General features: G+C 36.8%; 2 protein-coding genes across 3 annotated transcripts in view; both read left to right on the top strand.

Moving 5' to 3' along the window:
* Positions 1-13,269: 13,269 nt before the first annotated feature.
* si:dkey-27h10.2 (uncharacterized) lies at positions 13,270-41,713 on the top strand. Of its 2 annotated transcripts, none has more exons than XM_026937146.3 (11): positions 13,270-13,419; positions 13,679-13,891; positions 14,318-14,368; positions 14,481-14,561; positions 15,456-15,482; positions 15,683-15,765; positions 15,983-16,073; positions 16,182-16,253; positions 22,356-22,532; positions 22,702-22,774; positions 39,164-41,713. In XM_026937146.3, exons 1-10 carry the CDS (start codon positions 13,386-13,388, stop codon positions 22,740-22,742), a joined length of 870 nt encoding a protein of 289 aa, XP_026792947.3. In that variant the 5' UTR covers positions 13,270-13,385; the 3' UTR covers positions 22,743-22,774; positions 39,164-41,713. The 2 variants fall into 2 exon arrangements, with proteins under 2 accessions (XP_026792947.3, XP_034158643.2); XM_034302752.2 differs by lacking the exon at positions 39,164-41,713 and adding an exon at positions 33,710-35,902.
* A 7,986-nt stretch (positions 41,714-49,699) lies between these two features.
* The window catches only part of frem3 (Fras1 related extracellular matrix 3), a 37,369-nt gene continuing 14,979 nt past the window's right edge, over positions 49,700-72,089 (top strand). Inside the window, exons 1-6 of the mRNA XM_026937136.3 lie at positions 49,700-54,938; positions 55,104-55,193; positions 66,586-66,732; positions 67,652-67,882; positions 68,067-68,192; positions 68,389-68,640. Coding sequence (XP_026792937.3) covers positions 49,910-54,938; positions 55,104-55,193; positions 66,586-66,732; positions 67,652-67,882; positions 68,067-68,192; positions 68,389-68,640 — 5,875 coding nt within the window. The 5' untranslated portion in view covers positions 49,700-49,909. The remainder of the gene's footprint in view (positions 54,939-55,103; positions 55,194-66,585; positions 66,733-67,651; positions 67,883-68,066; positions 68,193-68,388; positions 68,641-72,089) is intronic.

The following is a 72,089-nucleotide window of genomic DNA, read 5'->3' on the forward strand; positions in this document are numbered from 1 at the left end:
TTTATTTATTGGTTTGTTTGTTTGCTTCTCTCACTCTCCATTTTTTTTCCTCAGGGTGGAACCAAGGAGTTGTAATTCTCTGATTAGCTATAGGTAGCTGCAAGGATAGTTAGCTTTAATGTCCCCAACCAACAAAAAGAGAATTTTCAAACAGTTTAAATAATATCCCGAGACATTACGCTTCCGGCGATTTACTGACAAGACCTCTACAAATTAGGAATAAAACACTGTGGGCTTTGATATTATAGGAAAATAACCCATGACAGGGTGGTGTGATGTGGCCCAACATGAAACGCAAAGTGAATAATTTTCCTATAACGTTATGCTATTAAGTGTTTATTCATCTTATGCCACAGCGATTATACAATGATTGCAATTTTTGCAATGAACAATACTTTACTACAACCATACTCATGCTTTTTAACCATTTCAAGTTACATTTAATATGTTATAACGGCCATAAGACAAGCTAGTTCCTGTTAAAACAGTTATTCTTTAACCAACCTGTCTTTTTTCTTGAATAAGAAAAAACAAAACAAAACTCATGTTACCAAGAAACCGGAAAGTGCAAACTCCTCTGTCCTGAATACTTTCCCTTGGTGGAAAACGTACTTACATTGCACATACAGTACATCACTCATCATACGTTCATATGTTCCAGTGCTGGGAAACATGTCACAGAGAGAATGAACAACTCTTTACAATTTTGACTAAAAATGTGTAACTCTTCACAGTAAATTTCCTTCATCCCACCAACATCAAGATGGAGGGTCTGATATACTTATTTGGGTGCAATTAGGCCACATTTCACAAAGAATCCCTTACATTATATTTATAAAACTGATCTACAAGCCTAAGTGTGTAGTTTATGTACATTGCACATGGCAACACACACAAAATGTGCTTATCTCTGTCATACATACGGATTTGACAGAGGATCATGCTCATTTCTTCTTCAATCTAAAGGGTCATCTAACAATCTTCACTTGGGTTAAGAGAGTAATGTTGAATATCTGGTACTGAATATCAAAGTCAAAATCAAAGTCTTTGACTATTAATTTTATTCTTAGCACATCAAATTGCCATATCGGAGTTACATATTCTAAATTATTCCCTAATCTCTTAAACCTTAACATCAGTACAGTTATATACCTACTGTATCAATAGCATCGAACTAATGCCACGAATGCCTAAAATAGGACAACATATATATTAGTAAGCTGAAAAAATTATATTATTTTAAAAATATATAATTTAAAAATTAAATTATATATTAGTATTAGTATAAGTTTAGCTGTAATTCAGATATCTCACTTTAAACATTGCATTTTCTTGCATGTAAGTACAGAGTCGTTCAGATGACATGGTGGTTATTTTCTAATAAGGTGTGGCCACTAAGTAATATTTCAAGGCCACAAAGTAATATTTAGAGACTATAAACTACACCTTATTATTCTGTGACCATGAGATACCAAAGGTGTAGTCATAAATTGCATAACTTGAGCCTATGTTTTAGTATGTTGTTGAAATTAATAGGTTGCCTCCTGTTATTATTTGGCAGGAACAGGTTACTATGAGAACTCACTTAAAGGAAAAATCCACCCTGAACAACTTGTACATTAATCTTAATTATTAACATGTTATCTTTGTCTGTGTCCAAAATTTATATTGGAATGAATTTCAGAGGTGACTCTTTTAGTATAAACTTCTTTCACTGACATGCTGGTCTATTTTCACTTTGGTTAAAGGTGTCCTCATTACTCACAATACTCTTGATAGTGGCGCCAGTATGAATTAGCTCTTGTCTCATCTCCACCTGAAGAGAGTGATGTAGCAGCTCTTTAGTCCTTTAGTCTGTTCACTTCTCTCACCTCCTCATCTGTACAACTCTGCTCAGACAGATCAGCTCCCAACGTTCAACTTTCATGCTAATACCACCATCAACACCACCACATGCACCATTTTATAGCTCGCTTACTAGCTAAGCCGTGACTCAAATACACTATATGGCCAAATGGTTGTGGACACCTGACCATCACAACCATATGTGTTTGTTGAAATTCCCATTCAAGATTTAGTCCATCTTTCCTGTTATAATAAGCTCCACTCTTCTGGGAAGGCTTTCCACTAGATTTTGGAGTGTGGCTGTGGGGATTTGTGTTCATTCAGCCAACCAGCATTAGTGAGGTCAAGCACTGATGTTCCAGTTCATCCCAAAGGTGTTCAGTGGGGTTGAGGTCAGGGCTCTGTGCAGGACACTCGAGTTCTTCCACTCGAACCTTAACACACCATGTCGTCATGGAGCTCGCTTTGTGCACAGGAGCATTGTCATGCTGGAACAGGTTTGGGCCTCTTAGTTTCAGTGAAGAGAAATTGTAATTCTATGGCGTACAAACATCCATACAATATACAATTGTGTGCTTCCAATTTTGTGGCAACAGTTTGGGAAAGGGCCACATATAGGTGTGATGGTCAGATGTCCATAAACTTTTAGCCATATAGTGTATGTTGTATAGCTGCATTGTGTTATGTTTGCACCAATGTCTTCACTATTTCTACATTGGATATCTCATTAATATGACGTTGAACATTGCTAGAAAATTGTGTGTAAGAAAAGAAGCTCTTGCTCTTTTGTTTTTAGGAGCTAACACTGAAACCTGACTGTTATCACTAATGTTTGAGATGGTTGTGATTTTTTTTCTTCTATTAAATGCCTGTGCAACTGCTCTAGCAATGTTTCCCTGTGATGTCAGAGAAACACACAACCACTAACTTGTCACATGAATCATGAAAATACAAGTGTAATGAATTAGGGAGGTAGAATCACTAAACACATCACAAATATTTCTACATTTAATGCGTTTCAGGAAGGACTTTTCTTTTAAGATGATTTTATTTTAATATGTTATTTCGTGTCCACTAGTTATTAAAAAACAACCACAGTGTCACCTCAGTGGTTTCATAAGTATGCAATTTATTCAGGTTGATTTCCAACACTAGATCAAAGCAATGTTGGCTGGGAGAGAAGTATGCTTGTATGTCCAACACATACTTTGCTCCAGTGTCTTGTTGGCACAGCCCCTACACTTCTCCAACACTTTCCCCTGGTTCGTGGACATCCTGTCTGCTGTGTCTCATCCTGTGATGACAGCAGGCCAAACATTTCTGTGTCCATGTCCTGAAGCTCTGGCAAATGACGTAAAGTGGGAGGCATCACAAACAGTAGACAATATGTGTTTGCCATCCGGCACAGGGCACTCACAGCGTCCGACACCATTGATCAAGAGGGCGCACGCAGCCGCAGGCCGTTAGCACTTGGCAGGCAGCCGCGGGGCTCATTCCTCTTAACTTTCACCCATACAAATTACAAACTACACCATGGTGGTCCAAGAGGCTGGGCTCACCCACGGAGTTAGAGATAGATCACAAAGGTATTATCTCAGAGGGAAGCGGGACAGCTTAAGAAGTAACAGGAGCAAAGCTGAATTTAAACACAGCCATGCTTAATGTGTGTGACATAATGATCTGCTAGATTTTCCATACAGCAATGCCAGTGGGTCAAGCAAGAGTGTAATCCAAGAAGTTGCTGTTTCCTAATAGTGGGAACTGTTTGATTCTATGTGGTAGGTACATAATTATTATTTCTTTCATCATCTAATGGATGGTGTTTGCTATGTGGCTTGTGTTGACGTTGCACATGTTTTGTGTCATTTTTCAAAACCTTCGCCTACTTATGAACATGTTAAATGGTGCAGCAAACCACTTTGGGATTGCTCTGGGAGAGAGTTGTGAATTACTTGATCTTTGGGCAGCTTTCAGCAACGAGCTTTCCATTCTTTAACTTTGATGCATCATTTGCAAGGAAAACACTGACTACCCAGAAGCAGATTTATGATTCCCCAAATAACTGACCTGCTAATGAAGCTCTCTCTCTCTCTCTCTCTCTCCCTCTCCCTTTTGCACTACATCACTTCAGTAGTAAACTCTCAAGCGTTAGATATATACGGGAGCAAATGAAACAGCATGAATGATGATTTATTCGGCGCGCTGGCGAGAGTCTGTCAAACGCAGCACTCAGAAAGCCTGGGTGAGGAGGGGAGGAGAAGCATTCGAAATAAGAGAGAGAAAGAATAGGGAGGCTGCTGGCCAGAGGGCTGAATGCTCACAGTGCTTGACCTTTTGGCATTAGAAGCCTTGTAAGTTCAAACCCCAGTGATTACCATGCTCGGCTTGTGCCTGAAGTGGCCGTTCAATAGCAGCTCTCCTTAGCTGACTAAATATGTTGGTGTCTCTGATTGTTTCTTATTAAACTAAAGAGAAGATATCACGTCTCATATAGTCTGTAGCTACAGCATCCTTTCCTTACAGAAAAATCACATCTGATAAATGAAATCGCATGACCTACAGGTGAAAAATTACCATGAAAAAAATTAATTGTGAAATCACATGTGAACATAAATGAACCATGTGAAGAATTAGTATGTAAAAAAAATCCCGAGTAAAAATCAATTAATCATTTGTAAAAAAAAAAAAAAAAAATTACATGAAAATAAATGAGTCATGTGTAACAATCACATGTAATCATGAAATATGTGTAAAAAAAATTACATGCATAAATGAACAAATCATGTTAAAAAATCACATGTGAACATAAACAAATCATTTTTAAAGTTAATATGAAAAAAAATCATATCTAAAATTAATCAAATGAAAATAAATGAATCATGTGTAAAATTAGTATGAAAGTAAATGAATCATGTCAAAAATAAAAAACTTGAAAATAAATTAATCATGTAAAAAAAAATGTGAAAATAAGTACATCATTTTTAATAATCATATAAAATAAATAGAAAATAAATGAATCATTTGCATTTATTTAAAAAAATCACATGTAATAATTGAATCTTCTGTAAAAATCGCATGTAAACATAAATGAATATATATGAAATTAAACAAATCATGTGTAAAAATTAATCTAAAAATAAATGAATCATGTGTAACAGTCTTGTGAAAATAAATGAATTGTGTGATAAATTAATATGAAAATAAATGAATCATGTGTAAACAAAAAAACAACACATGAACATAAATGAACTGGGTAAAAAATTTAAATGTGAACATAAAGTAATCATTTTAAATAACCACATGTGAAAATGCACTGTGTATATATATATAATATATAATATAAATACATGCACTGGGTGTCCACATGTGAAAATGTAGGAAACAAGAAGTGTCTAAATGCCAAACGTGTAAAATTCACACGTGGCTCATGTGATTATTGTCATGTGGAGATCATGTGACTTTTCTCTATGGGCTTTTAAAATTGGTGCAAATTTATTCATGCAAGTGTCCCTGGTTTGTAGTTAACCTGTATTTTATATTTCTAGAACAAACCTAGGGGCAATTTGGCATGGCCAGTTCACCTACTGCCATGTTTTTGTACACAGGGAGAACATGTGAAACGTCACATCAACAGGAACCTGAGCTCAGGATTGAGTGTACAGGAATTCTTAAAGAATCAATATTAAAAACATGTCATGTGTACCATGCTGTGGTATTGCTGGCATGAACCGTGGTCCTGAAGAAACAACACTTCATTCCCATGTGTGCAATTTATATAATTCCACACAAAGACAGTAAAAGGAATGACAGTAAAAACTCATTTGACTTGACTCGAGGTGCCATGAGCTATCAGAGCGTAAAACACATTTTAACCCGTTCAGACTTGTACTTAATGTTGTCCACTTGTAGTCTGATCACTAGACACTGATGTTTATGCCAGGTCTGTGTTGTGGTTCTGCAGTATGTAGCAACAAATCTTTTGTTCGGAAAAAGCAAATGACAAGCAGCCAGTTGAATTTAAGATGTCAACATACTGTCAACATACTGTTCACATTCATTTCAGCAAAACTTAACAGAAGGTCCATGCACATTTCAAATACAAGACATGAACACTTTCACTATGCCACTTTATTACAAAAGACATTATTCTGATTCTTGTTCTGATTCTTTTTTATTCTGATTTTAATTTTGATTCTTTTTTTTTAATTCTCATTATGATTCTGGTTCTGGTTTGATTCAAATTCTGATTCTGGTTATGATTCTTTTTTATTTTTATTTTTTTTATTCTTTAGATTTTATTCTGATGGTTTTTTATTGATTTTTTGACTGATTCAGATTCCACTTTTGATTCTGATTCTAAATCTGATTGTGATTGTGATTATGATCATGGTTTTAATTATGATTCTGATTCTGTTTTTTTATTCTAATGCTAATTATGATTCTGATTTGTTAATTTGTCTAGAGTTGATCTATGACTAAAACAACTAATTTAACAAATTAAAGCCTTACTTAATTACTTAATTATGTAACAATGCAACAGAGGAATGCTAGCCACCTGATTGTGTGTCAATGTGGATGCTATATCTTTTGAAAAGTGCTACTTACCTACTAGCTAGATAGATGGGATAAGTCATCTGTTTGTGATACAATGTACTGATTTATTATAGCCTTTAAATGCTGAGCTATGACCAAACTAAAAGAGGCACATAACCATATTTATGGAATACACGTTTGGGGCTGGCTGATTTTTATGTATTTATTTAATAAAGAATGACACACTGTACTTTTTTTTATCCATTTATTTTTATATTTTATGTTGTAGAACATCTGCAAAACAACACAAGTCCCTGTGAATGAGTTGTTACTATAGAAATGAGAACGTATTCACACGACCACAGTAATATAATCCTGTGATTCGCCTTGACACTACATTATAGGCGTGTGGTTATAGAAAAATAATCAATACCTTCTGACCAATGTGGTATAAAAGAATATTAAAGTAGAGGCCTCAAATGTGGTTTCTTTTCAGTTTAAATCTAATGTCACACAAAACACACATTCACCTCAGATTGCACCCTGTAGTCCATTCTACAAGAGGCTGTGGTGTGAGGTGATGCTGAAATAGTCAAATGATCTGCAAAAGTAAAGTTCTACTCAGAGCGAGAGTTGAAGAGAAAAAGATTTCATCAGCAATGACATTTTTAATGAATTGCTGATGCTCATCAAAGTAAGAGTTGTAACAGACTGAGGCATTTTTGGTTTAATGCTTCCATGGTGCCAGAACATTGATTTAAAAGTATTCATCATAATAGTAAGCAAATATTCGTGCATTAAAAGAGGCCACATGAGCTGTCATTGACGTTTTGAAGGGAAACAGATGCATGCAGGTTTAGTGCAATCAAGATATTTGAAACAGATATTTGTGGTGTGGAAGCGCAAATGAAAAAAGGCCTCGAACTTCACACAGCCTATCACTATGCTGTCTTTGTTCATTATGCCAGGTTTTTTTCTTTCTCTCTCCCTGAGGAATGTTTACTTCATATTTCCAGTTCTGTGAAAAACCATTAAAAAAATTTCTTCACCAGCTTCTAATATGTGCGAGTTTATAAGGGTGTGGGAAGCATATGCAGAAATCTGCCCCCACCCCACCGCTACCCTTCAAAACAATGAAACACATAAAAATCACATCTCAGTCTTGTAAATCTGTTCATACTGTACGGTTATGCAGGCCAAAGCATGTAAAAAAAAAAGGAAGAAAGTTATTGAGAGAGAAAGAGAGAGACACGGAGAGAGAGAAACATCCAGAAACACAGGTTGCCGATGCGGTTCACAACAGAATAGCATTTTCCCCCTTTGGGCTATGTGCCTTCACAGATGTTGCATTCAGCCTTTGCAGCGTTTGGCCTCTCGAAAAGTGCTCTAAGTCCTGACTGCATTCCCTCTCATTGTACTATGAAGGGGAGAGAGAGAAAGAGAGAGAGAGACGCAGAAGAGGGTAGGTTGTTTACCACCCCCACTCCATCCCATTCCTCCTCCATTCTCCCAGTTAGCTGCTTGAGGGAGTTGGGTAGGTGGGTGGGATGGAAGGAGAGAGGGGGTGTTGGGGTGGGGGCTCAATTGCGAAGGGTCCAGCTTGGAGCTCGAGGCAGCACAGAGGGTCACAGAATGGAGCTGTGCGTCTGGGCCTCCCGAAATCCTGAATCCTCCGGGTGGGTGGTCTCCTTTCCTCTCCCTTTCTTTCTCTCTCTTCTCCCAACACCTCCGAGTGGTGTGATTAGCTCATCTACTCTCTCTCTGTGTAGTCAGCTGCAGCGCCACTGCTCCGACGTGGCTGGCGGTGGAAAAGACACCTCTCATTCCCGGTTGCGTTAGACAACCTGCTGAATGGGTGGCAGTGAGCACTAATCCTTCCACTGATTATCTCTGGCATGAGGATATAAACAGTAATAAAAGAGCGCACAGCCTCGCTTTTATGCACACACAGACACAGCGCACACACAGGGCTTACTATATGATACTGTTCCACTTTTGAACGTATAATGTTTCATATGGATTTCCACAGTATACACTGAGAAATAAAGGTAAAAACTATACTTTTCCTTGTCAGTATCTTTTACCGGGGAAAATGCACATTGTGTAATTTTAATTAGCTTTTAAAATAAAGCTTTAAAGATATATCAGATGTCCTTAAGGTCCAGTTATATAACTTAAATTAATTTTAAAAGGTGTACTATATTCACATTGTATCTTAATCACAAGATACAAGATACCATATAAATCATAAGGTAGAAAAAATGTCCACTTGATGGCGTGATGCCAGTGATAAAGAAAAAAGTACACTTTTCCTTTTGGTACCTTTATTTCTGAGGAAAGTAATTAAGATTTGATCCTTGCACAAAAATAAATAATGACCTCTCTATCTATCTCTCTCTCTCTCTCTCTCTCTCTCTCTCCTATATTAATCAGGATAATATTTGGGAATTTCAACACACGATCCTTGCATTTTGTATTTATTTTTTAGACATGTTTCAAAAATGACACTCTCATGAATAAAAGTACCAAACTTCACTTTTCCTTGTAGCTGAGATGGTACCATTAAGGGTGTATTTTTTCTACCATTACCTTTCTACTTTTATATGCAAAACTTTAAAGCTAAGGTACAAAAGGTACAATATATGATCACAAGATACACCACATGCATTTTCCTAGATAAAATATACATAACATTTAAAGGTAAAAAACATGCCCCTTTGATGGTACCACCCCAGTGAGAAGGAAAAGCATAAATTGGTACCATTATTTCTGAGAATGTAGGAAGACAGGATCATGTTTAAGCATGAATAATGTTCATAGTCTAATTTGTTATTAAACTATGCATTGTGCGTTAAGCATATTAAGATGCTCAACCTTAGACATTTCTTTTTGCGACAGGTTTCACTGAGTTAGTTAAGTACTTCCTGTATATTCCTGCTTTTACTTACATACACTGACACCTTGTGGCTAGAATTTGCCATTCCTGATGCAGTCATATGGCTTCAACATTTACCACCTTAACCACTGGTAACTAGCGCATTTTGACCTACCAGTCTATGAACACACTGACTACAAACTACTTGACTACTGATTGATTGACTGCAGCCTATGATCAACCTGTCTCCTTTGTTATATTTACCATGCTTTCCCTACCTTCGGTTTATCCTTGGCCAAGACAATTATTAACCACAGTGTACATACAAACAACAAATTAAAGGAAAAATATGAAGTGCATCAGCAAGGTTTTTGGCTAACACAAACCACACACAGCTTCAGTGTGCCTTGGCAGTAACTGTAGTGAGTGAGTAAAGTGACTTGTGGAATTTGTGCTCTGTATTTAACCCATTTAACCCATCCAAGTGCACACACAGTAGTGAACACACACACACACACACCCACACACCCGGAGCAGTGGGCAGCCTTTTTTGCTGCAGCGCCCAGTGAGCAGTTGGGGGTTCGGTGCCTTGCTCAAGGGTCTCACCTCCGTCGTGGTATTGAGGGTGGGAGAGAGCGCTGGTCATTCACTCCCCCCACCTACAATCCCTGCCGGACCTGAGACTCGAACCCACAACCTTCAGGCTCACCTTCGGGTTGCAAGTCCGACTCTCTATCCATTAGGCCACAACTGCCCCCTGTACTGAAGCAAGGAACACCATTCTTCCAAAAGATAGTCCCTCATTTGGTGTTTTGATGATGGTGGTGGCAGCAAGCGCTCTCTAACATGCCGCTTGAAAATTTCCCAACTGGGTTGAGACCTGGTGAGTGTGGAGGCTGTAGCATACAACTTACATCATTTACATCCTCAGCAAACCATTCAGCAAGCCCTTGTGCCCTGTGGATGAGGATGGAGTCATCCTGGAAGAGACCACGCCCATTTGGATAGAATACTGTAGGTTATCATGTAGGTTATCATCTCTTCTGAGAAGAATCAAAAGGTACTGACAAACAAAGAATACTGAACTCTTAAACTCCCAAATGTAGTTAAAACAGTTATTAACACAAAAACTTACTTTAATCACATTTCTGTTATATCTGTGTCAGGAACAGTAAAATACATACACTATTGGCATCCATGAAATAGGGCTCACCTTCTTCCTAAATCCCGATTTATCCCCAGCCATAACTAGTATACTAATACCCTTGTTGCTAACCATTAAATTTTACTCCTTATAATAAATTTAAGCTAGTGTTATAATATGAACGAATGATTCCCAGTGCTGGCCAGAAGATGATGTGCTTCCCCTTCTGAGTTCTGGCTTTCTTCCTCCTTTGCCACATCTTAAGGAGTTTCTTTTTAGCTTAATGTGAAGAAGCTTAGCTGGGGTTGTTTTGAGACAATCTGTATTGAGCTATAAAAATGCCACAAAAATTTTATTTGGACAGTTCAATTTATACACTGTCATGCCAGCTGATCAACTGACTCTCGTCTGATGACAAATGATGTTTACATCTTTCTACAGCATGTCATAAATTGAATCAAGAGTCCACATGAACCGAATGATTTACTAAACATTACCAATCCTAAACTCGACTATCCAAATAAGAAGAAAGAAAAAAAAGGACAATCTGATGTATAGCTTGTTTTTAGGGTGTGAGTAGATGATCTGCTCCCATGGTTCTCAAAATGGGGGTCCAGGCACAGTGGTGGAAACCTTAACCCACCATTATTAAAGCTGTCATGGCTATAAATAATGCCAGCTGGAATCCAATGCCAATTTTAATACATTTGAATAAAAATTGGTTCCATGGATATAAAAGTTCTGAGTTCTGAGACAAAAAAAACTCTCTGGTTCCAAAAAAAAAAAAAAAAACTACTACTAAATATTATTGTACACATTATAAAAAGTTTGAGAACCCATGTCCTATTATACATCAACATCCATAAACTATTGACAACTTCTTGAGAATTTATTCATAGGCTTGTTCATGACAGTCACCTGCCAGACTGTTTGACAGGCTATAGATGGCAAGTTGACAGTATGTAGAGCGTCTAATATGAACTATACAAATAAAGAGCTAAATTCTTTTCTAACAATTTCTGACAAATAAGGCAACTGATTTTGGAAGAGAAGTAAAGCAAGACATCTGTGTCAAGCTGAAACAAACTCTGGACATATGGGGAAGTCTGCAATACCATTTATCTATTTATAACATTGGCTTTACCCTAAAGGTTCAAACTTCTAGATGGTCATGTGACTTTAACATGCCATCATTGATGTAAATCAAACAGGGAATAAAACACCCAAGAATTTCAGATCTGTACAAGAGATGAAGCATGAAGAGTTGTGAAATATCTTCAAATCCTGTTTCTTTCCATGAATTATCATAAAAGGAAATATCACCTTCCCCTGGTGACATAACATGGACTATAGACTTTCAACTTGAGATGTGGAGAGGGTCACAGGAAAATTTTACCAAAGGTTATTTATAATGTAGTTCTGTAAAGAGCATGTGAACCGGACTAAACTGATTTTATTTATTATATAATGTTAAGTGTCCTGGTGTGTATCGAATCAAAGTAGTTTGGATGTAACACCTAATGGATAGAGAGTCGGACTTGCAACCCGAAGGTGAACCTGAAAGGTTGTGGGTTCCAGTCTTGGGTCCGGCAGGGATTGTAGGTAGGGGGAGTGAATAACCTCCCTCAATACCACGACTGAGGTGAGACCCTTGAGCAAGGCGCCGAACCCCCAACTGCTCCCCGGGCGCCGCAGCAAAAAAGGCTGCCCACTGCTCCGGGTGTGTGTTCACTACTGTGTGTGTGCAGTTGGATGGGTTAAATGCAGAGCACAAATTCCGAGTATGGGTCACCATACTTGGCCACAAGTCACTTCACTTCACTTCAGCTGCAGCGTGATGCACAAGCCCAGTCCTCTGTTTGACATGGAGAGTTACACACAATGATTCATAAAATCACTGTTAAATGTTAAAATATAAAGAACCCATGTGCTATTTTTCCCTTTTTGATATGTAACAATTAATTGTGATGTTTTTAGGCCTTTTTATACTTAAATAATCTAAATCTTTAAATAATCTTTAAATAAGAAAGTCATCTAGCATTCTACGGATTGTACACTTATTTACAGTAAAGCATTGTGAGTTTTTATAATAGCAGAAAATATAGCAAAAAAAAAAACCAACAACAAAAACAAATACTATATAATTAAAAAAAAACTGAAATGCCTGTACTTTCTAATTCCACTAGGAATTATCAGGTGGGAGGGGTCTGGAGTCTTGAGGATTTTGAGCATCTAAAATTGGGATATTGGCCAAAAAAATTGAGAACCCCAGTCCTAAACACACACTCCCACACACATACACACCCACACACCAACAGGGCACAGAGCCTTTCTGAATTCCTAATCTGATCTATAGTTTTCAAGGCATAGAAAAGTTTTCTCTAGTTTTCTTAAGCAGTATGATGACTATGTTAAGTTCTGTGTTATCTAAGTAAGACAAATACTGTACATGGCTTATTCTATATTCAGCTCTAATTTGACCACCTGACTTCTTGGAAGTGTCTGACATGCGAAAGTATACATGTTCTATTTCAAATATTATCATGACAGCATTATTTCCCCAGACAGGATATAAAGGTGCAAACAGCAGCTTTGAAAGCTCAACATTACAGAGCTGTTCTCTTTGCTGTAAACATATTTCCCAACCAAAATATACAGCTGTAAAAGTCAAGATCCTTTTACTTGCTTGTGCAAAACATGTGATTAGCGCAAATTTATGCATTCACAATAATTATTGTGAATTATTTTTGTAGTGATGTTCTTTATCAAACTTAAATCATTAGCTTTAAAAATGACAAAAAGTTAGACTAAAAGTACGCAACTTCCTTTTTAACAAGGATTTGAGCAACCGCTAGAACATCCTGAGGAGGAGGCTTATTTCAGGTTTTGTTGGCCACTCATTTCACGCATTAGGCAGAGCGCACACACAAACATTCACACACACCAACATACACAAAATAGAGCCTGAGTTTGAACATTACGGAGAAAATGAGTGCCACGTTTTACATTCTTACAGTCTTGGGTACGTATGTTAATTATTTTAACATAATAATACTTCTGTTGATGGTATAACATGATTATATGTCATAAATAATGGTGTAAGGTCATATTTTGCTGTAAAGACAAGAAGCTTATGTAACTAGCCAATAATTAATTGCCAGGATTTGAATAATGTATTCGAGCTTTATATATAGGCTACAATCAATATATAAACTATACATTTTTTGCATACTTTGCAGTATTTTGTGTTTTCTCTGATTGGTGCATTTTATGTCACACAGGAGCCCTGTTGGTGCCAACATTTGCTAAGGAAGGGCCCGGGAAAGCTCCTACTTTAAACATTACTACAACCCTTGGAGCAGTCTTGCAGAACCAGGAAACTGATAATACGACTGGCTCAATGAATGTGAGCAGTGAAACCGTTGATGATGGCACGACCACAACTGAAAACTCTACCATCAACATCTCAAACACTCCTACGCCACCAGAGGAAGGTAGCAGTTTGGTGACATTCACTGGTCATGAAAAAGATAGCATCTTCTTTATAAAAAAAAAAGAAAAGAGGAAAAAAGTTGGTTAGAAATGAACTTCCTTTTTTTACACCCACTTGTGCAATGGTTTAGTTTACTTATCATTTAGTCAAAAATGGTACTAGTGCAATGGTTAAAGTATTGAAGACGTTCCACATCTGCCACTCTATTGGCACTTTAATCAATTTAAAATAAAATAAAATAATTAATTAAAAAAACACTAACATGTAGGTTTAAAAGTACAAAAATTTATATCAGTTTGTGCTACTTGGGTTACCTATTTAACCATCATGCTCGCTTTATTGAAGAAAGCTCACTCATACAAAATTGTGTCAAAAAATAATATTGATACTGAGGTATTTTTCACTGACTTGTTTAATTGTTGTCCAGGAAACACCCCAAGGGATAAACCTTTTGAAACAACAACCAAGAAAAAGAAAGGTAGAGATGATTACATTCATATCCACATTATGTACAAAATGATATGTGATACTGTTTTCACCAACAACACAATGAGATTTTACATCACATAAAAGACCTAATCGTTTAACAGACATGCTCACACCTGGACCAACCGCCAACCCTACAACCAAAAAGAAAAGCACCACAACCAAGAGCACAACAGCATCCACAGGTAGGCGAACATACATTTATTTAATCATGTAGTGCATAGCAATGTAGTATGTCATGACATTTATGGACATTAAGTTTCAATTTGTGATGCAAGACTAAAAAATGGTGTCATAGTGCTTATAAGGAATAAAACACTTGAGATCACGCTGTAATAGGAAAATAATCAATGACAGGATGGTGCGATGACGTGAAGCAGAGTTACTCCTACCCTGAAGTTGATTAGATTCCTATAACAACACATCCTGAAGTGTTTTATTCCCCTTATACTACAGCAGTTGGACCATTTATATTATTATTTGATTGATAACATCACGTCATTATTTTTATTATCGGTTTATAGTTAAATTTGAAGATGTGGAATGTTATAATGTAGACTGTTACAAAGGCACACAGCTTGTAACAAAGAGCTGACACCGGAGCCTCCTTCCATAAATGTTTAATCCATTTCTAAGCACATTTCACCTAATGTAGGCTATATGATGTATTTAAGTTTTAAGATTTAATTAGTCACACTCTAGCTTTACAGCATTAGACTAAACATATCAAGCTTGTATTGAAGCTTCATCTTTCCGGCAGAGTTTTGTCGAACAATTTGTATCGACACATCAAGTGTGTTTTGAAGCTTCATCTTACTGGCGTAGTATTTGCAAAACTAGAAGCTCTTGAATAAGTGTCCACTACTTCTTCTTCTTCTTTTATTATTATTATTATTATTATTATTATTATTATCATTATTATTATTATTATTATTATATTTACAGCATGTATACTAAGAGACAAACATTTAAGGAAGAATGTGTTCCATAATTAAATTCTGCCCAATTTATTCTTTATATATAATACAAATCCATGCTTCTTAAAGTTACAAATTGGTTGTAACATGTTTTATTTTCAGACTCTCATACACAACCATCAAGGTCAGGTAAAGATCAACACTTTATTAAACACTTAAACACATGAACACTACTTAATTTACTTAATCCAGAAATTAACTCAAATAAACAAGCGAGAAATATGTATATATATATATATATATATATATATATATGTGTGTGTGTGTGTGTGTGTGTGTGTGTGTGTGATTTTTGTTGAAATGGTGTGATTTTTTTCCCTTTCTTTCAGTGTATATCGTTGTCTTGCTTGTTGTCATTTTGAGTGTTGCTGTTATTGGCATCATCTTCTTCTGTGTTAAAAGTAATCGCAGGGTAAGAAACTTTTTAAAAACCACAATTTGGTATTCATTACTATTTATTTTACTTCCTGTTAGTTATTGAGAACGTAGCAGCAGCACCAGATTATTCCCAAATAGCATGTTTTGATGATCTGTTTAGTCATGTGCACTTCTGAAATGATTTAATTCATTCTTCTTTTGTTGTCCTCATAGAGCCAATATGCACTCATATTAATATTCTTGTCTTTCAGAGGTTCTCTGTAGATATACATGCCAAAAATGAAGATGCTGAGATTCCACTTGCTTCCGTGGAGCCAGAAATGTGCGATAGCTCACCTAAAGGTTCTACACACTACATTACACACTACATCTGAAACACCTCACACTTTAAACAACACCATACTGATATACTATATACTGATATACTATATATATATTATTCACTTACAGACATGAAAACATTTACGGCTGTTGAGGGGTCTTCACCGACTGACACCGTGGAGAAGACTGAAGAAGGAAAAGGTATTAGACATGTGGTTTTATAATATATCACACTCTATACAGAGGCTTGATTAGTGATGCAGCAGGATTTTAGAAACTAGGATGCTATTACAGGAAAATAATCAATAATGTGGTGCTTATGTTGATTATTTTCCTGTAATAACACATCCCAAAGTGTTTTATTCCTCATATACCACAACATTTTGTTAATGATTACGATTTTTTCATTTATTAATAAGTGACACATCATACTTTTTATCCATTTATTTAATGTGGAAACCCCACAAAACCTGTTAGTTCCTGTCATCAATTACAGTGCAAAGTCCTCTCTCTTGAAATCTCTCTTATGGATGAAAATGTACTGTCTCTTTCAAAGAGCGGACATTTTAGGCTCCTTCTATAAATGTTAAATAAACGTCTTCTCACAGAAAACTTCACATTGTCAACGGTTATACGTTATTCTTTGTTAAACAGATGCACATCTGTAAAAATTCTGTTAATTATTAGGCTTAAATTATGTGGAGCATTTGCCAGACAAGTACTCTGTGAAAGAGTAGTTACCACAAAACCAATAATAAGAACAAATAAATAGAACAAATGCATTAATATAAACATATGATTTGCCTTGTAGCCAGAATTACTTTCAGAGCTGCTGTTATGGAAAATTAATCAGCACCTTCCGACCAATCAAATTTGAGAATTTAACAGTGCTTTGGTATATACATCAATATCACTGGGCTAGAGGATGTGAACAATATGCCATTTGCATGTTTGCACATCTTAAAGATCTGTTTATACAGTAGTTCCTGTTAATGATGCACCAGTGTACTTCCTCTTTCCCCTAGGAAAACAGAAGGAAGTGAGTTAGCTCATCTATTCCATCAATATTGCGTCATTGTATTAATTCATCTGAAGTGTGGTTAGACACGCATTCACTTCTGAGTCAGAATGATAATTTAGAATGAATAACTCAATAATAACTTTAGATTTTAATTAAATTCAATTCACTTTTACTAATATTGTACTTTTGGGTACTTTCAATGAATACTGCCATAAAGTAGCTTTACAAAAATGATCACTAATGAACAATCCAGAGGCGACAGTGGCCAAAAAAAAAAAAAAAATCCCTGAGACATGGGGAAGAAACCCTGAGACTCAAAAGGAAACCCATCTTCAGAAAGTGGGATTATAAACCTTCCACAATTCCACAATATAACTAGGGTATATATACAAGGTGTCCCAAAAATCTCCATATATAGGGGACTATGTATTCCAGCAACACATCGGTTGTGTCTTCATCAGTGGATGTTTGTGGACGTCCACTTCTCGGTTGGTCTGCAACACTTCCAGTCTTTTTGAATTTGTTAATAAGTTTGGCAACAGTGTCGTGGGTGATGTTCTTGCCATGTTTCCTGTTAAAAAGTCCACTGCAACCTTGCAACGGCTTCCCGATCTAGCCATGAGAATGATTTCAATACGTTGTTCTTTTGTCAAAGGCATTCTTAAAGGCTATCTAAAAAAAGAAAAACACATAATATAAACTAAGTATGAAATATTTTCGAAGACGTTTTGCTAAAGTGTTAATTTCCCCTATGTATGGAGACTGTTGGGATACCGTGTAGTTAAACAATACTGAGTGTGTTGAAAAGTGGTTCAGTATGAGCATCAGGGCCTTTATGATTATGGCAGCAGATACAAATCTACAGTATCCAAGTGAAATGATCCACTGGTGGGTCTTCAGCCTATCATGAGCTATCCTTGCTCTAACTTGATCAGTTTATTGGACAGTAAGGCACTAGAAGTTAGAGTGAGGATCAGTTTCTTGCACAAAAAAGCTCTGCAGTTATCAGTTTATTGCTCAATAAGCTGTAGAGGTTGGCTTATGGACCAATCTATTTCACAGAAAGGCTTTTGAGGTTAGAGCAAGGACAGTGTATTGCAGAAAACAGCTCTAGACCTGAGATTAAGACTCAATTTACTGCACAAAATGGCTCCTGATGTTATATTTAGGATTGGTTTATTGCAAAGAAAAGGCTCTATAGTTATATTATGGAACTTTTGCCTGGTGTTTCCTATTATAAGATTAAAATAAACCAAATAAAAGATTATTAGACCTATTTCTAGACACTTGTTTGCTAATTTCAAGCTTGTCTTGTTTGATTGATAGAAAATGTTGCTCATTTTAGGCATTTATTTCTAGTAAGAAGCTAAATTATCTGGCAAGTAGAATAAGAACATTTAAAGCTTGAAATGAGTAAAAAATAAGACTAGAAATAGGTTTAATAATCTTAAAGTTGGTTATTGTATCTTATCATAGGAAATACTAGATACATATAACTATATTAAGGTATTAATTATCATTTTTTTGCTCTACAGGTTGCTCTACAAAAGAGGTTCTAGATGTTAGAGTAAAGATCAGTGTAATCAGCAAAAAGGCTCTAGAAAGTACATTAAGAATCAGCTTATTGGAGAGAAATAGTTTAGATCTTTGAATAAAGATCAGTTTATTGCACAAGATGATTCTAAAAATAACAGAAATCCATTAATGATACTTAAAAGAACATATGAGTTTGAGCAATCAGTATCAGCGCTCACCACTAGGTGGAAGACAGCGACAGTGTTGAGGGACTGGCACCTGTAGATTTCATGGAGGCATCTATAGCTGACGAATATGTGTTTCATTTTAAAACTGAAAATTTCTTTGTTGGCTAAAAATATCCTTTATTTTAGGGTTAAGAGTGAAAGAAAACAGCTATTGCACACATTTTATAAGAAGCCAAAAATACCAGTATTATTCAATATCTTATTGCAGGAAGCAGAAGTCTTAGTTGCAGCTTATCTTAAACTTCACTTGGTTTAGGTCAGATATGTTCCTCTTAACCTTGACAACATATCTAACTTTTACCACTACCCAGATTTCTAAACTCATCTGTTCCTCTTGTTGTTAAATGGCAGTAATCCACAGCCTGCCCCAGTGATGCCCCAGTGGTGACTCAGTGGTTAAGGCTCTGGGTTACTGTGCGTGTGTGTGTGTGTGTGTGGGTGGGTGTGAAGGGTTTTTATGGTCGTTCTCACTTCATGACGTGTTCGGTTATCTGAGCTTGAATATGTTTTTCATGTCAATAGTAGGAAGTGTGAGATCTGTAGGCTTGAGGACATGTAAAATGGTTCAAACAAACACATGTCTAAATAGGAGGAATTTAGGAGTTTTAAAAGAGGAGGTTGACAAAGCAAACAAATCCAAAGGGCAGAGACAAAGACAAAGTGGAAACATTGAAGGGTTCAGGCGATCAACAAACAGACTACCCTAAGCAAACCTCTAAAACAAGAATAGCATGCATTCAAATATAAAGACTTGCTTACGTAACCAGTGATGTGCTAACAGCAATATTTTGCAAGTCATGCTTATGTAGTGATCTGGTCATTTGAAACAGATGATGTATGATTAGAAGTCTGGGGAGTAGGGGACAGAGAGGGGTAAAGGGTCATGTGACAGATCAAGTGACAACTGAGGATTTTACAAAATGAGTTCCTGCTTAAAAATGGGGTTGGCGTGACAAAGAGGAGCTGGATAAGTTCGTGAAAAAGCTAGATGGATGTGGTTTACACAGGAAACTGACCTTTTTTGTATTTATTTCTGATGCACGAAACATGAGTGTGTCCTAAGTTGCTTGTGAAAATGACACAATTCAGTGTTGCCACTGAGAAACCAAAGGAAAGGAAGCTCACTTCTCACAGTTTTCAGAGAAATGAGTGTAGCAAAAGAAGTTGTAGATATAATATAATATATAATCTTTCTCAGTCTCTGAAGATGCAGCCATTTTGCTGTGTGCAGACAAATGTAGTTACATTATTTATATATTACATATCAAATATTTCTTTATTAACTGTTTTCTGGAACCATTAATTTAGTCAATTTTTAAGAAGAAATAGTAGGTAGTGGTCTTCTCTCATTTTTAAAATGGTGTGGGTGTGCAGTGTAGGCATTACATTGAGGAAGTTAATGACTATACCACATTCACGTTTTATACAACTTTCACCGTTCATAATCTAAGTGGTTATGCTTCTTACAACCACAGGGTGTCTACAGCAACGACTCCAGAGGCGAATATGTTTCAGGTTAAAAAGCTGAAAACCAGAATCCTACAATTTTAGGCTCATTTTGAGATGAAGGAAACACTAAATGTATTCACCAGCAGTTTGGACATTTGTCTGTGTGTAGCTATGCATGAATTTGAATTTTTATGAGTTTTTTATGAATTTGTAATTAGATAAAACACATTTCCGTCAGTGATGAGCTGGTGAGATTATTTTCCAATAATAGCACGTCCCAAAGTGTTTTATTCCTCTCGTATGGCAGCAATTTGCCAACATTTACATTTACATTTATGTTTCATTAACCAATGACATATCATACTTATTATCCTTTTATAGTTGCATTTAATGTTGTGGAATGTCCACAAAACAAGTTGTAGTCACGATAAATAGTCATTCCCTGAGAAAACTGTAAATATCTCCATTCAGAAGATTGAAGACTGACACTGGAGACTTCATCCATAAATGTTCAATAAACATCTCCTCACAGAGAACTTCATACATTTATAAATCTGTTTATGTGGAACGTCCACCATACATGACCAGTCGAAGTAGTTACTATAAGAACAATAATGTTTTAGAATGAGTATGCTAATTCAAACCTGTGAGTTCCCTTGCAGACGAACCCATTGTCAGAGCTGCTGTTACAGAAAATTAATCAACACCTTCTGACCAACCAGATTTGAAAATTCAAAAGCGATGTGGTATAAATATTATTAAGCAGGTGGTCTCTAAAATCTCTGCTTTAAAATATATTTAATATTTAAAATATAAACAATCACTAAAATCATAAATGGCTTTTATGCATATTATCAGTGTAATAATGACACTTGTTTGCTATTTAGGTACACAATGCAAAACAAGGAAACAATGTGTCTTATTTAATCCTTAAAATATAAAAATATACTTAAAACATTGGAATTTGGACGTTGCCTCCTGTTGCTTATCGCTTTCACCCCAATTCACATTCTCTGAATCACCATTAACATCTGCAGGACTTTCTCAGACAGTCAGCACCAAGACAAATTATTAGCCATGTTAAGGCTAATAACGGTCATTTCAGCTCTTTGGTCCAATGTCTGTAGATTAGAGTGTGATCTTTGGGAGCCATTAAGCACGCAGTGGAAAAGTGAGATGAAAAGAGAGAAAGGCGTGGGTTGCACTTGGTTCATGAGTGAGCAATGCTGATGTGCTTCAGCTGAGTCATGACTCAAACGCTGCAGCCTTTCATATGGTCTCTGGTAATAACCAGGTGTCTCCGTTTTCCCACCAGGACCAGCTGTATCTCCTGCACAAGCCCTGCAGGTTTTACTGCGCTCACTAATCAGAGTTCACTCACTTCAGTGTGTTTCACTGATGGTATTAACAATTATGGTGGAAGTGAGTCATTGGTCATGGACCAGAAAATGAGCAGTTGGAGCAATGTGTGTGTGTGTGTGTGTGTGTGTGTGTGTGTGGTGGAATGATGACTAATGGTTTTGTGTGGTGTTTTCAGGGAATTGGTGGTTCAGTGCTGGTTAAATTGGAAAATTAGTTCATTATGTTAATTTCGTATGATGTGTGGGGGAAAGGGAGAGATAGAGAGATGGAGAGAGGGTGTGTTGGAGTGCAGGGAACTGCCAGTGTAATTGTCATTGTGTGGAAATTGGAAACACCCATCTCCAGCTTCCTACTTTCATTACTCGTAGCTGTAATTTGTTTCCTCTTACTTTGTTATCAGTATACAAGTTACATTTGTAGGGACTAATAAAAGCCACCATTTAAGCAGAAAAGGAAAGAACATGAAAAAAGAAAAAGAGAAAAAATTTGCATTTCAATGAATAAAAAAGCAACTTTACATCAAACCATGAATGAAATCCATTAGACAAAATGAAAAAAAGAAGAGAAAAAAAATTACATGGGGAGGAAAAAAAAAAAGACCCCAGTTTGAGAACTATGGTTTTAAACAATGTATGTGTACATTGTACATAGACGGGTACTTTCATCACGTCTGTTAATCCATATTCTCCTCCACATTTCTGACTGAAGCTGATCAGCAGGTTAAAGAACGATCAGCTGAGTCTCAGACCACTGAAGCTCCTGCCGAGAAGCTGGCCGGGCCGACGTTCTTGGATGTAAATGATGGAGATCCAACAGCCTCCACCAAGACCTCCGTGGAGACTCTGAATGACGTGCTTAATGAGAACAACAGCAACAACAATGCAGGTACAGTGAAAGAAAATATCTGCATCTAGAAAGTTCAAAGATCTAATAATACTCTCGTTTATGAGTAATTGGCTGTGGCTTGTCATGCAGATGGATTTTGGGTGTAAAAGCTAAAATAAAACAGTTATTTACTGTAGTACTCTGACTTTCTTTACTTTCCCTCTAACAGTGCATGATTTTAGCTTCATTGAGATCTGCCTTAAAGACTAGTTCTAAGATGGGCTGAAGCTGAAAATGCAGTGGTGAGTTCTACATTCACACACACACACACACACACACTTTAAACCAATCTCAAAAATCATGTCAGTGTATCACTCATACTTGAAATAGGTATTATATTTCCCAGTTTAGCACTACAGCCCAATCTATTATTTTTAAACTGACCACCATTATCAATTGGCAAAAAAGATTCTGTGGTCTATATAAAGTTGGTCAAAAATATAATAATAACTCTAAATCAAACCTGATGTTACTACATTACCATGTTGGTATGGAACCATGGGAATGGTAGCTAATAGGTTAAGCCTACAGTATATTTACATTTTGCTTCCTCTTCACTAGTAGACCACCAAGTGTGGAATAAAACACTTTGAGGACTGTTGTTAAAGGAAAATAATCTCTGTTACCAGGCTGATTATTTTCTAATAATAACATGTTCTGAAGTGCTTTATTCTGCTTTAGTCTCCCCATAAAAAACTTCACTATCTCAACAATTATACTCTTTTTTTCTGTTAATCTGGAGCCATACAAGTCCCTAAGTTGTGACTATAGAAACATTAACATATTTGAACAAATGCATTAATATAAAGCTTACAACTGGGAGTACTGTCTGATCTTCTATTATAGAAAAGTAATCAGCACCTTCTATCCAATCAGACTCGAGCATTTAACAGCTCTGTGGTATGAAGCAGTGTGAATGACTTTGATTTTCACCTAAAGCAATTGTGTTCCATGTAGTGCATGGAAAATGGTAGGAGTTTCTGGATGATTGACAGGGACAGAGCAAGATAAAGATCCCTCAAGGTGTAACCATAACGAATGGTATCCTACTCATATGCGGAGATAAATAAAATGACGCTTGCTATTTTCATATCATATCACAAGGTAGGAAACCATATACAAAGCCTCCATTTTTTTTTTTAATCTCTGGAAGTGAGAAAACATAACCAGGCTAACGAGGAAGTGGTAGCTCAGTGGTTAAGATGTTAGACTTCTGATCGGAAGGTTGAGAGTTCAAATCCCAGCACTGCCACGCTGCCCCTGCTGGGCCCTTGAGCAAGGCCCTTAACCCTCAACTGCTTAGTTGTATAAATGAGATAATTGTAAGTTGCTCTGGATAAGGGTGTCTACCAAATGTAAATAAATGTCCTGATCAGAGCGTAATCTCACACTGTGGTGTTCTTTGCTTAATATGGTATTTTGATAAAGAAACATATAATTCCAGAAAGACTTGTACACCAATACTGATCAAAGACTTCTTTGTGTGGAAAATGATAGTGCAATTGTAGTCATACAGGTTACAGTGTGTGGCTTAGTGACTGAAATAGTAAGTAATATGACATTTGCGACACCTTGCTAACTCTTTAGACTACAAAGCTATAAATTAAGTTTGCCTACACTACAGTTAAGACTCATAGCACTATTAGCATGTGAATCAAAGGATCATATACCTTCAATTATTTTACTTAGCAGGAAGTAAAAGGGGAAAAAATGTTATGCATGGTCAACCCTTTGTGAAAAATCACAAAACTTTACTGAATACCTGAACTTTAAGAGCGCACACTGTCATCACGGCCATTTCAGTAATCAGTCAGGCAGGCCTAGGCCAGCTTGCGGCGGGGCTTTTCTCTGTCAGAGTGCTGTTGGTGACAACATGTTAGCAGCTCACCTGTGCAGGAACAGTTAGAGGCCCTGATGGCTTCACATCTGTCTTCACCTCCCCGGGGAATTCACACAGCTTTGTGCTGCTGATGAGAGACCTGTATCACTGACCTTTCAGCAGATACGGCCTCGTCTAATGACCAGTGGCAGAAAAGCAATCACAAACAAAACAATCACATAAATCTTGAGATTTTAAATAAAACACCTATTAAAATATACTGGGAAACAACACAGCTACAAAAGTCAAGTGAAGGTGTGTTTGCAAAGCAGTTGATTATTATTCTTATTATAGTGTCACATCATTGATTGTGGATTAAATTTTAATTTCATGATCTCCCAGAAAAGTGAGTGAAAAACTGTTAAAAATGCAAAATACACTGCAGAAAATGACAGCAAGTGAAAATATCTTGAATATAGTGAAATTTATATAGTATTTCCTATAATAAAATTACCATAAACCAAATATAAAATTATTAAACCAATTTCTAGACATTTTTACTCATTTTCAGGTTTTCTTTTTCTTCTTAAGATAAATAAATGCTTAAAATTAGCAAAATTATCTGCCAATAGAACAAAACTTTCAGGCTTGAAATTAGTTTAAAAAATGTCTTGGACTAGTTTTAACAATCTTATATTTTGTTTATTGTAATGTTTTAATAGGAAATACTAGATAAGTTTGACTATATTCGAGATATCTCACTTCATGAGATGTCAGATTTGCAGTGTGAAAGTTTTAGACATAAGACTCCTTAAACACTGCTGGAATGTGAACATGTGGAAAATATTGAATTTGAAAAAAAAAAAAAAAAGAAAGAAAAGAAAACCTTTCCCCAATAATCATAATTTCAATAAACTTTGGCAAAGGCATGCTTGATTTGCCTTAATGCTGACACTACTGTCAGAGCTACTGTTATTTAAGGAATAAAACAGGATGGGGCGTGCTGTTATAGAAAAATAATCCACAATGGGGTGATATGATGAAGCAGAGTTACTGCTGCCATCCCAAAGTGGATTATTTTCCTATAACATCATGTCCTGAAGTGTATTATTCCTCTTATTCCACTTATATGTAACACTTTGCCAATGATTTGCATTTTTAATCTATTAATCTATTAATGAAAGACTTTTTTATCTTTAATGATTTTTGAATGAATGACTTTTTATCTTTTTATATTTATGACTTTTCGATGCTTTTTATCCATTTATAATTATCTGTGGAACATCCACAAAACATGTAACTTACATTATAACAGCTATAAACAGTCGTTCCCATAACAGCACAATGTCCTGTCTTACTGAATATTACAAAGCACAGACGCTGAAGAAACTTCATCCATAAATATTAAATAAACATCTCCTTACAGATATCTTCACAATATCAATGAGTATTGGTTTTTAGTCAGTTTATTATTACACTTAAATTATGTACATCATCCGCCATACACATCACTGTGCAAGTTGTTGCGATAGAAATGATAACGTATTAGAACAAGCACATTAATATTACACTGTGATTTGCCTTGCAGAAAGAACTATTGACAGAGCAGCTGTTATAGAAAATTAATCAACATCTTCTGACCAGTCAGAATTCAACAGGATTATAGTATAAAGATAAAGATAAACTTTATTGATCCCACAGTGGGGAAATTTAATATTCAAATTCATTATGGTATAATGTGGTATAATGTGCTTTAACTAGAAGGGACTAGTTTTAAAATGAAGATGTAATAAAAATAAAACAAAAAATTATGCAGCCACACTATTCTGTAACTCTAAGGCTGTTCCCCAAATTTTCAAAATCTTCACTGAATATAGCTCATCAAAGACTATTAATTACCCATTTATCACTACTCATCAGTCAGCGTAAGTGTGTAATACTATCCGTATCCTCAGTGTATTGATGGATGCCCATTTTAATTTGTAATAGATGAAACGGAATCTGAGTAATACTACCAGCCCAAGTGGAGTAAAGGGTCAAGTGTTGGCTATAGGTCAGGCTTTGTAAGGAACACACTTATTGCCTTCATCTGTCAGCCATGTCAGTCAGAGCCTGACCCCACACCACACCAGGCATGGCTGCTAATGCCTCCTTTGGCGCCATTCTGGAGAAAGCAGGGCTCGGGTTTACCTCTCAGCTGGTGTGTGTGTGTGTGTGTGTTTATGTGTGCTTTAGCATGTGAGCACATGGATATACACTTCTGTATGTTTATACATGTAAGTATACACTGCCACTCATATTAGCTAAGGTTCATAGTTCTGTTTGCTGAATTGATCGAGTTAATCTGATAAATTTTTATTACGAAGTGCATCTAGAACATGCCTGTTTAATGCATTACTTTATCACAGTTATTTATAATCCCATATATACAGTGGCATGTAACATTATAGCTCAGCCTGGCTCGATATCTCGTTTTATACCAGCTCGTATACTATCACCTCTCACAGTGAAATATAACACACACTGGTTATTCCATGCTGAGCACACACACCGATGTATATAAACCAAAAGATCCATGTTTACCTCTTGCACAGGCATTATTACCTTGGTGTTAGGTTTCAGATTCAGTGAAGATTTCACCTCATGTTCTTCTAAATAACTATGCTAACATTTGGTGCCTGCATGTATTATTAAACACAGATAAGTCAGGAAGAGTTTAAGCACCCAGCACTTTTAGCAAGCATCTGGGCCGCTGAATGAGGTCTATACCCATCAGCTGTGTAATTATATACTTGGGTCTTTCTCACTTCTTCTTCACTTTTTAGGGAAACCTGTCTCATGAAAAAAATGTGCAAATTAAAAGGAACAAGGAAATGTAGTTGGATTTCCTTTGATTTATTAAAAAAAATGAAGTCATTAAAATTTGTCATAGCGGAATTACAAGTGTGAGATCATGCTGCTTGTAGGTGATGCTGCATGCTGCTTGTACTTTTGGTAAAATGCCAAAGGGAATGATTGTAAATTGATGAATTGCAGGTGCTACTCTCAGGACCAGCTGGTATAAATGGGCTATCAGTGCTTTCCTTTAATCCTACAGTGAGACCCCATGCAAGAAGGTTCACCCCTGATGGTTTCATAATAGTAACAGCAATTTACTGATAGGTAGAATTTTTCAGCCCTCCCACTAGCTTTGCTGCTATTTTACTTGCAGTAAATGCAGCCATAGTGGAAAAGACCTGAGAAAATGCCAGGGAAAGTCTAAAAACACACCTTGGAAAGACAAAAGAGTGAGTGTTGACAGGAAATACAAAGACAGATATAAATCTGAGAGACCTGTCACTTATCCCACCTGGTTTAGTTGCTAAATTACTGGCTGGAGATGAACTCAGCAGAAGTGGCCAGCGATAATGACAACTGTGCAATTAGCCTTGACTTTTGAGAGTGTTACTGGCCTATTATCTTCCAGTAAGTGAATATGCTTTCACATGCTTTCAAATCAGTGTTGGAGGAGTCATTTCCCTCGTTCTAAGGGGGTTAGTGGGCTTCTTGTAAGTATTTCAAATAACAGACTGTGTTTACAAATCATAATGCCATTCTCCCAGTGGTCAAAGAGGCAAAACTTGCAATTAGACAGCTGCATTTTATTTTATTGAGAGACAGCAGTTGGTGGGTCTGTTAATAAACACTCCGCTTCAAAGGCAAGACACTCATCTATAAATGACAGAGTAAAACATTTCGGGATGTGCTGTTATAGAAAAACAATCAACTTTGGTGTAGTAATTCAATTCAATTTTATTTACATAGCACTGTTAACAATAGACAGAAAGCAGCTTTACAGAAATCCAGATATAAATTTCAAGTCTATCCATAATGAGCAAGCCAACAGGCAACAGTGGCAAGGAAAAACTCCCTGAGATGACATGAAGAAGAAACCTTGAGAGGACTCAAAAGGGAACCCATCCTCATCTGGGAGACACCGAATAATATGATTATAAATCATTTCTCTTCTATAACTGTATACTATAGATCACACCACTCTATCATTGATTATTTTCCTATAGCAGCATGCCTCATGTGTTTTATTGCTTATGTATATCAGTTAAAAAATTAGCAAAATTATTGGTAACACTTTGTTTGATTCAGTGCCCTGATTCGTCTTGGTGTTTCCCTGCTCTTAACACACCTGGGTTTATCTCTTCAGTTCCTTAACAAACTCTTCATGGGTTTAAAACAGGTGTGTTACGGGGCAGGATTGGGAAACACTGCTATAACATACTGCTCTAACACACTGAGGAAAAGGATTGGGAAACTGGCCTAACTGCACATATAAATCAATAAGGCATGCTTAGCTAAAGCCGTGTAGTATTCATATTCACAGGCAGTTCAGTAATTAGAACATGCAATACAATCTGTTTAGACAAGTTCAGGGCCATTGTCTCGGCAAAGTGTCGAGTTGTCGTCTGAACACTGCAGGATTTATGACTGCAGTCTGACACTGGTCCAGACCTGAAGGGAATTACTCAGTGTGCTCTAGTGTGGAGATAATAAATGTGTGCATGTGTGTAGAAGACAGCGTGTGAGTGTGCTTGTGCTTCCTGGGTTTTGATGTGGTAATGGTCCCTTATCTGTATCACCTGGCCACCTATAGCCCTGCTTGAGGAGCTGTTTAAGCGCTCCACCCTAGAGTTGGAGCAGGTGGTGTGTGTCTGCTTTTCCGAGATGAGCCGAGCCAGAGTCGAGTCCCAACAGAGCTAGCCTGTCCAGGTTTAAGGCTATGAACTACTCTAATATCAAACAAGATAACAGTTTGTGTCCATAAAGGTATGTAGATACATATAGACGCAAAGTGTAAAAATGTGAATGAACAGTAGACTGAAGTGTATCAGTTTTCAAATACACTTAAGAAAAAACAAGGGAACAGCGATCAAACTGTCCAAAGAAACTGTTCCTTTAACATGAAACTAAACATTTATACCGCTTGCAGTCTATTTAACTCGCTTTGGTCTGATGATCTCAGTTAGCATGTTTCATATACTGCCTTGTGTTTCAAGTGCACGCTTCATTTATTAACACGGTTGATTACGTATTTATTTACCAATCTAAAATTTCTAAAGACCCTAACGATGCACCAGCAGTACACAGTGCATCTTCATACTCTTGATCTCTCCATCATATCAAGGTGGATAAGCTTTTGGATCTGGACTACAGAGAAAAGTATAATTATAGTAAAACTTTATTTACCAAAACCAAGCTACTAATACACATGCTTTGTGCTAATATAAGCCAGGTGTGTTTTGGTAGGATACTGATGCAGCTTTTTGTCTCGCCAGCGTGGCAGTGATAGCGTGGAATTTTTTTTTTTTTAAACTGTGTTTGATGGTGATATAAACTACACAGTGTGCTATAATAGAGTTTGCATTAAACAGTCTATAGTTGCAGTTTTATTTATTTATTTTTTTGCATATGTGGAGAAACTTAACCAAAACTTCTATTCACAATGTGTCTGTAGTGTAATTAATAACAAGAAATAACAACAACAACAAAAAAACTCTAAACTGAGTCCTTTGCTTGTGATATGTTTCACATTAAGGTCTTTATTGGTTTCATTAGCGTTTTAAGAGTTTTAATTTTTCATTAAGTTGGTGAAAAAACAGAAATAGCACTATCCTTATAAAATAATAAAGCACAAAGACCCCAAAACACTAATGAACAATAAAATGGATTTCTGTATTCCTAATTATTATTAATCTGTGCTGTTAAAAATATTTATATAATTCTTTCAAAAGAGCTTGAGTTTAAGCCTCCTGCCATTTGATTTTGGTCTTTTCTAGTTCAATGCTGAATGTGTTTTTGGAGAATCTGCAAAGCTAACAATTCATGCTATAAATGTGATGACTAACAAACTGTTTTATTGTTTTTTTTTTATTATTATTACAATGTAACCAGTGGAGTTTCTTCTCATCTTCTATGGCTTGCTATGACAATTGTAAGGGACTAGAAACTAACTAAAATATCAGCCAGTATAGTTTTATATCGCTAACAATAAAGCAGGAACCAGTAATAATAATTTGACATAGTTTCACCGATATGATTGTCCAAGTTGTAAGCTCATAAATGAGAGAAACAGCAATGTAAATATTAAAACAAGGCATATATAAATACATTGATGTAAGTTTTGATATAATGTTAAAACAAATATGACATTTCACAACTCACAAACTTTACTTTGTTTTGGGTTACTAAGTCATACAACTATCTAAGGTTTTGCTCTGTGTTTAAAAAGAATTAAAAAAAATTAATCAAATTCTAACAATAGCATAGCCATTTGTGACTGTGAGTGACTGTGAAACATAATAGCACATTGATGTATGAATTTAATCATAAATCTTTAAATATATATTGTCATACATTTATCATATGTGATTTTCACTGGTGCCAATAAGTCTGTGGAACTTTATTATCAGCTGATTTTATCAGCCATCCGATATATCTCTTGGACCATACTGCTCTTTTCATCTCAGAGCTGTCTACATCCATCCTCACTTTCAGTGTAACACTGCAGTGTGTGCATGCACCCATGTGTGTCGGCTTGCTTTGATGTACGTTTGGCAGCACACAGAACGCTCACATCCAAATCTTGAGCGTCAGGTACAGCCTGTCCACTCATTTAATTCACCAAGTGTCCACCTGCTCTCATAATTTCCCTATAAACATTCACACCTTCTTTCTTTGCCACTATTTTTGCAGCCCAGACGTGTGGTTTTGGAGTTATGCGATAGGATCTTGTGCAGATCTGCTGGCTCATATTTCTCTGTAGTTGGGAGGCAGAAAACACAGAGACCCTTTTTCATACCTGCTATCCACTCTGCGGCTGCAATACTAGACAGAGTCGTGTCTAAGAGGGCCACTGAAATATAAGTGTATGTGTTGCGTGTGTGTATTAATATATATATATATATATATATATATATATATATATATATATATATATATATATATATATATAAAAGTATATCAGTGAAATCCACCTAAACTCATCAAATATCTTACATATTCATTAGAATTTTTATTCATTTACCAGTGTCATTGAACAAAATTAAGAAATTAATCTCTCTCACACACTCTATGTAATGTGATTGTGAGTGAATGAAGTGAATGAAGTGACTTCCTGGCTATTAAAAATGTTCATAGTAATAAAAGTCAATGATAATAATGAATAATGTCATTTTGGAAGAAACAATAATCAGGTTTAGAGGAAAACCAGTAAGCCAATCTTTAAGCAGTCTTATTTTGATTCACAGGAAAATTATTACATGAAATATAACATTTATTATATATAATGTTAGTTAATTAATGTTATTTTTGCATCTAGTGTAAATGGGGACCCCTAAATGTCCCCTTGTTCTGAGATGTACTTTCACCTAAATTCTTTCTACATCCAATTTTAATTATAGAGTAAATTACTACATAATAGTAATTACCCCCTTCTAAAAATGGCCTGGGCACCTGACTGCCACTGGACTGTGTTTTCACTCAACCATTTACTGTACACTAGATAAAAATACTTTTGTCAGTATGGAACAATAAGTTGTAATTTATACATTTAACCTGAGCTGGTTATGTCCAAATATGTAACACATCCAGCAGTCAATATTGTTAAATGTATCCAGAACTTTTATACAGAGTTATTGGTATGTGTTGTTAGTATACAGTTTGGCTTCATCTGACTGCATGTTCATCATCTTTCTTCTCTCCAGCTGTCCCTTCTCTTGAGCTTTTTTTACATACCTATTGCTGGCCATCCTGAAAATGTGGTGTGCTTTTAGAAAGGCTAAATTTGTAAGGACTCAAGGAGCTGTTTTACAATTGGGGCACTTAAGAGAGGTGATAATTATTTCACAGTAAATGAGTGTAGGGTGTTCGACTTCCTGTATGTGTGCCAGAGCAGTGAATGTCCTGCTTTTAGCCTTCATTCTTTGAATCCCTTTTTGCTTTTTTGAGTGGCTTCATATTTTTAGATAGCTTCCATGCATTGGCTTGTGTAAGGCAGGGAGAAATTTGGCAACCCAGAGTAACATTATTATGGTTGTAGAAGAGAATTTCTGCTGCTGTGGATGGTCCAAACGATTGGCACTTCCAAAAAGTTTAGATCCTTGGGTCTTTTCCTTGGTTCAACTGATAATCTAACATTGATTGATCTCACATACAACTTCCCCAATAATATAACTTTTCATTAGGAGCAAAATGTTTTGTTTGGTCAAGGTTTCATTAGTGGAGATCTTTACTAATGTGGCTGGTGTGACCAAAGCTTCAGTACTTTTCATGATCTACAGCACAGATCCATGATCCTGCTTCTCAAACTCAGCTTCACAGTGACACATTTCCCAAAACATTCAATCACTGCCATCTGGTTTCTTTAAGAGGTGCTTTTGCACAAACCCTGTCTGTACACAGTTACAGGTGATTATGAAGCCCTTCATTAGCTGACTGGGGAAAACGGAATCATTCAAAAATATACAACTAACTAAGATGGTGAATCCATATTCAAGCAGAACTCAAGCAAATTCAAGCAAAACTGGGGCAAAATCAGTGATTTTGCCCATGTTTTAGGGCACACAGTTACAGTGTGAAGATAATATAGGAGGTCATTATCTATCTGCTGACATATTTACACAAGGTACATCTGCTTCCTGTTGGACCTCATGACCTGCCATCAGGCACTTGTGTCAAAGGTCAAAAGTCTGGCAGTCCTAATTAGAGGAAACAGACTGACCATAAGAGAGACATTCACATAGTAATTCTCAGAGTTGAATATCACATTCCAGTAGACAAAACTGAACAAGTCTCCACAGAGTCAGCCACAGTCCTCGAGTTATACAGTTGTTACACAAAGTAGGACCAATGCACCATTTGTCATCAACTTTCTAAATGTATTTTGATACATAATACAATATATCTCAAATGTAAATGTATCTACATAAACTATTATAAACTAATTACTACAATCAGTAAATCAAATAAAATAGGTATTTTTTTGTATTTTGAAATTAGAGCAATACATTTTTCAGTATTTTGGAATGGGAGCTCATGTAGTGCCATGTTAGTTGATATAAGGGACAGGGTGTGCTTTTATATTCATTATTGATTATTTTCCTATAAAATGTCCTAAAGTGTTAGTCTAATGATTATTTTTTTAAAACAACAACATGTCTAACTTTTTAGTTATTTCTAGTTACATCCAATTTTGTAGAACGTCCTTGAAACAAGTTAGTTCCTTATGTTGTATAATCACTTATGTTATAGCAGCTATAAACAGTCATTCCCACACAAGTCACCTTTTTCTTTCTCTCTCTTAAAGCTAAAGAGACGAAAAACACAGTTTGCCATGTTACAGAGAAAACACAAACCTCAAACTCCTCTCTCCTGAAGACCTGCCTGTTGGGGAAAACTTTGTAACTGACTGTTACCAAGCACTGACACTGGAGACTCCTTCCATAAATGTTAAAGGTCTCCTCAAAGAAAGCTTCACAATATCAACAATTATACTTTTATTAAGTGTCAACCCTACAAGTCCCTGTGTAAGTTGTTACTATAGAAATGAGGTTGTATTAAATGGGGTGCATTAATAGAAACCTGTGATTTGAATTACAGCCAGAACTACTATCAGATGCGCTGTTACAGAAAATTAATCAACACCTTCTCATCAGTAAGAATTAAGAATTTTACAGTATGATAGATAATATTATCGATTATCTATCTATCTTATATATTGTAACTGTTGTATAATAGATAATAATTTACCCTAATGCTAGATTATATTGTCTGTTAGGTTTCAAAAAATATATCGCCGTACCATGAATGCTACCCTTCTGTTATGTGTTTTGGTGAAGCTCAGAGTTAGAAGATCATAGCAGATTTGCCTGGTAGCTAGCATCCAGCTTGCTAACTATCGAAAATGATAACAAATAACAGTGGATATTGCATGCTGTTTTCTTTTTAAGAGCATCAAATACTAGTTGCAACATAATATTTTGTATTTTGTATTACTGCTATGTATTACTACATAAAGTTTTAAGGCAAGTACGATATATAGGGTTCGTCTCAATGTGAAATGTGAATATATGAGGATGTATTCTTTATACACATCACTATATATTCAAATGCACACACATACACTCTTCTGTCATCTACCCTAAATTCTCTTTGCTCCGTTAGCTGCAGGTAACAGGTTCAGATTTCAAAGAGTCTTCTCTTTTAAGTGTGTCAGATGAAAGAGGAAATGTCCACTTGAAGACATGTGTACTTACACACACACACACACACACACACACACACACAGCATTGATAGACATGTCCATATTCTTTCCAGAGGCTAGAGTTTTCATATTTATATTATTCTCTCAATCTGTTGAAAAAATGATCAGACCTAGGAAACTATTTGCTTTGATTTGTAAATGACAGACATGTGACATTCCAGGTGTAAGCAAACTGAACATTACATAGCTTTCCCCAAATTTTAATGTTTTGCCGGTTGATTCTGTGGGTACGGGATACTTGATCTATATATTCAACATTGAGTCATTTTCTGAACAGCAGTTCTAACATTATTTCCAGCTGCAAGGCCAATCATTATAGTAATGCACTCGTTCTAATATGTTATTGTTTTTAGGTAATTGTTTTTAATAACGTACACAGGGACTTGTATGGTGAATGAACCACATTAACAATTTAAAATATATATGTGTAAAGTCTTCTGTGAGGAGATGTTTATTTAGCATTTATTGAAGGAGTCTCCAGTGTCAATTTGATACAGTCAGAGGTAAAGCTGTTCCTTTAAGTCTTTTGATACTGGAGGATTGCATTTTTCCAGTCGCGATTTTCCAGTACGTCTTTTTTGTGTTTTTACCTTAATCAATATGCAGTTTGGGGCATTTCTATATAAAGTTGAAAAATACATAGTGCTATCAATGCAATTCGGTTACTGTTGCACCAGCAATATGATTTACTGCAGCTTGAAAGTCACATCAGGAACAGACATTGTATATACAAATTAATACAGATGAAGAGTCAGTATTAAAATTTTGGGAAAGCCAATTTCTGCCAGGGTGCCAGCAACAGGCAAAATAAAAATTATTTGTAATTAAGTATTTCCCATTCTAAATAGTAGGAAAATTAAGTAAAATTGTGACTTAGCAGGATAATCAAATAATATCCTAAAAATTAGAACTTATTTTTGCGGTAAAGTTGGTTTTAAACCTCTGATGCCAACCACATTATACAGAACCTTTGAAAGGTGGAAACATGAACTCCATTTCCCAAGATCCTCAGATTCTGATTAGTTTTACCAGTTCACAATCGCACACACACACACACACACACACACCCCTATAAATAACTCAGTCCTTGCAAAGTCTTGCTTTTGGTTTTCACTAGCGATCTGTCTGTCTCTGCCTAGTTATGTCTGTTCTCCTGATCACCTGAGCTTGTGCCTGCATTAGTTTTTAGTTTGCTTTGATTTGCTTGAGCATTCCAATAAAGCCCTGCATTTGCATCCAAGTGTCCTGGTACTCAATATTTGTGATTGTAGTAAATCAGGGCCTAAAAACTAACATTCACTGACACTCAGTGTATGTAGACACACTAACATACTTTATTTTAGCCTGTCACAGCAGATCCTCCTGTAGCCTGCAGAGCTGGAAGAGGTATTGTTTATGAAGTAATGATCCCCAAAGGGCAGGATTTTATGAGCTAGTGTATGAGCTAATACCCATTACATCACCATCTCAGTGCTCGGTCAGTCTGACCTCTACTAGAGTCAATATTCTTCTCCCAGTGGCCCTGGCTGTTAGTTTCACCTGTTCACAATGCTATGTGTGGCACAGCCATGCAGTAGATAGTGTTGGTGCTTCACAGCTCCAGAGTGCAGGGTTTGATCCCCACTCTGATTACTGTCTATGTGGAGTTTTGGATGTTCTCCTTTCATGGGTTTCCTCTGGGTACTCTGGTTTTCTCCTGGCAGACCGAATGTCAATGCTAGGTGGAAATCGTTGTGTGTTTGTGGTGGCTATTGCCACACTGTCATTCTGTTCATGGTGTTTATAACATATAAGTATGCTAAAGATTTAACTTCATCAACATAATGCTTTTTACTACTTCTGTCTAAGACACAGCCGTAGGTTCCAAACCTCTATTAGAGCCTCTTCTGCAGGGACTCTCAGAGTTCATGTCCTGCTGTGTGCAGCATAGCAGGGCAAGCTATGATCAAATGGGCGCTGAAAGACAGACGACTTCTTCTGTCCATATCAGGCCTGTACATCACGGCCACATTCCACACGCCAGCACTGACAGCTCGAGCCCAGAAATCACCAACACTGGGTCCCTTCTTCCTTCGAGAAGGAGAAACAGTGAAGCTCCTTTAGTGAAACTGCTCTGAATAGCATGGAGGAAGTCGACTGCAGAAGCTAGTTCATAAAAGTTCATGTGGTTGGAGGGTTATTATGGATTTGAATATCATTTCTCATTAAAAGGAGCAAACAATATTTTTCGAAAATAGGGAAAAAGTATTTTTCAGTCCAGCTCGAAGCTTCCTAACCAACAGTTAAGTACTGAAGCTCAGCAAGTCCTCCAGGTTCTCGTTCTTGCACTGGTACCTTTTGGTACAATTATTTTCCTGGCAATCAGAGTACCGTTAGGATTGTGCTTAAAAAAAAAAACAAGCTGGAAATTCATTCAAATATTAGAAAACCTCATCCTCTCAAGCTCTTAAACTCTTGGGTGATTACACAATTCACCAGACTGAGTGACTGATTTATTGATTGATTGATTTATAGCATTTTTTTAACAGTGAATCTAAGAAAACATGCATTCCACTATTCAAAAATGTGTTAACCCAATAGAGACAACAATATCTTATTTTTACAATATCTTGTTTTTTTTCTTTTTTTTTAACACACCACAAGGCTGCATTTTGCTTTTAAAAAAGTAACAGAGTTGAAAGTAAATGAGTAGAGTTTTTTAAACTTAGAATTAGCAAGTACACAAAATGTGTGTTTTTTTTTAAATGAATAGTTTACTTTCAATCAACAATTTAGTTAACAAGGTTGTACTTTCAAAGTGACCTCATTAGTCAATGTCACAATATTGAAAATAAAGGAAAAAGGAATGAGAGAACTTATTTTACTTTGTGAACTTCAGGAAATTCAGATGAAGAAACTTCCTGTTGAACTTGTGACTTGTGGAATATTCCAAATATTTCATAGGGTTGAATGTGTTAAGGTGAAGTACATGTTGTAGTACATGTTGATGTAGGACATGTTGTGGGACACTAATTTAAAAAGTGTATATATATATGGGTGTTAGAAAGGCATTATATAATAATGATATAATAATATAATGTGTTCAATTTATATAGCGCCTTTCACTTGAGGTCACTTCATACACATATGTCATATATATATATATATTTCTAAGTACTGTACAAGTTGTATTATTGTTAAACGAGCACAGAGGTTGTTGTGAAGGAAACTTTACATATTTGTAATTGTAATATCAGTAGGACATGGAGCCCCAATTGTGGAATCACCCTGCCACATTACAGAAACATTCATCATTCACTTCCTTGTGATTCCTTTGGACTTACACTCTCTGAAATTGACTGTTTTAGACCTTACAGCCAAAAATGAGAACAAAAGAGATTTAATTAGTCACTTTATTAAAAGTTTCCAGTTCCAGACTAAACCCAATAAATCCAGTCAATGAAACCTGATGCCTTTGCTCAGAGCCGAGTACAAGGTTAGCGCAGGTTATTGGAACGTGGCTCTTGGATTAGGCCCCAGGTTTCTCCCATCTTAATAAATCCCCTGAGGAATGCCACGTTTTTCAGCTGCTGCTCACTTTCCTGGGTCAAAGCTAGTCTGATCCTTATCTCTGCATCTTGCTCAGTATTCTATATTGTTCACTTCCAACCAAGAGCAAACTTCCAACCAAGAGCAAGCTGTGCTATGTATATTTGTAGACATTATTAGTATTCAACTACTTAAGTGACTGGTTATTATTACCACAATACCTATTCTGTTTTATGAATGAGCCTGGTCTTTAATAACGATGGGAATTCTTCATTAAAAATCCCAAAAGCAATGTGGGTCCATTTACCCAAATCACATATTTTAAGCATGCAATGTTGACTTATTGTTCAGGACAACTTATTTCAGCTACTTTAATCTCTCAAACAGATGGATAAGTTCTGGGGTCAAAAGGCAAAGATAACATTTTGTGGGAAACAGAAAGGAATATGAGCTTGAAATTCACGTGGAGGAATAATGGGGACTTGAAGAACAACTTGAACTTGAACAATTTGGATAAATAGCCCCAATTTTGCATGTAATACATTATGACACTGAGAAGACATTATCAGGCTACTGATAATACTACTGAACATTAGGTCATAAATGTCCACAAAAATCCAAAATGCACATGTTTGTAATGTACAAGATTTTTCAAACATCTTTGAAATCAGATTCACTCTGTCCCTTGACCAAGTTTGAGAATTTATCGAGGTCATTCAGCAAAAAATACATAGCTTCTGTAATTCACTCTTGATAAAAGCAAATATTATCAATAATATAATAATAATAATATAATATTATCAAATAATATTAAATATTATATTATTAAATATCTGCTAAATGCCATAAATGTACATTTAAATGTAGCTTAAGTATGAGCTTGAGAGATTTGCTTAGCACGTGTGATTTCTTTAAGCAAATGTCAGAATAAAACTTCAACTAATAGCTATTCTTTTTTTTTTCTACAGACCAAAGAGGAAATCTCTCACAGAACTTACAGAAATGGAGGAAAAAGGGGGAAAGTATGCAGAAATGAAATCTATACACTATATGGCCAAAAGTATATGGACACTTGACCATCACACCCATATCTGGTTCTTGTTGCCACAAAGCCACAAAGCTGTAAGCACACAAATGTCTAGGATGTCTTTGTGTGCTGTAGCATTAAGATTTTCTTTTACTGGAACTAAGAGGCCCAAATGTGTTCCAGCATGACAATGCCTCTGTGCACAAAGCAAGGTCCATAAAGACATGTTGTGCCAAGGTTGGCTTGGAAGATCTCAAGTGGCCTGCACAAAGCCCTGACCTCAACCACATCAAACACCTTTGTAATAAATTGGAACTCCACTTGCACTCCAGGTCTCCTCACCCAACTTCAGTGCCTGATCTCTTGCACTCTTGTGGCGGAATGAACACAAATCCCCAATACTCAGGTGTCCACATACTTTTGGCCATATAGTGTACTTGCCAAAGGTGTGTTTTAGTGTCTTTGCACATTACTTCCATTCAAAACAAAGAATCAAGGATTTATTACATTTAATGAACACTTTCAAACTTAATGCAATTTGTATTAGAGTGAGAGTGTTTATGATTATCATACAATGCATTTATATATAGTATGCACATATTATATTATATTATATTATATTATATTATATTATATTATATTATATTATATTATATTATATTATATTATATTATATTATATTATAGAAATATCCTTACACTTCTTAACTTCTTACATGAAAAAAAAAACTTTGTAAATAGTATGCAATAATTTAATAGTTAATATGTCTCTTTAAACTTGAGATCAGGTAGGCTTACTTGATCAGACTTTGACATGATGTACCATTTCACTTTTAATGCACTTTATACATGTGCACTTATAGTTAAGAAATAAAACATGATGATGTTCATGTGATGCATTACCACTCCGAAATTGATTAATTTTCCTTTAACAGCACATCCCGAGGCAATTTCCCAATTATTTTAATTTTTATTTATTAAAGAATGATGTCATACTTTTTAATCCATTTACAGTTACATTTAATGTTGTGGAACATCCACAAAACAAGGTAGTTCATGTTATCACAAACATTATAGCAGCTATAAACAGTCATTCTCTCGCATGTCTCTCGAAGGACAAAGCCATTCGTCCTGAAGACTTTCGCAGGTCAGAAAACTTACCTCTGACTGTTACAAAGAGCTAGACACTAGAGACTCCTTCCATTAATGCGAAATAATGATCTCCTCAAAGGCTTCACCATATAATAATATAATTACACACACTTTCTAAATCTACAAATCTAAAGTCTATAGAAACCTTTGGTTTGCCTTATTGCTGTCACAACTGTGTGAGCTGCTGTTATTGAAAACTAATCAACATCTGACCTGAGAATTCAACAGCACTGTGGCATGATAATAAATAGCTTACAGAACATACCTTCTCAGAGAAACATGGCTTTATTTTACTTTCATTTACTTTTTTATGTATTCCAATTACTATCTTTTTTCCTGTAATTTTACTTCCTATTACTTTTGTAATGCACTATGGTAGGTGTGTCTTATAAACCTGGTCTTTCTGTTCTCAATTTTACTTTGTAATGTGTTGGATGCATATGTGTATAATGTTTGGTTGTGTATTAAATGTTATGTCTACTGTATATAACCTTGAACTCTATAGGTATATGTAATTATAGGTTAGTTTTACTCAGAGTTAATACCACTATATAGTTAATACCACTATTAAGTTCATTGGTTCAAACTGGAAGGCACGTAGCACCTATATTTGTGACATATTAAACTCACTGACCCTGGATCATGCCAATATATCCAGTAACTTGCGGTGAGCAGGGTAAACCTGATCATGAGACCGATATTTGGTTATCTGATATTTGTCACTTTGTTTCTTTTTCTTTCAGGAAGTGGTAGTCTCAAAGCTCCAAACTTTTATTAGAAATTGTTGTAAACGGATATCTGCTCTATATGGCTGCTGCTGGGAGACAGTTTGCTGTGAGGCAAGCAGCCATAAAACCGCTTCCATGCTTTATAGCTGATAGGAAGTTTAGATAGTAACTTACAAGCTCTCTCTGCTTGCTTTATGAGGTGTCTCCTCTTGGCCATGTAATGTGGGAAACTTGCATTCAAGTTTGTAGTTAGTTACAAAGCACTCAATCCTATAGCTGAATTAGGTTTGTAGATGGAAATGATTATTACTTTGTTGTTCAGGTTTGTGAATATGAATTATCAAAGTTGCTTTTAATCCGGTTTTACATTGTTCAATTTTAGCCTTTTAACATTATAACTTGTCACAATGTATAAGATGATCCCAATAAAATGTTGCCCAAAGGAAAAGACTATGTTCTGCTTACATCATCATCTTCATCTTCATCATCATCATCATCATCATCATCATCATCATTGTGAGCCAGGCTTGTGCAGAAATCCGGCTCACATAAACAAGTCGTGCTACAAAGTGAGCTTAAAGTAATAAAGAAATTTGTTCTGAAATGAAACCATTAGCATGTTTCATTTATATTTTGTCATTATCACTACCATATTTGTAGCATTCCTGTGAGTTTTACATCGTCCCATGCCATCCTCTTATTGGTAGCTTTGAGACAAGCTTCATAGCAGTACACACACTGAGATTTAAATAAAAATTAACACTGCCAGAACTTTGTCGTCAGCTGTCTATGGGCTAAATTATACGCAATACGACCGCCTATCTCAACTCAAGACCAAAGAATTCTTTTATGGTGTGAGATTTTTGCTGACTTTATATGAGTAGCTATTACAAATCATTGCATTATAGTTTTTATTTACATTATATTACATTATTACGTTATATTATTTTAATTAATTTATAGTCCACTTAAAGTGAATGCTTCACACATCACCTCAAACGGTTGTCACAGTGATATTCAGAAAAAGTAACATCTGAATCATTCCCTCTCTCTCTCTCTCTCTCTCTCTCTCTTTCTTGCTTTTTCTTTGTGTCTCTTTAAATGTTTTCAGACTTCCTCTCTGTGCAGCAACTAACATAAACTCCAGGTGCAAGCACACCCACACCACATCAAGTGCTAAAAGACAGGAATTAGCTGCCACTGAAGGACAAAACATTCCAATCTAAGTACACCTGAAGATAGTGCAAATCATGATGTGGAGGATGTTTTATAGAATGAGAAAAGAAGACAATGCACCAGAAGAAGTGAATGAGCTGCCAATGGTATGCTGTTATGGGAAAATAATCAAAACAATGTGGTTTGATGTCACAACATAACCCTTTTCTTATGAAAAACTTCACCATATCAAAGACTGTACAGTTTTCTTGTTAAATATTACAACATTTTTTTTATCAGGTTTAGCTTATGTGGTGCATCCAACATATAAAGACGTGTGAATTAGTGGTTACTATAGAAACAATAACATATAAGAAAGACCACATTAAATAGACCTGTGATTTGAGTTACAGCCAGAACTAATGTCAGAACTGCTGCAATAAAAACTTCATCACCTTAATCAAACTTAATAAATTCTGACCAATCAGAATCAAGAATCAACCGCATAGTGGAATAGGTCAATGCAGTAGCTTTTATAGCAGAAATAAATTCTACCATGTTGTTATATTAGAGCTCTGGTTCCTAAGTGGCTCCTTATTAAATCTGGTGATGATAACACCCAAGCAGCCTTATCCAACACGCAGAAGACTGCAGTGTGTTTGAACGACCATGGACTACTGACTCTGGATAAGTAGTGAGAAAGGAGGGGTGGAGGTAGCAGAGGAATGCAGAGAAGACCGCAGCACTGTGAGATCGGTGCCAGTAGGCTGGCACAGGCAGCTTTCCTAGCTCTCCAACCTCTTGATCCAAATGGGTAAAGTATCCCAGGATCCTCTATTTTTACAGTGTGTATATTTACAGTGGCGAATGGTTTGGATGCTGCAATGTGCGAAAGCAAAGAGAAAGTGTTGCCCTCCTTACTGGGGGAGAGTTATTCTGAGGCAGAGAGAGGTGTAGGCTGAAGTGTCAGTGACGTTGCTGGGGCTTTCAGGGCATGGGGCAGTAAAGCCTTGCCCCGGACTGATATTCAGAGCATGGTTCACGCCTGCCAGTAACCATTCTAAGACTATTTATACAAAAATAGTTGCCAGTAATCAGAGTCAGGTATTGAGTGTGCCATGGCAACAAAATTTTCAGGCCTTTGGCAGACCATGAGCTGGGAAAATACCGTGACCAGTGTGACACTGGAGTTACCAAAAATTCAGATGCTATGTGAATAATATTTCAAGGATGGTCAAGGCAATTTAACCCTCATGTTATGTTTGTTACCTAGCAATGTTATGCCCTATTGGCCCAGGGTTTAGAATTTATAAAAATACAGTTGAAACATTTTTATTAAAATATCTGCTACATCAATTTTCCTAATGGCAGGTGGGAGAAGAAACATGAGATACTGGAAGAATGTAACATAGTAACACTACTTTTATTTATTTATTTATTTATTTATTATTATTTTTTATAACACTGCACTGTTGAGTTCCTGAAACTGGTGAGGTTTTTTGTTAGGAGATGTTAATTTAACATTTGTGGAAGGAGTCTCCAGTGTTAGCACTTTCTAACAGTATGTTTTCCATCACAAGAAAGTCTTCAGGACAGAGGCATGTGAGCTGTTGGCAAATTGCTGTGATATAAGAGGAATAAAACACTTCAGGATGTGCTTTACATTGTGGATTATTTTCCTACAACAGTATGTCCCCTAATGTTTTATTCCATACTTATTTCACCTTACTAGTCCAAATAGAAAACAACCCAGATTTTGATAATATAGACATGACATGATTTTTATGTTTTGACCCAGAACATAAAGATTAAAGATCACTATAAAGAGCACCGTTATTTTCCAATGCCATTCTCACTTAGCCTAAGGAGGAGTCTATATGACCAATCTTAGGTCTTTAGGGTTTTTTTTAATGTTCCTGGAAGTGACAAGTGTTGAATAGCAGATATTTACCTTTCAACAAGCTTGACAAGCATGTTCATTTGACCATAGCTGACAATATCACCATCCACCAAGACTGCATTGACAAAATGATGTGCATATTAGCATACTTGTGCTATAACTGCAGGGGATAGGGGTTCAGCGGAGGTACTGGTTTTCTTTTTATCATCATGAAAGACAGTCACACGTATGCACAACTGATCTTTGCAGCTGGAGGCACTACAGCCATACTTCAAGACAACAGTATGGACCTTATAGCTATGCTGAGATGACTCATGGGAAGATATTTTAACTTACAAACCAAGCATAAGCGTCTTAATTTTTGAAAATACAATTTAGATTACTAGGGGTAATAATGAGTCTTTCGTCCAATGGCTATTTACTGTTTTGTTAAAAAAAGCAAAAGAAATCTCAGCCTAAAGACAATGATGTGTTTAAACATCAACACAAGCTTTCATCTTCTATTTTTGGTGACTATTTTTGGTTTGTTATGTTAAGTGTATCATACTTTTGGTGAGGGACTGCCCTGGCCGATGGTGGTCTTGGAAAAGGACAAGGATTTGATTAATAAAAATTCAAATAAAATATATAGGTTTCAATTAATTTTCAAAATCCATTACATTTTGTGCAGAAGCTGTGTCGTCAACATATTATGTGTAGTGTTAGTTCATGCAGAAATATTTTGGGTGGAGATTCCAACAGCTGTAATATATTGTATATACCATATTCTATTTATATTTTGGAATATACTGGTAATGTATTATGTCATTTCCGTATAGGATTTCTTGCGGCTTTCACACTTGACATGTAATCCTATAGGAAGCGCCTGCAAGGCAGGCAGAATGCGGACGATTTTAAAAAGCACTGCCGCAGACTTTTTTTGATCACAGTGGAGTGGAAGTTGAAACAAAAATCACCTTTTCACAAAAGCACCCAGTGCCATCCAAGCACTTTTTTTTAACAAGTCAAACATGAAAAACATGAAAAACTGAGCCTTTTTAGCAAGCAAATATAAGGCATTTCATTGCCAATATTCCACTGTTGCAATGTATAACAACTTCCAAAAATATCAATTTGTCTATTTTTGGGACATTCAGTGGTAAAATTCTCAAACTCTCTTGATTTTCTGCCTCCAAAGCTACAGCGAAGGAAAACAACCTCCTCAACATCAGAGTTAAAGCAAACCTTATTTTATATTTATTACTGATAATAATAAATGTACATAACAACCTAGACTAGTTAGTTGATAGTATCTAGGATTGATAAGAGCATTGTTATGGTTACAGTTTTTTGTTTGTTTGTTTGTTATTGTTTTTTTCATATGAGTACAAAAGGCCCTCCAGCTAGCATGTTTCTGGAAAAAAAAATCCAAGTGTGAAAGCATCCTAAAGAGTCTGTGGAAAAAGCCAAACAATACACATTTTTTCATATCTTTCCTCTTATCTTAGATTGAGTATTAAACAAAAAGTTAGATGGTCCTCTTTCTGCAGTTCAGGAGATTAGCAGTAGGCCTGTGTGCCCACATTAGGAGCTTGACCGGTCATAAGTAAAGAGTACACCAAAGGTTATTTTAGCAAAGTAGCAAAATAGATGCACTGAACTCCAAAAGCATTCTGGGTATTCTGACTATGCTAACAGGGGGGCTTTCACAAGCGTTGCTAAGAACAGAACGGAGTAGTCCCAACCATGCACTAGAATAAATGGAGCACCCTTTATTTCTGCCCCCTTCACTAAAGGCATCATATGATAATGCTTCACGCTCCACATTGTTCAGTTGTGTTTATAATTAACTTATGCATAATGTATAGTCATAGCTTTCATAGCAGTAAGGGTCCACAATGTGTACAATATTAAAAATGGACTCATTTTCATTCAGTAATAGAAGAACATGTAGAAAATCTGCACAGCACCAACACAGCAACTGAATGATTTAGACATGGAACTGAAATAATGAAATAATTTAAGCTATTTTTGGTAACGACATTTCATCTCTTGTGAATAATGAACTAATATTTTTTTGAATAATTCAAGATTTTATTACAATAATTACATACATTCCATATCTGTCATCTAATGGTTCAACTACATAAATTATTATAATGAATGTACTCAAGATTTATTTTTGAATATTTTTGAATATTCTGAAATTTTTTATCATGAGAATAAAATGTACTAAATTATGGGAATAAACTAACGAAAATAATGAAAACAATGACCAAAATAAAAATATTCGCCATGTTTTAATCATATACATTTGTGAGTCTGGCCTCTTTTGCCACGTCCATTTGAAACACTGCTCCATAAATGGAAAGGGTGTATTTTTATCTTGATGTGGCCATCAGGTTTCCATGGACAGTGTGACAGTGTGTAATCTCAAATATCTAGCCCAATTTTCATCATGCTTAGATCACATTGGGTCGTATCAGTCCAAAATGATGGAAGGAGAATGTTTTCTTGCATGCTAGACTTTTTTTAATTTGCATATTTTCAGCACTGATGGATGAACAGTTGTCCTTCTTTGCTGTGGATGCTGGGGGCTTGTATTGGTGTTCTAGATCATGTGTCGTGTTATGGGATAAAGTCTTTTCTGTCCTGACAGCAATACAGGATTTCCATTTTTAGGCACTGCACATATTTAAATCTCATCCCCAGTGACAGCAACCGCAAAGGATATATTTGGACTTTCTAGGAATAAAATTATATGAGAGGTATTTTGTTAAAGAGGGTAACAGGTTTGTTCGGGTTACTCTGAGTCCTGAACCTGGTCAAACATGTGCTGATGCCATATGATTGATAAATAATGTGTTCCATGATTCTAAATATCTGTCGCATGTGACGCATGCTTAAATGACTTCAGTATACAGTGCATATAGAAAATGAAATTAGCAGTAACTGTTACTATAGCCCAAAACCAGGTTTATGCTTACATATAATATTTGCATTTAAGGGACAAATAAGCTATAACTTTTTCAGATAAAGATAGTAAATGTGACATATGTGTTGGTAAGATCTTGGGCCACTACAAGCCACCAGAACAGCTTCAGTGCCCCTTTACATAATTTCTACATTTCTCTGGAACTGTATTGGAGCAATCAGCACTATTTTTCCAAAAGATATTCCCTCAATTGGTATTTTGACGATGGATGTCTCCCAAAATGTCCCATAGGTGTTCAATTGGATTGAGATCCTGTGACTGTGAAGGCCATAGCACATAATTTTCATCCTCATCAAACCGTTCAGTGAGTCCTTGTGTCCTGTGGATGGGGGCGGAGTCATCCTGGAAGAGACCACACCCATCAGGGTAGAAATGTTTCATCGTTAGATAAAGGTGATCAGTCAGAAGAACTTTGTATTGATTTGCAGTGATGTTTCTCTCTAAAGAGATAAGTGGTAACAAACCATGGTAGCAAAATAAATAAATGCCCCTCAGGTTTATTTTTTCCCTTTAATTTGTCTCTAGTTTATGTCTATATTCCCCTGTACCTTGGTCCTCTTGTCCACCTGTGCCATCAGCTGCCACCAGTTGGGTGTATTTGAGAGTGCTGCAAGACTGACATGTCCCTACTTCATGACCTCTCATGACACAGACATAAGAAAAAAATCTGCATAGCTTTCTTAACTCCTAGCACCCTTGTTGACTAATCAGCAAATTGTCGAGTTTCTAATAAAGGAAGAGAAAGGAAACAGACCTTTGTCAGGACTTATGTACTACTGATCTGATGATAATGAAAATATGATAAATGGTAAATTGTTCTAACTCAGCATGTCCTAGCACATTGGATTCCATTCAAAAGAAGACACTATCATTGTTTCAGGATAAGCTCATGTTTAGTGAAAAAAAGAGATATAATCTATAGTAATGGTTTAGTTACACGCCCTATGCCATTTAGAAGGACTATGCTGATGAAAGACCTAGGTCTCTTAAGTCTGGCAATAGGCTGAATAATCATATACACAAACTGATTAAAATGGTTTATATAATAAATCAGAATACTACATTTATTACTAAGATAGCACTAATGTGGATGTGATTATTAAGCATACATAACAAGTAACAGCCAGTAATCAGCAGGGTATGATGTGCTAGGAAAATAATCAACATTCAGGTGGTGGAATGCTTTTTCTCTCTCTTGAAGTTAATGTGACAAACAAATGCAGCTTGTAATGTTACTGATAAATCACAAAGCAAAAACCCTCCACCCTGAAGACCTGTCTATGTTGAAAACATTACTGCTCTACTTCGGACTATTATAAAGCACTGACACTGGAGACTTTTGTAAATGTTACTTAAACATCTCCTCACAGAAAACTTCATCATATCACCATTTAGTCATGTTTAATCTGTTTTCCAGTACTGTGCAAAGGTCTTAGGCACCCTATTTTTTAGTCCAAACTTTGTTATAGATTTTTATTTTATGACTTCTACATTACTGATTCAGTACAAAAACATTTTAGATTTCCAAACATTAGTTTTCCAGCACAAAATTAAATGTTCCAGAAAGATCTTGCAATATATACAAAATATTACATAAGAAACCACTGTTCAGACAAAAAAAAAACATATTGAAGGCTGCTGGATTTTGCTGGAAAAATAAGAAGCAAGTGTGACAGTCAAAGTTTCCAGAAGAACTGTGGCTGGGTCTGCAAGATGATCAGTAAAACTTCCAGCTAATTTCCTTATAAAACTGCACAAATTGTACCTGAGACTACTTTTTTTTTTTTAAAGCGAAGGATCGTCACACCAAATATCAACTTTGTTTCATTTATTACTGTTTACTGCTCTTTTTTTTCTATTTTTTTTAATGTAGAAACATTGAGTTTCATTATTTTTAAGGCATCTTTGCTCCACAGCATTTCTTTGCATGTGTCTAAGACTTTTGCACAGTACTGTACGTGTAGTAGGTTATTACTGTAAAAGAAATAACATATTAGAATTAATGTATTAATATAAACCTTGCAGCTGGAACTATTCTGAGGCCAGCTTTTAATCAACACCTTCTAACCAATTAGATTTGTGCATTCAACAGTGCTGTGGTATAAACTAAAAATGTATTACATTAACATTAGAGAATGTAACAACAATGATTATTAATAAGATGAGTAATTTGGTTTTGGATTATTATTAGATATTCATCTTTTCTATTGAGAACCTCTAGTTGTTAGTTTAGTGGGCAAACAGCAAGTAGATCTGGTGATATTACAGAATGTTCTGCACAATGTGTTGCTATGATTCCAACTTACACTGTTTTTCCCCTTTATTATAAATAAAAAGCACTATAACATGAGTGTACTTTTGTATGTGCATCACAAACTGTTTTTAATAGTTGCTGCTTCAAAGTTCACGAAAGTCCTTTAAATCTCTGTCTCTAGAGAAGGGCAGTGAGTGGGTGGGGGTGAATGCCATACTGAGGGGGGCTGCCTTAACTTAGTCATGGGAGAGGTTGCTCTGAGGGTGGAGTCTTGTGCTGTCACTGTGTTTCTGCTTAAGTATTACCTGCATTGCTTCAGCAGGAGGAGTTCACTTGTGCTGTGTTAATGAATGAGTAAGTGCAGAGGGAGAGGGAGACAGAGAGAAGAGGGACACCACTGGGAGAGCACAGGTCAAGTTTGACGTGATTCAACAGAGGACAATTTTTGAAGTCTTCTTGCTGGAGATTGAAATAGGTCTATTTTGGCAAATAACTTTCAAGACTGCAGTGCAACTAGCTCTGAACATGGCTGGTTGTCTGCAAAGGACAAGACTTTGTGGAGCCCAGACACTTCTGAAGTGCCTCCTTGTATTATTTTCATTAGGTCTTTGCTTCTGCAAAGTGCACGCAGATCCTTTTGATTCGGCTTTCCATTACAGGCACAGATCTGGACCTAATGCTGAAAACATCTTGGTGGCCAACAATGGGATTAGAGTTCCTTTTGGACGCTCCGTTTATTTGGATCCTATCAATGACCTTGTCACTGAAGTGAAACCAGGAGATCGTTGCCACATCACAGTACTAGACAATGACCCACTGTCACAGAGACCTGGAATGCTGACTCCCAAGAAATTCCCATGTCAATTTGGAGCTAAGGAAGTGAAATACACTCATTTTGGCTCACGGAGTCCAAGCAAAGACCAGGTGAAGCTACAGCTAAGGTATGACTCTCATACAGACACTGTCGTCATCCCTTTCATGGTAGAAGTAGAGGTTGTCTTCCAGCAACTGGAGATCTTAACCCGTAACATGCCTCTTGTTGTGGAAAAGCTTAATGGTCAAAGCAATCCCATTGATAAAAAGGGCCTGGAGTTTGCTTTTGAGGATGGTGTCACAAAGTGCAAGGTGGCCACACTGGTTGGAACAGGTGGACTTCCCAGGTATGGCACTCTCTCAGACAACTCCATTAATGGACAGATGATTGACTGTGATGAGTTTGTCAAAAAAGGTATAAGATACCAGCATACTGCCACCACTAAATCTCCCAACAGAGATTACATACCAATGTTAGTGGAAGTACAAGATAATGATGGTAATACTATTCAACAAGAGCACTTCCAGATTATGGTCCGAATAAAAGAAGGTGTTGAAAACACACCTCCAAAAGCCAGCTTTATAGCTATGATGATGATGGAGGTAGATCAGTTTGTAATGACTGGCATAACATCTGATATGCTGGCAGCTGAGGATGTGGAATCAGTTCCTGATGATTTAATCTTTAACATAACAACTCCCCTGGGTCATCACCAAGGATATATTATCAGCACAGATAACCACAATTTGCCAATCACTTCTTTTTATCAAAGAGATATAAAAGATCTGAAAATTGCCTATAAGCCACCCTCTGAAGATTCAGATGTAGAGAGGATTTTTCAGATTGAATTTGAGATAGTTGATACTGATGGGGCTGTGTCTGATACCTTTGCATTTATGATTGTTGTGAAACCAATGAACACTTTAGCCCCAGTGGCAACCAAGAACACCGGCCAATTGCTGTTTGAGGGTCAGTCAAGGCCTCTTTCTAGTTCTCAGAATCTTGAGATCAGTGATGAGGATAACCTTGAAGATGTGAAGATTACTGTAATTGATGGCTTGAAACATGGTGAGCTGACAGTGTTAGGATCTCGTAGAAAATTCTTTACACCAGCTGATCTAGATTCTGGCATTGTGATATACCAACATGATGGAAGTGACACTTACAGTGACAACATCATATTTAGAATGACAGATGGAAAAAATGAAGTGGAGTTTCTGTTTCCCATTACAATTGCCCCTACTGATGATGAGCCTCCCATCATTAATGCTAACACTGGCATTGTGCTGTTCAAGAATGAAATGATGCAAATTTCACCATTTATTTTGAGTGCTACTGACATAGACTCAGAGGATTCAACTATTAAATTTATACTAGAGGAGCCTTATTCAGCCATTGGTGAACTGCTTCTTAGACAAGTGGAGCCCCCTGCAGATGCTTCTGCTTGGAAGTTTAGTGAGACAGATGAAATGTTTGAACAGGTGGTGACAGAATGGTCCCAGCAGGATATTCTTGATGGGAAACTGTTTTACCGCCACAAAGGTCCACATAGCACCACCACTGTCACTGACCAGTTTGTCTTCAGAGTTCAGGATGATAATGACCCCCCAAACCAATCAGGGGAAAATATGTTCACCATTAAAATCCATCCAGTAGATGATATACCACCATCACTTTACCCAGACACTACTCTGCACATGACAGTTAAAGAATATGAGTTGACAGTTTTTAGAAAGAAGTTTCTACGCTATACAGACCTGGACTGTGATGACCGGGATCTCAAGTATACCATCATTAAGCCCCCAATAGATACAGATGAAAACAATCCAGTCCCTCTTGGAGCCATTGTACTTACTGACAGTTCTGACACCATCATTACTGAGTTTACTCAAGCCCAGGTAAATCACCATAAAGTAGCATACAAACCCCCCGATCAGGAACTGGGTATCACTCCCAAAGTGGTTCAGTTCACCTTTGCTGTTGAAGACACTGCTGGTAACTCAGTCGATGGCTTGTTCACAATATTTTTGCAGCCAGTTGACAATAAGCCTCCTGTAATCACCAATACTGGTTTTACTGTGCTCGAGAGAAGTACCTACATAATAACCAAGAATGAACTGAATGCATCTGATCAGGACACAGAGGATGAGAATATTATCTTTAAAGTGATCCAAATTCCCAGATATGGGCAGCTACAGTATTTAGGAATTGATATGTCTAATGGAGAGACATTCATTTTAGAAGATATTGAAAGTGGTCGTCTGGCCTATATCCATGGTGGGGAAGAATCTCTCAGTGATGTTATCAAAATTGATGTCAGTGATGGCTTTCATGAAATGCCCATAGTTATTAAAATTAATATCAAGCCAGTTGATGATGAAAGCCCAACTATTATGCTACCAGCAGGTCTTTTAGGTGCTTCAATTGATGTTCTTGAGAATGGAGCTACAGAGATCACCAGCAATGTCATCCAGGGCCAGGATGAGGACACAGATGATTTAATGCTGACTTTTATAGTGGAGGAGCCTCCAAGACTAGGAGAGATCATGGTGAATGGTGCCCCTGCTGAACGATTTACTCAGCAAGACATTATCAATGGTGTGGTTGTCTACGTCCACACAAGTGGCGAGATTGGACCCATTAAGGAGCATGACTCTTTCAACCTCACCATCTCGGACTTGTCAGATGAGTGGGTGGTAGGTGGTAACAAGGTTCAAGGAGTTCGTGTACATGTCACAATCCTTCCTGTTGACAGTATTGCCCCTCTTGTTAGTGTTGGGGCCCAGTTTGTGGTAGTGGAGGGAGAAAAGAATGTTATTACACTAGACCACATTGGAGCTGAAGATGTTGACACGGATAATGATGATATCCTCTGCACTATTATAGTCCAGCCAACATCTGGCTACGTGGAGAATATTTCTCCAGCCCCTGGGTCAGAAAAGTCAAGGGCAGGCACTGCCATCACTGCCTTTAGTATCAAAGATGTTAGTCTCAGCCATATCTACTATGTACAGAGTATTCATAAAGGTGTAGAGCCAGTGGAAGACAGGTTTACTTTCCACTGCTCTGATGGTATTAACTTTTCAGAGAGGCACTTTTTTCCTATTGTCATCATCCCTGCCAATGATGAGAAGCCAGAAATATTTATCCGTGAGTTTGTAGTCATGGAAGGCATGAGCTTAGTCATAGACACTCCAATTTTGAATGCTGCAGATGCTGATATTCCAGGTGATGAATTAGAGTTTGAGATCATCAAGAATCCCAAACATGGCAACATTGTCCAGCAATTGAGCACTGGGAGTACCCCTGTAGTGACTTTCTCTTTGGAACAGATCAAAGAGGCATCTAATATTGTTTATGAACATGATGACTCTGAAACCAAAGAGGATAGTTTCGAAATTAGACTCACTGATGGGAAACACACTGTTGAAGAGAAGGTTCTGATCATGGTTATTCCTGTTGATGATGAGACCCCAAGAATGACTATTAATGATGGATTGGAGGTTGAAATTGGAGAAACTAAAGTGATTAGCAACAGAGTCCTCAAAGCCACAGATCTGGACTCTGAAGACAAAGAGCTTACTTATATTGTGCGATATGGTCCTGGCCAAGGCTACCTTCAGAGAATTACTAAGCATGGAGATGTTATTGGCAACATCAGCATTGGAATGAATTTCACACAAGATGAAATTGATAAACAGCTCATTCAGTATGTCCACACTGGTCAAGAAGGCATTCGTGATCTTCTAAAGTTTGATGTCACTGATGGTATCAACCCTCTTATTGACCGCTACTTTTATATCAGTATTGGCAGTATTGATATGGTCTTCCCTGATGTCATCAACAAAGGTGTGACCCTCAAAGAAGGAGGCAAAGTAACCCTCACCACGGACCTTCTCAGCACAACAGACATTAATAGTCCTGATGAATACCTTAGTTTTACCATCACACGTGCTCCTAGCAGGGGTCACCTAGAGAGCACTGACCATCCTGGTGTACCCATATCCACCTTCACCCAATTGCAACTGGCTGGTAACAAAATCTACTACATACACACCTCTGATGATGAAGTGAAGATGGATAGCTTTGAGTTTGAGGTTACTGATGGTTACAATCCAGTATTCCGCACTTTCCGGGTGTCCATCACTGACGTGGACAACAAGAAGCCAGTCCTGACTATTAACAAACTGGTGGTGGAAGAGGGTGAAACAAAACTCATCACACCTTTTGAGTTGACTGTGGAAGACCGTGACACTCCAGACCATCAACTGCGTTTTGTGGTTACTCAGGTGCCAGTGCATGGTCAACTACTGTACAATAGGACTCAGGTTATTACAACTTTCACCAAGCAAGACCTAAATGAGAACCTAATTAGTTATAAGCATGACGGCACTGAAACCAATGAGGACAGCTTCTCCTTCACTGTTACGGATGGAACCCACACAGACTTTTATGTTTTCCCGGATACAGTCTTTGAGACACGTAAGCCTCAGATGATGACCATACAGATTAACACAGTGGACAATGGCATGCCTCAAATTGCTGTCAACAAAGCTGCATCAACGCTCAGGGTTCTTCATACTGGGCATCTGGGATTTTTAATTACTAGCAAAACTCTGAAGGCTGAGGACAGAGATAGCCCAAACAAACTTTTGAAGTACTCTGTGTCTGAGGCCCCTCTGCATGGCTTCATCATGAATACTGCTCTGGGCAATGACAGCATCAAGACCTTCTCACAAGGTACACTGTTATGTCATACACATAGCATACTACTTTGTTGTTAGTTTTATTTTATGAAAGAAACCAAATTATCCCATGTCTACAAAAATTATGAAAAGCTGAATGTGAACTAGCTTGGTGCCAACATATTTATTCAATTTGCAAAAAAATATTTCTCTTTAATAGCTGATATTGATGACATGAAGATCTGCTATGTACTACTTGATGCATCCAATGCCACAAGTGATATTTTCTACTTTACAGTCGAAGACAACGGTAAGAACATTTTGTCTTTCCATCTAATAGCTAAGTTCTCAGCTTCTGCATACTCTGAAGTTTAAGATTTTATATTTAATCATACACATGTAGTCACACATGTAACTTTTAATGTTAGGCTTTATATGAATTCCATACATTTTAAAATCTTTCTCCTGAAGGGTATTCTGCCTATGGTGATTGCTTTGAAATGCATGATGTTTGTATTATTCCTGGTCTATTCTGTACATTTCATTATTATTAGCTTAGCTTGTGTGTTTAAAAAATTGGCGTAGGTAATATATATATATTTTTAAGAAACAAAATATCACAGGTATGGGGCTTGGCTATTTTAACTTTGGCTGTAGATGGTGCATGAGCTCTGAGGTTTTGAAATACAATCCACACTGCAACGTTTGGGCTATATTTATGTTGCATTGAACATCATTAGAAGAATAAGGTCATGGATCTTGGTGTTCAGATTTATTTTATATTCATTTCAACTTTCTACCAACAGATTTTAAATATGAGTTTGCTTTATAGTAGTTTCTCATCAATTCAGTTAAAAGAAAATTAAATGAAGTCTAATTCTGTTGTCTTTTAATATAAAGATGAATGGAGAGTAAATTCTGGTAAAGCGTATCATTATTAGGTTAAAGTACAGAATATATCAAAATGATACAACCAAAATAAGTTATTACTGTTCTTTACATAGAAGCAAGAGTACAATGGTGAGCTTATCAAAATGGTCTAGAAGACCACAGAATACATCTGATGTGATAAAAATGGAAGATTTACTGTTTGATAAAAGGAATTGCAGATTTCTGGACTACATGTGAAAGATGATAGCAAAACCTTGCAGACAGCACTTCTTGCAACGGGATAAAGACCTGAAAGCTCCGTTTAAAGCAATTATGCTTTTTTGGTAACAAAATATGGAATGTTTTCGACTGGCCGTCAATCTTTGACCTCAATCATACTTCATGTATTTCATGTTCAGTGTAAAGGCAAAGGCTGTTCAAATAAACAGGAACTGAAAATGCCTGGATTATAGGCCTGGTAGAACATCACCATGTATGCAGTCATAAACTATTAAGAACTGAATAACCAAGTGCAAAAGACAATTTTATTCAAGATGCAATTACTTATGGTTCTGAGTAGGTCCAAGATATTCTCAGGACAGGCAGTCCTCTAAACAGACCAAATGTTCATGTTGTTTAGATGTTTGGCTTTGACTGTTTATTTAGGAAAGGAATGAAGTGTTCTGTGTTGAAACAGAAGACAAAGAGACCTTATAGTACTTTGACCTCTGTTTGTCATGACCCTGTTTTGAGATTCCAGTCAGCGCATCAATACCAGCTGTAAAAGAAAGCATACCTGTGTTTGGTTAGGTTTACTCTGATAGTCTAAAGTCTGTGTGGTCACTCTCTCTGGACATAAGGGTCTTATACTGTCAGTTCCCCAACCCCCAACTCCCTACTATATGCATACCTGAAAGAAGGAAAAGAAAAGGGAAATCATTATCTGATTAGACAGAGGAGACATGTCTGGACAGGACTCCAGAGTTTTTGTGGTCAACAAATGACAGCTCATGGTCAAGTAATGTAGCAGCAATGACTGAGAATGCACCATACAAATGAAAGAAAAGATAAACAAAAAATAATTTGGAGTGGATATGTAAGTGTATTTTCAGAAACAATTATAGATTGATAGTGAAAATGTATGTGAAGTGAAATACACTTCTTAATTTGCCTTATTTCCCAGTTAGAAAGATTATTGATGGAGGTCTTCTGCTTGAAACTCAACCCATCTTTTATCCAGAAGGGAATTCTCTGGTGACTAGAATGGACCCCAGGCTTGGCATTTAGTCTCTTTGGCAATCCATCAGCTGGAAAGAACCTCCATTTGGAGCCAGCATTGTTGAAAAGCGAGAGCTGTCTAATGGTCAGAGACTCAGGGAGGCTGCTTAAGGCATGACATTATTCAGTGATTGAAAAGAAATAGCACAGGACACTTTTTTTTAAAGGGTTTTACATTAAAATCAAACTGTGATGAAAAATATGGGTCATCTAGACTTAGATTGCATCTGATATTAAAGAATTCAAGGGGTCAAGATGTAATTTTACACAATACACAAAGTAAAGCCTGGATGAACCAATCTATTGATATGAGGCAGCTGTTAGTTTATTGGTATTAGTTTTTCCTTTATGTGATTGTGGTTTCATGTTCGAACCTGCCCAAGTGGTCCAACCATATAATCCTCCCATCATAAACACAAACAATTCAAGTGAAGTACTTCCTGTGGGATAGCTTCCTTCCCTCTGCCTTGTGTAATTGCACTTATTTGCCTATATTTCGTATTTTGTTGGAGTCAGGTCTTATTTTATTTTATCTTTATTAACTAATTAAACCTATCTGTTGCACATTAATTGTGATTTTTCTATGCATACAAAAGTTAAGCTTACTATTCCACAAGGCCTTAGGCCCACTGCTTTTTTCCCTATTATTGCTATTTCCCTATTATTATCTGAGTACAATTCAATTATACACAAATATGGTATTTATTTTCACTATTATAAGTGTGTGTTTGAGGAAGTATGTGTCTGACTGTGATAATCCTAGATAAGAAATAGAACCCTGCTGTGTTGCCAGAAGTAGAGAAACTCCAGATCAGAGTGTATTATTATTATTATTATTATTATTATTATTATTATTATTATTATTATTATTGAGCTATTTTAGCAAAAGGAACAGAGTGAAACTGACAGATAGGGCGTACGGGCGGAGGTCACATTTTCTTGACATGAACTGAAGATTTAAGTTTGGGAACCTCTACTCTAGCCAATGGCAAGCTGCCGAGCATGTCCATACATGGACATTTAGTCCTGTGCACTTCGGTTTTAGCTGAGATGAATGGATCCCTGAATACTAGTACCAAATTTAAATCACTTTTTTATTGTGAAAAGAAAAACGTGTACTGTGTAGAATATTCTGCCCAAATACCCAGTCTCTCTTTTGCCATATAAGACCAAATCTTAAATATCCTCTTCAGGTGAGAGTTGACACCAAAATAGGTCATTTGATCACTTATTATAAGCAGGCTCTCATTTCTTTTCTAAGACTCATGTTTCTTACAGCCACTTAACCTGGTCTGAGAGAGGAAGATGCAGTGGACAAGTGTGTGTGTGTGTGTGTGTATGTGTGGGTAAGGGAGAGTTAATCTGCTTCCCGATCTCTTTCAAAGCCTTCTCTGCACCAATCCTGTAACCCAAATCCAGTTCTAGATCTGCTGATAACCCCAGGGTTTCCCTTTGATTCAGGTTAAGGGCAAAGTTTGGAGGAGCACTTGGGTGAGTGTTGTTGTTATGTTATAGTTTGAATGAAAGTCACTAGTTAGCAACAGTTAACAAAGTCCCAGTGAGATGGTGTTGCCATGTATGTTAAAGCTTTGGTCTGTTTGAGCAGATTGTACAGATGAGGAGGTGAGAGAGATGGACAGACTAAAGACTAAAGTGCTTCTGCATCACTCTCTTTAGTTAGAAATGAATTCATATTGACACAACTACCACCTGGTAGTCAAAGAATGTTGTGGGTAATGTAGGAAACCATTAACCAAAGTGAAAATACACCAGCTTGTTGATGAAAGACATTTAAACCAAAAAAGTAATAAAAATAAAATCAATCTTTTTGCACAATTAAAGATCACATACTGATTATAAATATTCATATGCAAGTTGTTCAGGGTGAATTTTTCCTTTAAGCAATTAATTCAGTATAAAAAGGAAATAATGCTGTTGGCTTCCTGAAGTGTGAAATGGGCTAGTCAGACAGAGTAGCTTCTTCTCCTGCCCCATGATATGACCTGTCACTCATGTCAACAGCTGCTAAAGGATTTAAATGTTCTCTCTTTCCCGTGACTGTTGAACTTCCTCTTCAGTCCTCCTTCTTCATGCATCAGCATACAGATTTATGGAGGGTTTTTTGAGTGTCCTTGAGGACATGATGCATGGCTTTGGAGTTATTTATACCCCCTTCTCTCTCTGTCATGAGGCATGCGCTTTTATGCGTCTCTCTCGCTCTGTTCTGTCATGCTCTCACATTCTCCATAGATACTGCATTTTCTATCCTTCAGGCTCCCGTTTTATCTCTTACCATCTCACTTTCTCTTATGTTATGCACACGCTTGTGATTCTCTGTAAGGATGCTGATATCACTCTTTTAGGTCATTTCTGTCCAAGCCTGGGGCGTGAGGTATCATCTTCAATACCGATGCCTCAGCTCACTGGTGTCAATGTTAGGCGAGGGTGACTTGTCATCCCATCATTCATCATGCGAAGGTTTGGGGATCACACCTCGGGGATTTAGCTTTAGTAGTTCATGATAGTTTAGAGAAAGTAGGGACTGTTAATACAGAATATCTAGAATGATACGAGTAAGTTATTGTAAGATACTTGTACTATCACATCTTTAGGTGAGACATTATTCCATCTAGAGTCATGGCTAGATACATGGATAACCAAACTGTAGTCGGTTGGGTCGGGGGTAATCTTGCCCTGCATATATTGGCTTGAATTGGCTATGCGTTGAATACCTAACATGGCCCTGTGATGAGTATAAATGGAAAGAGAAAGCTAGGATAATTATAATTGCCCTCCTTCTCATTCTGACTAGATATACATAGCACCATACTTACACACACACACACTCTTGCCTACACTTGCATCATGCTGCATGAGGCGAATGTTGACCTCCTAAATGTAGTATATCTCATACTTCTGGCCACCGAGTAGACTGCAAAATGTCGGTTAAACAGTCAGTAATATGACTTAGTGAAGGACCTGTAGATCTCTCTTTGAGCAAGGGGCATCGCTAGGAAAATAAAGTAACTACAAGCACTTTCTCTACCATGTAGCAAATGACATATGTGTATGAAGTGACCTCAAGTGAAAGGCGCTATATAAATTGAACACATTATATTATTATATCATTATTATATTACTATTATATAATGCCTTTCTAACACCCATATATATATATATATATATATATATATATATATATATATATATATATATATATATATATATATATATATTAATGACAACTCAATCTTGACAATCATGCCCTCAGTTTTAGGTGTCCAACAGGAAGCCATCTTAAGAATCTTGGCAAATCTCTTTTAGAGGACAGTTAATATGGCAATGCTAAATTAGCATGGCTCAGGAGATGTTAGCGTCACAGCAAAATGCACGTGGCCAAGTATCCTCCAAAGCATTCACAGATAGCTGTACCTTGAGCACATCTAAAAAAAAATGTCAGTGTGGATCAGAAAGACTGCTATATGCATCAGCTATTAATACAGTAATTAAAAAATACAATTTTATATATCCCACCTATAAAACAGTTCATATCCACGTGGATTATCGCAGAAATCTGACCTGCCGTAGTTAACACCCAATCTAAATATTAATTTTAAAATCCGCATGGTGGTTATAAAAAGATTTTAGCTAGTTTGACTTCTGCTCCTTGTTTTAAAGGCCATTGTGTGCCTTAGAGAATGTGCCCATTACTGAGCCATGCATTCTTTCTTCATGTTATTACACCCATAAATACCTCAGTAGCCCTGTAAGACTCCTGGAGGCATTCATTGGGACTCCCAGTGTTCTGGTGAGTTACTGACACCCTCTTTGAGAAGGTGACTTTATGGCTCTGTTCACCCACTAAAGCCATCATATTTTATATACAGACTACATCGGAGTGACATTTTATTACGATTTCAAACTCATTATTCATGAGAAAGACAAAACACTAAAGCAGAAATGCTAAACATCCATTGGGATGCTGTTCAATCCCATTTTAATTCTCCTGTTTGAGAAGCAGCGAGCACCCCATGGCAGTGGGTTTTGGCCCACCCAGACAGTGCCTGCTGTCTTCCTTGGTTTTTTTCATTCTGTGCTGAAATAAAGGCTGACAAAAGGCAAGAGCAAGGGAGGGCAAAGGAGAGTACAGCTGTCAGTCTCTGCGGCTTGGAATCTGAAAGCCAATGGGAGTCTGTGTGAGAAAAAAGGAAGAAAATGTGAGCATTGCCAAATGGAAGTGCCTGTGTGGGTGTGAGGTGGCCAGTCGGAAGAGTGAGGGGACCACCACTGGTCCTAGCCTAAAAATGACTGTCAAACACCACCTGTCTGTCATATTGGGTGTAAAGCTGTTTAATAGGTAGCAAAAAGTTACTCTCAACTCTGACAGCTGAAAACACGCTGGCAACGATGCGACTGTACTGAAATTTGATGACTCATACCAACAGATTTGAAGCCAGTTAGAGACCAATATTATGAAGAGCAGACTTACAAGTACAGCTTCAGTTATGCCAGTGACAGCTAAAGTTTAATAAACAGTTAGGGTTCAACAATGCAGTATATCACAAGGTCTCATCAATGGTATAATAAGAATGAATAAAATATTACACATATACATACGCACTTAAAGACTTAAAGATAAGCAGCTGCATTTGGGCTCTGTAATGCTCTACTGGTTTCATACTGTTTTTCCTCCATATACCAAATACAATAAACATTCAAAAAAGTTTAATTCAAACCAAAATAGCACTAAACCTTTTGTTTGCTTGTTTAATCTGTACTTTGATTGAACAACGTGTCCTTAGTCTATCTACTTTTAGTTTTTCCTCCACAGGCATTTTAGGGTTAAAAATAAAGGATGATAGAGTAAATAATCTACCTCATTTCCATTTTTTACACCTGCAACAGTATTTCACATGTGCTTTCACAATCACTGCTGATGATGTGTTATGGATGTGGCAGTGTCATAGACTAAAATAATTGAGATCAAATCTAGAAAAGGTGACACTCTGACATAGCTGTCACAGACAGGCTGCATGAATCTACAGACTGGGCTAAAAAGAAATCAGCCCCAGATTTGCTTTCTTCCTACCATTCTATGACTTTTCTTACAAGCATTGTTTCCACAAAAATCCAAAATAATTCACATAAAGATATTTTTCAACAGCAAGTGATTTGCGGTGGATGGAAAAGTATGATACAATATTAGTCCTGCTTGCGCATTTATCTCAGCCACCCTTGATCTGTTATTTACCTTAAACTGAGTAAACTGAGAGTGAATATTTCTAATTCAAAGACTTCATTAACAATACCATAAAGCTGTCAGTGGACTACTATAGGTTTTTGTATACTGTCAAACTGGTGAAGTGTGTTACTGCATTTTTATCAACAGGCATGACATTTATATCCACACTGGTAATTCAATCCTGTTTCTTAACACTTCATGGATCAAGTGCTGAATGCTTAATTATAGACCAACTATTAACATCATTCAAAGAATCTACATAGCTATTTTTTTTTATCTTAAGCCTTTGACAAATTGCATAACTGAACTTTTTCCTATTAATATTCAGTATTACATCTACAATAAAAAAAAAAATGTGCAAAGAAATATAGTCACATAGAAAGATACTATTTTCCATACTCTTGAAAACAACGTGGTATTATCCAGGGCCAGAGGAATGTTGCAGGGCTAACAAGGCCGTGTGCCGGATACCAGATTGAAAAAGAGCTTTTTGTCTGAGCACTGTTCAGATGATAATCCTCTGGTACACAGTCAGTAAGCTCAATATCAACTCATTCTCACACTGGGCATGCTGCCCACATGAAAGTTTTCTTCTCTAGAACAAGCTGCTGTTTGTCCTGGACCTTTACTAAATGAACAGATTTGAAAAACCTAGAATCAGATTTTTTTCGTTTTGCGTATGCTTGATCTTATTGGACTACGAGTTACTATTCATTTTGCAATTCAACCAGTAATTAAAAAAAGTAGTAGACTAGTTGTCTTTTCCGTAAATCCAAATTGCTTCAGGATATCATTTTATTTTTTAGGTTGGTGCAGTTAAATGTTGATTAACGGCAGCAAATAATTATCAAACCAAACTTCAATTAACAGCCATAGACATGCTAAAAATTACATTTCCAGCTTCAGTGCTTTTTAGGTTGCAGCGGTAAAGATGAAAATAAACAAATCATTGCAATAAATATACAAAATAATAAATCCGTGTATCATATTATGTTGTTCCTCTTTCGGCTGCCCCCGTTAAGGGTTGCCACAACGGACCATTGGTCCGTGTATTTGATTTGGCACAGTTTTTACACCGGATGCCCATCCTGACACAAACCTCCCCAATTTTATCCAGGCTTGGGACCAGCACTGAATGTGCACTGATGCATGCAACCCCAGTGACTGGGGTGGGTTCCCTGGCCAAGAATCGAACCTGGGCTGCAGCAGTGAGAGTGGCTAGTCCTCCAAGAACCCCTGTGTATCATATTATACTAATTTAAAACCATTAGACATTTAAACATGGAACAGTTAACTAGAACTGCACACAGGACTGGAATCCTGCGGGACAACCCAAAAACGAAAATGCAGGAGTGCAATTAAAACAGTCGTGTGCACACCTCAACACTTAAGCAAAAACATTATATGAATTTTCCATTAAAATATAAGAAAATAAAAAGTCTGCCCCAGCGTGGTCTTGCACAATGTGCAGTTGTCTGTAGAATTGGCATCATCTAGTCTGAAATGCATCTATCATATTAAAGTATTTAGCCTGCTTTCTTTCTTTCTGACTAGCAGCAGCTAGTGAATATACAGTATTAGTCGACTAGTCTCGTGGTTCTCATAGTGGTGTCCAGAGGTCCAGGCTGTATATCCAAGGGGTCCCTGACTGTACTGCTTTTTATAAATGACACATTTTAGCAACTTACCCAATGATTTCAGTTAGATGATGTAAATAAGAGAGGTTAAGTAGTGCACAAAATCCATGCAAATGTTGAAGCTTAAATCTGAGTTAAACACGTGTAAGTGAGACTAAAAGTGGAGTAAATCACCCTGATGGAATGCAGAGCAGACAAAAACATATATGTTCAATGTTTCCTATATTTTTAGATGTGACTATCAGATACCTGAGCTTGCTCATGGATAAAGCTGTCATTCCAATTCTGAAACGCTTCCTGATATGGGCAGTGGGATGTGGAAGAAAGAGTAACAATGGCTATGTTCCTTTGTAATGGATATTGCAAGATATTTACCTACTACATACTGTATCATGGCAATGGCATCCTGGTTTTCATCCATGGCAAATGCTATTAGGACTTGTTTTGTCTCCAAAAGCTTTGTGGTTCTGTGTTTTGATGGACAAGTCAGGGTGTAGGCCCCATTCTATTTTTCTCTCCAACAGCCACACTTAAGTCCTCTTTCTTTAATGTCACATAGCTGAACACCCAGCTCCAAGGGGACAGGTGGACCAAATGCAGGTGGATTGTCTGCACCGCATGTAGATGTTCCATTCATTAGATGATACACACCCATAGTTTATTTGCCCAGCTGCCTTGTTTGCATGGTCTTTTCAAACTTGATGGACAGTACAGCAGATCATACTGGCACATCCTTAAAAGATCAGCTTGTAGAAGGCATTCCTTGAAATCAGAGCAGGCCTCACATTGACCTGACTGGATCATTTTACTCGCATGGTTGGTCTGAAAAGTTCAGGTAACAGTCATTCAGACAGGAAGTGTGAACAGGACCATAGTGAGTCCTTTATTCCTGATTATAAATCTGATGCTATGTAATAAGTTCCCTGGCATTCTTCCACAGTATAAAAATACACAAATAATCCAGATTTAAAGGCGTCATGAAAGACAGTGTCAGAGGCAATGATCCTCACACCATCTCACAAAAAAAGTCTGCTTTAAGATCCTAAATTGTACAGCTTATATGTTGAAAAGTATTTACTACTCTTTTCAAAGTCATTTAAATATTAGCTATATATTAAATATATTAGTCACTACGTTTCAGTTTTACACCAGATTTTGATCTCTTGGAATGCATGTGACGTGTTCACAGGTGGCCTGTGTAAAGCCATTTGAACCAAAGATAGCCGATGACAAGTTCCTGGTAGTGTCTTTTTTTTTTTTTTAATATAATGTGATTATATTCAATATAATGTGACTGCTGCTGCAATTCTTGTCTAAAAGCCACCAGTTGGAGGACCAATTTTTCTAAAACCTCCCAATTAAGCAAAGCTCCTATCTGCTCCTGAAGTCTACATGAAAACTCCTAATTTGGGGAAACAAATAAATTTCAAGTAAAAACTTGTTTTAAATAAAAAGTACATTATGATTAATAAATTTACATTTGTCTTAGTAACTAATTTCAACCATAGCCATTTATCAAAACTTTAATCAATAATGAAAAATATAAATTCAGTCTAATGTCCAAACTTTTGACTGTTGGTATAAGTAACATTTTCAAAAACTCTAGTGAGTTGAGTAGTAAATTAGGAAGCTATGACAGAGGATTTATAAATAAGTCCACTGTCCAAATGCACTTGAGAAATATATGTTTGAAAATCAAATGAAAGTGCTACCACAATGGTGAGATGAATGAAACTTGGCACAGCATTGAATCTGAATCTGGACCTGAATAAATTATACATGTAGATGATTGTAAAGTAGCTGAGGCAAGAAAACAGACTCAGACAAGGGACAATATGAGTTCCCCAGAGCTCCTGCTGCTATTGTCATGGCTGATGATCATAGCGGTAACTGAACCTTCTTCCTTTCTTGTTCCACCCTTTAGTCCCATGACCTTCACCCTCAACCTAACTGTCTGACCCTGCAGTTTAAGTTACCTGGGTATTCTTATACACTCTTTTTACACAAAGTACTGAGTGTTACCTATTAGACTCCTTAAAATCAGGCCTATGTGTAAATGAAGATAGCTGATAGAGATAGCACAGCGATTAACATTCATCCAGCGTCTCCACAAGATTTGATGTACTGAGCTCAGAGTGTGGCTGTTACATACATTAAGTCTGTTCTTGTAACTTGAGTACATTACAAGGGGTTAGCTGATTAGTAACAACTCCAAAGGTTGTGAGTGCAAAGTGCATGAAGACAGGGAATTCTTCAAGATTTGTACTTCTTTCAAGTGTTTACTTGACCACATTGTATTTTGAAGCATAACTAAGTGATGCACAACTAAAATTTCATTAAATTGCACTGGAGTGAGTTTTAATCTCACAGTAAATTGAAGTGTCACATGTTCTCCTAATGTCTGCCAGGGTTTCTTCTAGGTTCTCCTGATTATTCCTCCCATAAACATTTCAGGAAGTGGATTGGCTACCCTAAATTGCCCTAAGAAAGTGTGTAGGCATGGTGCCCTGTGATAGACTGGTATCCCACCTGGGATGTATTCCCACTTCATGACTCCAGATTCACTGCAACTTTGACCAGTTACTGAAGAGGACTGGATAAATAAATAAATAATGAAAAAATTGACAGCTAAAATGGCTCCCATTCTGTTTTCTAACTTAATTTTGTTAAAACAGGGGGCAACAAACTGAAGGCACAGCCATTTCGCTTGAACTGGGCCTGGATCTCTCTGGAGAAGGAGTTCTATTTGGTGGATGAGGATGCAAAGTTCCTGGAGGTGACACTCAAGCGTAGAGGATATTTAGGAGAAACATCATTTGTCAGTAAGTATTTACTGAAATTAGCTGCACTGTTTTTGTTAGAATTCTTTAATAAGTATGTGATTGTGTTTTCTGGAGTGAATAAAGGAAAATAATGCTTTTTCACTTTCATGACATTGCTATATTAATATTAACTATTAATTCATGGCCAAGCCAAAAGCTCAGGCTACCACTGGAGTAAAGGCTTAACATGAAACCATTTCTTAAAATTATTTGCCTGTTAGTGAGTGGGTTTTTATCAGAAGCCAGTACTTTTATGCTTATTAGGCGATGTATGTGGATCGATTACATATTCACATATGTTTTTGTATGTTATAGGTCTATTGTCTCTTGTCTCTTGTGAAGCTGGTATTTTTACAGCCTTGTAACAGTGATTTATTTAGTCTTAAACTATAACCTCACCTTTATGACTTGACAGGCATGACATTCTTTTTGTAAAATCTTTGTCAAAGAGTTGCCATGAACAGCTCAAAGCAGAGCAATGCAAATCTACCCCATCTAAAAAAAATCTACTAATCACAATATCGAAACATTTTCAAAATATAATGAGGCTGTTGTCAAATGCATTTATACTTGCATGTGCAACTGTAACTTTAATTAAATTCAATTTTAGTTGTATAGCGCTTTTAACAATACACATTGTCACAGAGCAGCTTTACAGAAATCTGGATTTAGATTTAGATCCTTAATAAACTCTTGAAGAAAGCTTGAGAGGAAATAGATTCAAAAAGGAGCCCATCCTCTTCTAGGTGACGCCAGATAGCGAGACTGTAAATCATTACCGTATACAGGTGTAGAAAGGTAAAGACAAATAGTACTAAATGTTTTGAAAGGATGTTCTGTGTGAGCACATTGTGAAGAGTCCTGAGAAGAGTACAGGACAGCCTTTATGATTGCATATATTCTATTTGTTTTCTCCCAGGCATTGCAACTAAGGATGGCACTGCTGAAAAGGACAAGGACTTTCGTGGAAAAGCCCAGAAACAGGTTCAGTTTAATCCAGGCCAGACTACAGCTACCTGGAGAGTCAAGATCTTCACTGACCAGGAGTTTGAAACCTCAGAAACCTTTGAGATCCAACTTTCTGAACCAGTTATGGCAGTTCTAGAGTACCCAGATAAAGCCACTGTGGAGATTGTGGACCCTGGGGATGGTAGGGATCATTTTTCCAAAGAAATACAATTATAATAGGTTTAAATTAGACATAGATGCATGTAGTGTATGTTCCCAAATTTTGGCAAGTGCTGTGTCTGACATTTAAATTACATGAAGATATATAATTTTGTCAAACGAAGTGATGTGTGCTAAGGTGCTCTTTTTATTTTTGTCTTTTGTAGAGTCCACTGTATTCATCCCTCAGTCTGAATACCTAATAGAGGAGGATATTGGAGAGCTGCTGATTCCTGTACACAGATCTGGAGATGTCAGCCAAGAGCTTATGGTCATCTGTTACACACAACAAGGTAAGAGCTTACACCTCGACTACTCATTTTCCTTATGCTGGAATAACGGTATTAAAATCCATTCTTTTAATTTTGCCAGGTTCAAATGTTACCAGACTTGCATGAAAGATGGCAAAGACTTGCATGTATGTATGTAAGCAGATGATATTTTTGTGTTTTATTTCATATTTGAATTTTGATATGGTGTTTCATTCAGGCAGTGCCACAGGGACCATCCCCAGCACAGTGCTCTCGTACTCTGACTACATCACTCGGCCCGAGGACCACAGCAGTGTGCTGCGCTTTGACAAGGATGAACGGGAGAAGCTGTGCCGCATCATCATCATTGATGACTCGCTGTATGAGGAAGAGGAGAGCTTTAATGTGTCATTGAGCATGCCTATGGGAGGCCAGGTGGGAACCAGCTTCCCCAGTGCCAAGGTGGTCATCCTGGCAGACAGCAATGATGGTGAGTAATGGTACATACAAGGCAATGTACAGTAACTGTCATTAGTTCACTCATACGAAGTTGTGAGGTTGTTCAAGGAAAATAGTGTCTTTATTATTCATTATAAGAAAGCTGATTTGAGTTTGTGATACAAAAGAAGAACATGTCTAGCCTGGTTAATCATACTGCATTGAATAAGGAATAGAACACTTGGAGGCATTCTGTTATAGTAAAACACAAAGTAGAGTTACTTTAATCTCCATGATTATTTTCCAATGCCAGCATGTCTCAAGGCGATTTATTCCTCTTATACCACTGAAATTCAATGATCACAATTTATTATTAACTAAATAATAACACATTGCATTTTTATCCATTTATGGTTGCATTTAATGGATAAAAATGGAGCAGCCACAAAACAAGTAAGTTCCTGTTATCTCTCATGTTATAGCAGATATAAACAGCTTCTCTATTTTTTCTTAATAAGCCAAAAAGGAAAAAAAAAAGCCACTGGAGACTCCTTCCTTGAATGTTAAATAAATGTCACCTTAAAGCATCGCCCTAGCAATGATTATACATCTTTCTTTGTGAAGTAACAACACATTATGTGTCCCTGTATTATAATGAGTGCATTAATATAAACTCGTGATTTGCCTTACAGCTGGCAGTATAGAATTAGTACAGAACTGCTGTTATAAAAAACTAAACTAAAAAAATCTTCTGACCAATCGAAATCAATTATTCATCGTTCAACAGTGGTGTAAAAGATTTTAGCTAAGCAATAGAAATAAAACAGTAAGATGGGACCTTTGAGATCACAGATGTTGCTGTGTTCCACTCTTCCAGTCACTTCACAATGTGGAGTTTAGAAGACTAAAGGGAGACATCAGATTGAGTTAGTTCAGGTTGGCATTTTACAGTGAAAGCAAGCCCAAAAATACAGCCATATCTGATAACCGTTTGAGTGCTCTCTCTCTTTCTTTTTTTTTTTTTTTAGCAGTTTCTGTTCTTCTTACCTACTCCCCCTTAGCTAGAGGTTAACTGAACTACTGCACTGACTACTGAAGTCTCATATACACATGTAATGAAAGAGTCAGCTTGTGCCAGGTTGGAATCAAAGACAAGACAAATGAGGAGCGGATACGCTTTGGCCAGTCTATAAGTCTCAAAACTACAACTAGAGTCTAGCTGGAGGTCTATATGGATAATCTGAATTTGGTAATATGTTCAGTTCAGTAGGATAGTTTCTTGTGAGTGGAAAGTAACAAATTTAAGAAGACAGATAATCTAGACTTACACTTATTCTTTATTAATTCTAATTGTTAATTAATTCTCTATTAATTTCATCTTAAAAAAAAACTACATTGTATGACTGAAGTAGGGAATATGAGACCATTTTAAGAAAAAGGAATTGGGTAAGGAAATTTTAGCAATAACTGACCTCTAAAACATACAAAAAAATTATTTACCAAAATTATTGTCTTGTATTGCATTTTCTTACACATTATACCTGATGTCTGTTTGATAGCAAAATGTTCTTTTTTCTTTCACTCACCCTATTGCCTTTTTTTCACGACTCTCAAGCTCATAATTTGCACCTCTAAAATTTTTGCACATTGAAAAGCATTTGCTCATTTCCTGTTTGTAGTTCCAAGTTTGAGTGTTTGCCCATTCTTTCCACCTCATTTCTCCTTTATTTCCTATATTTGTCCTTCCATGGATAAAAACAATGATTCTCAATGCATGCCAGTTTTTCATCTGTCATCATGCCACAGCCATCCTTAGAAGCCTTGTAACCCGAGAACCCAAAACATGGGAAAGGAACAGGACAGAATTCAAGGGAGAGGTCTAATGACTCACAAGCCCCTGCAAGGACAGATCAGTGCGAGCATGCCCATACAGGTAGAGAGGAAGGGAAGAAGTATGTATTGTTCATATGTGTGTATTAACTTAGTCTCAGTCTTAGAAACTCCAACAACCCCCTGTGGAGCGTCCGACAGTTATTGGCAAAAGATATTGTCAAAATCTTGATGGTCACAATCTGGTTGGATAGCTACACTTCCATGTAGATGCACATCTGCGCACTGGTTTCTGAAAGGAAAATATTTGGACACTGGGACTCAAGTGCGGAGAGCCGATCAGATTGCAGTCTTTAACATTCTCAATGTTGTGCCAGAAAAGTGTACAAAAGATAACAGATGTTCTTTATTCAGTGTGCAGAGAATCTGAAGCTATAAATGGCCGTGTATGTAATCAACTTGTTTTTGCCTCTCTACATGCTCTATATGCATGCCTGTAAAAATTGTACTTTGTGTATGTATAAAGGTAAAGTATATTGACATATATGCTTTCTTCTGAATTCATGGTCAGCATTTGAATTTTTATTAAAACACATTTTTTAGATTTTAATTCATTTCACAGATGCTTTTATCCAAAGTGAATTTAGAGAGGATACAATCCAACCAAGGCCCTCAATCAAAAGCCCAAAAAATGTCTCTCTGACATCCTAAAATCCTAATTCACCTCCTTATGATCACTAGCACAAAGTCTAACCTATTAAACCCATTTGGTGCTTATATGATCTTATATATCTTTTCAGTAAAAGCCAGTATAGCATGGGCCCTTCCTTTAGTGATTTGGAACCTGAGTCTGAGACAGATTTATACGTAAATAATGTATGTACATTCCCAGACTTTACTTCTCTATTGTGACAGGAGAGGATTCATGCACACAATGTAGGCCAAAACGTCTTGGTAGGTCCAACAGATCTTGCTAGTGTGTTTGTATGTGTGGTAGGGGTCAAATGGGGATGTGGGAAGATCACTTGGAGAAGCCTGTGGTTTGGATTTAAGCCAAAAATCAGGGTCTTATTGTTATGTTCCTCTGGACTGGCTTCTATAGGACTTCTGTGGGAGTCACTTTCTTCTCTCTGTGTCCAGCCCTACCCCCCCCCCCCCCCCCCCCCCTTTTTTTTTTTTTTTTTTTTTTTTTAACCCATGTCTCGTCCTCTCTTTTCTCTGCTCTCACAAGCATACATTAGTGTGTCTTGGCTCAGAATACCAGACCTGTCTTGCCTGTCGTCTTTGACAGGAAGTAAGTATGGGCAAGGTGCTTCCTGTGCTGCTAGAGGGTGATGACACAGGGAGTCTCTCTCTCCCTCTCTCTCTCTCTCTCTCTCTCTCTCTCTCTCTCTCCCTTAGAATCTTGAGTCACTTTGACATTCCTTTTGACTGATGGAATGGCATCTTATAAAGCAAGAAGGCTGTAAGGAATGATATTACACAACAGGGTGTGTTGTTATAGGGAAATGATCAACATGAGAGTGGTATGACACCCTTATATGTTACACAATAGCAATTTGCCAACTCTAATGTATCACTTACAGTATGTTATACTTAAAGTTAGTTCTTGTTAGAGCAGCTATAAACATTCAATCACTCACCATCCTCTCTTAATAACTTCTTTAAGAG

Source organism: Pangasianodon hypophthalmus, chromosome 3, assembly GCF_027358585.1.
Source record: "Pangasianodon hypophthalmus isolate fPanHyp1 chromosome 3, fPanHyp1.pri, whole genome shotgun sequence".
Lineage (NCBI taxonomy): Eukaryota > Metazoa > Chordata > Actinopteri > Siluriformes > Pangasiidae > Pangasianodon > Pangasianodon hypophthalmus.

Bases quoted from the DNA above. Each gene is read 5' to 3' on its own strand.
- si:dkey-27h10.2 (XM_026937146.3), top strand. From the start codon at position 13,386: ATGAGTGCCACGTTTTACATTCTTACAGTCTTGG. The intron at 14,562-15,455 runs GTAGGCGAACAT...TTTTATTTTCAG, and splicing joins GAGCACAACAGCATCCACAG to ACTCTCATACACAACCATCA. The intron at 16,074-16,181 runs GTTCTACACACT...ATTCACTTACAG, and splicing joins GTGCGATAGCTCACCTAAAG to ACATGAAAACATTTACGGCT.